Source organism: Miniopterus schreibersii (assembly GCF_964146895.1).
Source record: "Miniopterus schreibersii genome assembly, chromosome: 1".
Classification (NCBI taxonomy): domain Eukaryota; kingdom Metazoa; phylum Chordata; class Mammalia; order Chiroptera; family Miniopteridae; genus Miniopterus; species Miniopterus schreibersii.
Genome location: NC_138101.1, coordinates 151,172,908 through 151,233,629, shown reverse-complemented (window position 1 = coordinate 151,233,629; position 60,722 = coordinate 151,172,908). Strand labels below are relative to the sequence as shown.

At 40.0% G+C, this 60,722-nt stretch overlaps 2 protein-coding genes across 7 annotated transcripts; one reads left to right on the top strand and one right to left on the bottom strand.

Moving 5' to 3' along the window:
* Positions 1 to 7,179: 7,179 nt before the first annotated feature.
* On the top strand, positions 7,180 to 20,605 carry LYSMD2 (LysM domain containing 2). Of its 3 annotated transcripts, none has more exons than XM_081121058.1 (3): positions 7,180 to 7,623; positions 18,173 to 18,501; positions 19,534 to 20,605. In XM_081121058.1, the coding sequence occupies exons 1-3, from the start codon at positions 7,351 to 7,353 to the stop codon at positions 19,577 to 19,579; spliced, it is 648 nt and encodes a 215-aa protein (XP_080977184.1). In that variant the 5' UTR covers positions 7,180 to 7,350; the 3' UTR covers positions 19,580 to 20,605. The 3 variants fall into 3 exon arrangements, with proteins under 3 accessions (XP_080977184.1, XP_080977185.1, XP_080977186.1); XM_081121059.1 differs by having other exon boundaries at positions 7,186 to 7,610; positions 19,534 to 20,105; XM_081121060.1 differs by lacking the exon at positions 7,180 to 7,623 and adding an exon at positions 7,745 to 7,855 and having other exon boundaries at positions 19,534 to 20,105.
* Positions 20,606 to 21,229: 624 nt separating this feature from the next.
* Positions 21,230 to 60,465, bottom strand: SCG3 (secretogranin III). 4 transcript variants are annotated; one of them, XM_081121027.1, is made up of 12 exons: positions 59,926 to 60,465; positions 59,217 to 59,269; positions 58,666 to 58,711; positions 58,370 to 58,585; positions 53,445 to 53,587; positions 52,478 to 52,627; positions 49,782 to 49,959; positions 47,050 to 47,166; positions 43,783 to 43,866; positions 42,897 to 43,028; positions 28,859 to 28,936; positions 21,238 to 23,512 (listed from the first exon to the last, which is right to left on the bottom strand). In XM_081121027.1, the coding sequence occupies exons 1-12, from the start codon at positions 60,014 to 60,016 to the stop codon at positions 23,394 to 23,396; spliced, it is 1,407 nt and encodes a 468-aa protein (XP_080977153.1). In that variant the 5' UTR covers positions 60,017 to 60,465; the 3' UTR covers positions 21,238 to 23,393. The 4 variants fall into 4 exon arrangements, with proteins under 4 accessions (XP_080977154.1, XP_080977153.1, XP_080977155.1 ...); XM_081121029.1 differs by lacking the exon at positions 59,926 to 60,465 and adding an exon at positions 59,759 to 59,893; XM_081121028.1 differs by lacking the exon at positions 58,370 to 58,585 and having other exon boundaries at positions 21,230 to 23,512; positions 59,926 to 60,320.
* Positions 60,466 to 60,722: the final 257 nt, after the last annotated feature.

The following is a 60,722-nucleotide window of genomic DNA, read 5'->3' as shown; positions in this document are numbered from 1 at the left end:
TTGAGTCAGTTAAGTCATTCAGCCCTGGTCTGCCCTACTTCTGGATTTCTTGTTATGTGAGATAATAAATATCCCTAAATTGTTGAGTCAGTTTGAGATGGAGTCTTCTGTTACTTGAAGCTAAAAACATCCTAACTGTTACAGATGAAATGTGAAAGTAAGTTCTTTGGATGGACTGAAGAACTACTTCTTAGAGTTGATGAAAACAAACAAGAACCACAACCCACGGGCAAAGGATGGGGATATTATCATGTAATAGAGGTGTGGGTTTTAACATCAGACAGACCTGTGTTTGAAGCCGGACATTTGCTGCCTGCCTGACTGTGACCAAGTTTCTTGAACCTCTCCAGGCCCATATTCTTCATCTTTAGACTGGGTATAATAATACCATACAGAGTTGTTACGCAGATTAAATTAGTTAATTTGTGTCAAGTGTGCTACAAAGAATATGGTAAACACTGCGGCCTTAGTGACTGTGTTGATGAGCCAGGAATTAAATCATACTTATAGTGTAACTGGCAGCAAGCATCTAAAAGTGAATCACTATACAATAGTGATCATGTTAAATGACATCGCAGTAATGCAGTCAGCAACATCCAGAATGTGGGAAACTCTACAAGACAAACCGCCCATTTCTTCAATAAGTGAATTGCAAGAAAAGTAAAAGAGGGAGAGCGTATAGATACATAGAAACAAGAGAGAAATAACCAAATGCAGCTGTAGATTTTGATTTGAACAAATCAGCTTTTTAAAAAAATCACATTGGGGGAAATGTGGACATAAGATATTTGATTATATTAAGGTATTATTTTAAAATTTTTGGATGTGATAATGGTCTCATGTTTTTTAAAAGTTATTATCTTATGGAGAGATACTACTGAATATGACTGAAAAAAATACTGAACCTTTATGGAAGAAATAATATTTGGGCTTTGCTTTTAAAATAATCCAGTGTGAGAGTGGTGGTAGGGTGGTCAGATGGGTGTATAAATGACAAAGCTTGGTCATGAATTAATAAAGGTTGAAGCTTAGCAATGGAGCTTTATTACATTTTTAAGTGCAAACTTCACTGAGATATATTTCATAGACCATAAATTGACCCTTTAAAAGTGTACAATTCAATGTGTTTTTAGTATATTCACAGAGTTATGTAACTGTCACCCACCTAACTTCAGAGCATTTTCAAAACCCCCAATAGAAGCCCCATACATATCAGCAGTCACTCCCAGTCCCTGGAAACCACTAATCTATTTTCTGTCTTTTCTGGATTTGCTTATTCTGGACCTTTCATAAAAATGGAATCATAAAACATAAGATCTTTAAGTCTGCCTTCTTCACTTAGCATAACGGTTTCAAGGTTCATCCATGTTGTAGCATGTGTCAGTACTTTATTCTTTCTTATGGCTTAATAACATTCCACTGTATGGATATAGCATATTTTCTTTATTTGTCAGTTGATGGACATTGAGGTTGTTTCCACATTTTGGCGATTATGAATAATGCTACTATGCATATTTGTGCACAAGTTTTTGTACAGATATATGTTTTTCATTCTCTTGGGTATACAGCTAGGAGTCGACTTCCTGGGTCATATGGGTTACTTCCAAAGTAGCTGCACCAATTTACATTTTTTACCAGTAATGTGTGAGGGTTCCAATTTCTCCATATCTTTGCCAACACTTGTTAATGTTTATCTTTGAAAAAAATTATAGCCACCCCTGTGAGTGTGAAATGATATTTCATTGTGATTTTGATATGCATTTCTCTAATGACTAATGATGTTGATCATTTATATCTCTATTTCTATCTCTATCTCTATCTATCATCTATATCTATATCTATATCATCTATATCTGTATCTGTATCTATATCTATATCTATCTGTATCATTTATATATATCTTGATTTCAGAGAGAGGAAGGGAGAGGGAGAGAGAGAGAGAAAGACAGAAACATTAAGGATGAGAGAGATACATCGATCGGCTGCCCCTGTAGGCCCCCAACTGGAGATCCAGCCCGCAACTGGGGCTCGTGCCCCGACCGGGAATCAAACGGTGGTCTCCTGGATCCTGGGCCGACACTCAATCGCTGAGGCACGCTCGGCTGGGCTGATCATTTTTTTCCATGTGCTTATTGTCCATTTTTATATCTTCTATGGAGAAAGGTCTTTTCAAATCCCTTGCCTAAGTTTTAATTGGGTTATTTGTCTTTTATTATTGATTTATAATTTGTTTATATGCTCTGGTTGTAAATCCCTTATCAGACATGTGATTTGCATATATTTTCTTCCATTCTGTGGATTTTCTTTCTTTCACTTTATAGTTTTTAGTAAACACGTTTTATCATTCAAGGGTGTTGGATTTCATCAAAGACTTATCCTGTGTCTGTTAAGATGATCATGTGGGTTCCCCCCCCCCCCTTTATTCTAACCAATTGTCCTGACATCATGTATTTCATAGACCATTCCCCAGTGATCTGCAGGGCCACCTTTATCATATATGAAGTCCTCATACATTTGCGATTCTCTTTCTGGGTGCCTATTTGTATCCATTAGTCTCCCAGCCTCAATACCACCCTGTCCAAACTATTATAGATCATAGTAACTTGATATCTGGTGGGACAGCCTCCCTTTCCTTATTTACCAGAAGCATCTTGGCTGTCTGTGGGCTTTTTTTCTTTTTCATATCAACTTTATTTAATTTATTTTTTGTTAAACCTCACCCAAGGATAATTTTTCCACTGATGTTTTTAGACAGAGTGGAAGGGAGGGAGGAGAGAGAGAGAAACATCGATGTGAGAGACACATCAATTGGTTGCCTCCCGTATGTGCCCCAACTGGGATCGAACCTGCAACCTAAGTATGTGCCCTGACTGGGAATCAAACTCGAAACTTTTTTGGTGGATGGAATGATGCTCCAACCAACTGAGCCACCCAACCGGGACAATGTTGGTCTTTTAATAACTTATAGGCATTTTATTATATTCTGGGTAGTAATACTTTGTCAGTTATTTGTATTCAAATATATTTTCCCATTTTACGCCGTCTACTCAAATTTTTAAGGTGTTTTTTGAGCCACAGAAGTTTTTAACGTTGACATGCAGAATTTACCAGTTTTTTTTCTTTGTGGTTTGTATTTTTGATATTTTGCTTAAGAAATCCTTTGCTATCCCAAGGTTATAAAGATATTGTTCTAAAAGTGTTAAGTTTGCTTTCCCCAGTTATATCTTTAAGCAATCTTTAAGTGATTTTGATATATGTTATAAGGTAGAGCTCTAACTGCATTATTATTATTATTTTTTAACAAATGGATAACTAATTTTACCAGCAACATTTATTATCATAGATTAGTATTGTTGATTACTGGTAAACAACAGTTTATTTCTTTTAAGTCTTCTTTTCCCTTCCTTCCCTTATTCTTGTTGCACTGGCTAGGCCTTCCAGAATAAAATTAAATAGAAGTAGTAATAGAAGGCTTCCTTCTCTTATTCTTGGCTCAAAGAAAATGCTTCTAATAATTCACTGTTAATTGTGAGGTTTGCTCTGTGTTGTAGGTAGATACACATAAAACCAAGTTGAAGAAGGAAAAATAAATATACAGAAAATTCAATCTGAGACACAAATTGTAGATGTTAACTTTTATTTTTTGGGTCAGGTAAAAATCAAAATAATATTTATAGGAACACTAAATATTTGGAAACAGCCTAGCTATCTAGAGGAAAACAATTCACAAAGAACCTTAACTATAAAATATCAAATAAGTGTAAATTTAAGCTGATTTCTTAGATTAGAGGAAACTCCAGCAAAGATCACAAAAAGTAATCATGGAGAAATTCTGAGAACTGTGTAGGATTTATTTCCGAGTATTTTAACTGTTTTGGAAATGTTTTATGACCCAGGACCCCTTTTATTATGGCTGGAGAAACTAGGGACAGCTTAGAAATTAGCCCTTATAAGAGAGAAGTGGGATGGTTTTGAATCTTTATACATTTAAAAAAAATCATCGCCTGAGGACATTTTCATAGATTTATAGAAGGAGAGAGAGAGAGAGAGAGATTGATTGATTGATTGCCTTTCACAGGGCTGGGGATCTAATCCACAACCTGTGTCCTGACCAGAAATTGACCCCACAACCTTTTGGTGTCCAGGACAACACTCCTACCAACTGAGCCACACCATCCAGGGCTGAATCTTTTTACATTTTTGGTGGCAACTTTTTCTTGCACTTTTATAGAGGTCTCAGTCATTTCGTAAAGGAATTAAGTGATCATCATCTAGACTTTTTCCTCCTTGGCTCATTTTCTGCCCCTTATTTTATTTAGGTGCCTACTGTTCTCTCTTTTGGCAATCTCTGACTTCTCAAAGTCATCTTCCTGGTCCCTTATTTAGGCCTGTATCCCATCCCCCTTTAATTCAGCATTTCCTAAACTGTAGAAATTCTGAGGGGAAAAAAATAGGGGTTCCATGGTCAAATGAATTCAGGAAATATGGTGTCAAGCAAAATTCAGTAGCTTACTTTACTGCAGGACTTCTAGAGCCTTCGGTATTCTTATAGGCACTGTGAATCTCAAAAAGGGAAATAAAGTTTGCAATGTTTTTCTGCAGAGATGTGGTTGTGACCAAAAACCAACTCCGTCTTTGTGTCCTGGATCATGCTGTGACCTTTAACTACCCCTACCGTCCTATGTAAATGTACCAAAGCCTTCTAGTTGATGATTATCTGGGTTCATACAATGTAGCCATACATATTTTTGTTAGTAACTTCCAGAATGGCATAACAACCAAGATACATATCAAATTGGTGATAGAACAGATTATATACCATCATCTATCATAAGACCAGTGGGAGGTATGGCCCCTGGTGCCTATGGTATCCTTTGTCCCTTTGTCTTGTCAATCATCAGTACTTGAGCTATAGTATTTAAAATGTACTGTAACAGGGGTCTGGTAGTGGAGGATAATTTGTGCAGCATTGCTGGGCCATCTGTCTGCTCTGACCCTACATTCCTCTATGTAAATTATCCTATAGTAAATCCTGTTCTACTTTATGGAGTTGTCTGCATTGTTCTTCAGTCTGAAAATACTTTCTGGGTGCATGGCCATTGCAGCTTTGCCCCACTGTTGGACATTACCCAAGTAACTCATCATGGGAGCCTTTCCAAAGAATACCTAATGACACATCATATAAACAAGTTCATTAATCAAATGAAAACTTCTAAGTTCTTTAGTAAACTCTTCCTAAGTGGAAGACATGTTATATGTTATCTCACTACTAGATTAAAAACTCTTTAAGGGCAATTTCTTTTATTTTCTTAAAATATTACCTGATCTCATCTATATGTCGAAACTCTGGGGTTCCCTTAGGTCCTGGGATGGGCACACTGAGTACCACCCAAGAGTTGTGTGGAAGATTCTTACTAATTAACCTAATTTAGTTCTCATGATCGTTTTACTACATCTCAATTCAACTACTTTTGATGCTTTTTCAAGGCTCTGAACTGGGTACTGCTGAGCTAAAAAGATGAGTAAGATCTAGTTACATCTCCCAAGCGCATGGATATTGGTGATAAGACAAGTACATGACACAAAACACAAGTTAAATGCTAACCAAGAGGTACAAACCACCTTGGGGTTCAATGGAAAAGCAATAACAATTGGACAGTTGGGGGAAGGGGACAGGTGAGGAGAATCAGAAACTATCTCATCGAGGATGTAGCATTTGGGATAAGCCTTAAGTAAAAAAAAAAAAAAAAAAAAGTAGACAGAGAATTGGAAAAGTAGCATTACAGGTGGAGGGTATAGCATATGCAAGGCACGAAGGTAGACAGAGAAGCAAGTTCACTTGGCTGTTTGGCAGGAACATATGGAGGGTACAGGATGAGTTGTATATTAGTGATGGCCAGAGCACGGATAATAAAAATGGAAAGAATATGCCTGGCCCGCGTGGCTCAGCGGTTGAGCATCGACCTAGGATCTAGGAGACGGCTGTTTGTTTCCTGGTCAGGGCACATGCTCAGGTTGCAGGTTTGATCCCCAGCAGGGGACTTGCAGGAGGCAGCCGATCAATGACTCATTGATGTTTCTATCTCTCTCCTCCTCTCCCTTCCTCTCTCTGAAATAAAGATATATATATATATGAAAGAATAGCTTGAATGCCAGTGTGAGTTATGTGAATGCTGTCCACGGGGAGCCACTGAAGAATTTTTTATGGGAGGGGCGATGCGGTAATCACTTGCCCCTCTCCCATCATGTGTTCTGCCTCCTGAGCGCTAGGTCCTTTGCCTCTGTCCAGCACAGAGACATTATGGAAACTTCAGCCAATGAATCAAACTTCCTGTCTCCTAACCTGCCTATCAGGTACCTCATCTTGGAGAGCTGTCCAGAGTACAGCAGAAATCCCGGGCCTAGATTCTAGAAAATGCGCACCCCCTCTGTAGAAGACCATCACAGGCGTGAATGCTGAGGAGAGGGTGCTCAGGATGAAGAATACGGAGAAGAGGTCATTGGTAGATTTAATGATGATACTACTTTGGGGAGTTATGATTTCAGGGTAGTAAAGAGGAAAACAAACCGATAAGAAAAAAAGATGTGTGCAGATAGTAAATTCTAAGCAGTGAGCCGGGAGAACAGACCGTAGCTCGTCAGATCTCAAGGCAGCCCAGGATTCAAATCGGCCCCGGTGTGCAATGAAGGGTGAAGCCCAAACCACTGGAGCTTCGTGTGAGGTCACCCACCGGGCGTTAGAAGCACTGTCCTCCTGGTGTAATGTCGAAAGGACAGGACCCTCCAGGCCGTTGGGATGGGCCAGGAGGGGACAAGCACGTTTAATGGTGTTAATGTTTTCCGTGACTTAGAGGTCGCTCGGGTACTCGAGTGAGGGGAGGGAAGTACCCTTGGCGCGCAGATCACTTGAAGGCCTGAGAAAGCTGGTGCCTGCCGGGGAATCGATAAAGGGGGCCGAGCAAAGCGTCGGGGTTCTGCCGCGGTCAGGGCCGGCTCTGTGCGGGCCCCGTCGGCCTGGCGCAGTGGTTCCCGCGGGCGCCGAGGACACCTAAGGATAGGCCGCTCTGCGCTCCGTTTCCTCGCCCCGCGGGCCTGCGGGGCCGGGGCGCGCAGGGCGGGGCGCGGCGGGAGCTGACTGCGCCCTTCCCCTCGCACGTGCGCCCAGGGAGGAGGAACGCGGGGGGGGGGTGCCCGCCGTGCCGGGCCCGCGGCTGCCCGCCGCCTCCAGCCCGCCGCCCCCGCGGCACTGCCATCCGCAGCCTCAGCGAGGAGGAAGCAGGGCGGCGGCGGCAGAGGCGGAGGCACCGCCCTCTTGGCCCGCTTCCCGACCTGGCGGCCTCCGCAGGACCCATGGCGGATTCCTCGCCCTCGCCGGCCCTGCGGGAAGGCGGCGCCCGCGCGCCCCGGCCCTCGGCCCCCTCGCCGCCGCCCCGCTCGCGCCCGAGCTCCGAGCCGGAGGAGGCCGAGCTGTCGCTGAGCCTGGCCCGCACCAAGACCCGCTCGTACGGCAGCACCGCCAGCGTGAGGGCGCCGCTGAGCGCCGGCGTCATCGAGCGCCATGTGGAGCACCGGGTCCGCGCGGGCGACACGCTGCAGGGCATCGCGCTCAAGTACGGAGTCACGGTGAGCGCGCCGGCGGCCGCGGGCCGGGCTGCGGCGGCGGGGGCGGGGGAGGGGGGAGGGGGGAGGGGAGGGGGAGGGGGGAGAGAGGTTTGGGGCGGGGCGTGTGAGGGGAGGGGGTCGAGGAGGCAGCCTCTGTCCCTGGGAGGCTCGGCCCCCAGCGCGGGCTCCGTGCGCTCTGCGGGCGACCGCGAAGGTCGCCGAAGCTGGTCCGGTAGCCAGAGGGGCGGGCCAGGTAAGTGCATCAAGTTCCCGGTGCCCTGCCCGGATTCGGACCAGATCTGTCGCGTGAGAAAGGCCAAAGAGGACCAGGGCTTTGGCATCACCCGGAGCCACGCTCACTGGATTTTCGGTCCTGTTCATACCCCCACGTATATATTTACTCAAAGCCGAACTGACGTGCGGACGTGGGCAGAGAATTTTGTTTTCTGTGTAAACAAGCACTGTGATGAGTCAGGAATGGTAGTTGTTCCCGTAGGATGTTCTGGTTCTATCGGGTATACTTTTTTTTTTTTTTAATTTAGAAGTGAAATTACACCCCTGGGCTCACTGGCAACTGTGAATGTGACACCTGTCACTAAGCAGCGGCCAAGAACTGTGGTCTAGGTGAACTGGAGAGCTGTGTTTATTATAAATTTATAAGTGTGTGTGTCATGGGTATATTGCATTACACCTCTGGGAAGAACATGGAAACCTGAGGGAACATATTGTTTCATTAAAATTACTTATAATTAACTCTGAGCTATGGGATGGCCTTTGTGCGTTTGAGTTCTGTATCAGTTTTCAATGTTCTTTCCTGAAGCACCTTAGACAGCAATGGGAAGAAAGGCGATCTTACCTGTATCTTTCTCTTAAGGTGACACTCTTTCTGGCCCTTCACTGAATGACAGAGACCAGTAGTCTATTTTGCACATTCAGGCGGGTATATGTTTACCTAGCAGGTCCTTCTATCATTTAAACATTTCGAGAACAGGGATCTTGCAGTGCAGGCATGGACTGACATCGTGCCATGAATGGTCCCATTCTGCCTCCTTGGGAGTTCCAAATGTGAGCTTAGAGCTACACGTCTTATGTGCATTAACGGGGCCTGGTTTGGGTCAAAGCCAGAGGAAAGCAGAGTTGGCAAGTAACAGTAGCTACCTTCTGCAGAATGCCTGCTATGTGCCAAGCTCTGCATTTATCCTGTTCCATCTTGTTATTATTCAATTTGATTTTCCGGGTAAGCCTTGAGATAGGTGTAATTAATCTTCTTTTTGCAGATGAGAAGATGGATGAGAGGTAAGAATGTTTTCCAAGTATGCTTATTCATTGAGACCAGCTTGAACCCACACAGTGATAGAGCTCTTGCTTTTCTCTAGATATTACTTCTGATTTCCACCCATATTTTTTATCCTAGTCTTATCAAGAGCTCTCTCAGTGTCTTGGTTACTGAAGAAGGAAAGTCTTTTCTGTCTGGTCTCTATGGGTCTTACCTACTAGGCCAGGGTGACTGCACCTAGGAGCGCATGATATCCAGAGAAGTGGTATTTCCCTGGTCCCTACCCATATCAGTCTCTCTGCAACCCACTGCCCTCCATGGTTTCATTTGATTGCTTTAGAGCTTCTAAACATCTGCTCACTGAAGGTCTGTACTTTAGATCAAATGGTTTCTCACTCCTTTTTCACTAATATAGATTCTGTTACTCATAACTATCACTCCTTTCTGTTAAAGTGTAAATCAGATTTTTTATTAGTTTTATAAAGATGATTTTAAGGTGTTAAGCTCAAGTATAATGGATTGGGACCTATAATCTATAGACACAAATAGTCTATTGCAGAGTTTCTCAACTACAGCACTGTTGGTATTATGGACTGGATAATTCTTTGTTTGGGGGTGGGGTGGGAGGGTTCTCCCATACATTGTAGGATGTTTAGCAGCATCCCTGACCTCTGCCTGTAGATGCTGGTGTACCCCTGCCCCCATCCAGACATTGCCATATGTTCTCTGGGAAGAAACTCACTCTTGGTTGAGAACCACTGGTTTATTACATATATATCATTTATTTTGGGCCCTGAACTATATAGTTGATGAGGTTTTTAGAGACTCTTCCATTGATTACGTAGAACCAGTGAAAGTGATAATACTGTAACAGTGAAGTGATATTCTTGCTTTAATTAATATCTACAAATGTTAACTGAATTTACTCATTGTCAATTGAGATTTGATTTTATTTTTTATTTTAAAAAATATCTTTATTGATTTCAGAGAGAGGAAGGGAGAGAGATAGAAACATCAATGATGAGAGAGTCATTGATCGGCTGCCTCCTGCAGGCCCCCAACTGGGGATCGAGCCCCCAACCCAGGCATGTTCCCTGACCGGGAATCGAACCATGATCTCCTGGATCGTAGGTCGACGCTCAACCCCTGAGCCATGCCCGGCTGGGCGTCAATTGAGAAACTGGTTATCTGAAGTGGAACTCAATGGCTAGCAGCAAATGCACATCCTAGGATATACCCTTGGAAACTGGTTATCTGAAGTGGAACTCAATGGCTAGCAGCAATGTACATCCTAGGATATGGAAATAGGTATGTTCCTCAAACTTGCCTGGATAGGAGAATGCCCGGGGACAGAGTAAAAAGAAAGAATTCTAGCTGACCTTGAACTTACTGGATCAGAATATCCAGAAAGGCAGAAAGGTTTTCTTTTTTCTCTGACTGAGCAGAAAGAATTTGAGTAAGTTTCTGATATTGACTGCCAAGATCATCCATATATTTAAACTATTGTTTAAAGGAGTAAGTGATGAGATGTTGGAGATTTAGAGACCCAAGGCAGTGCACCTGGGAATTAAGAGTGAGTCCAGGCAGACTTTGACTTGAACTTCCCATGTTTGGCAAAAGCAGAGCATAGCTCTATAATCTTAGTGGAGCAGAAACTCTGAGGGAAGGCTGTTTGCCCATGACAGCTCCCCAGCCACCCAGCTGGGAGTTCAAGCAGGACCTCAGTCCCTTGGTGGGGGAGACTGGTAAAAGCCAGTAGTATTTTCGGTATAAGGAGGTTCCCAGAACAGATACTCTGACAAGGAGAAAAGATGGAGACCTGAGTTATTAGGGGAACAACTTGGAAACTGGTTATCTGAAGTGGAACTCAATGGCTAGCAGCAAATGCACATCCTAGGATATACCCTTGGAAACTGGTTATCTGAAGTGGAACTCAATGGCTAGCAGCAATGTACATCCTAGGATATGGAAATAGGTATGTTCCTCAAACTTGCCTGGATAGGAGAATGCCCTGGGACAGAGTAAAAAGAAAGGATTCTAGCTGACCTTGAACTTACTGGATCAGAATATCCAGAAAAGGGACCCAGGAATCTTCATGTTTTTCATGCATGACTTTTTGCTTGTTCCCAAAGCACTGCCCCTGCTTGGGGCCTTTGCACTTGCTGTTCCATCTGCCTGGGACACTCTTTTCCTGAGAGCTGCATGCAGGGCACCGGTCATGGGTGTGTGACCTGTGCAGTTACACAGGGCCCCATGCTTACAAGAGCCCTGTACTTGGTTTAATGCTCTGCAGTTGTCATCTTGACATTTGTAATAATTGGTGAACAAGCACCCCACACTTTCACTGGCCCTACAAATCGTGTAGCTGATCTTGCTTGTGTGACTGGCTCCCTCACTGCCTTCAAGTCTTCACTTAAATGCCTCCTTCATGAGACCTTCCTGACTACTCTATGTCAAATTGCAACCCTCTTCCCCTTCCCTGTCTTGCTTTTCCCAACAGTATTTATCATTCATCTAATATTTCTTTTTTCTTTCTTTCCAGCTTCTATGTTTCTGGTGATACATTAGTGAATAAATAAAAATCCATGCCCCCATGGAGCTTATATTTTAGTCAGTGGAGACAGTAAGTAAACAAAGTATGTTATATGTCAGGTATTGATAAGCAAAATGGAAAAAGAAAAAAAAAGCAGAGAAAGGAGAAAGGGAGGGTTGGTGGGGGTAGCTGCAATTTAAAATAGTATGGCTGTGGAAGACCTCACTGAGAAGGAGGCGAGGGAAGGAGCTTGCAGATATCTGTGAAGAACATTCCAGGCAAAAGGAACAGCGAGTGATGCAAAGGCCCTGAGGTGGGAATGTAATTGACGAGTTTGGACCAGATTACTTAGGGTCTTGAAGACCATCGTAAGAACTTTGGCTTTTTCTCTGAATGAGTTGGAAGCATTGGAGGAGTTTGAGCAGAAGAGTGACATGATCTAACTTATGCATTAAAAGGATCACTCTGGCTGCTGCTTTGAGAATAGGCTGCTGTGGGGTGGTGGGTGGGGTGAGGGTAGTGGAGGTGGAGTTGGGGAGTAAGTGCGAAGGCAGGGAGATCAGATAGGATGGAGGCTTTGCAGTAATGTAGGTGAGAGCATAGTAGCTTGGACCAAAGCAGTAGAGAAGGAAGTGGTGAAAGTGGCTGGATTCTCATTGATTTGTTGATATGCTCTACATTTTCTGCTTATTTGTTCTCTGTTTCGTTGGAGTATCTCTGCCCTAGAGATGGGCCAAGGGATTCAGGAGGCTTCTCTATAGGAAATAAGAATGTGGACGTTCAAGAACCCGGCCAGGTCTGACGCCTGATGGACTATAGTCCTTCTGCCAGTGACTTAGAAAATATCTTAATGACTCTTTCCACCGTCCCTTTTAAAGTTATTCATGGTTATTAACTGACATTTTAAAAGTTACTTTTTTTGAGCTTAGTTTGTCTGAGGCCCTCTGCTAGATGCTGGGGCTACAAGATAATATATGCTGTCCTCTTTTTATGCATAGTGAGCTTATCAGCTACTGCTTTCCACCGGCGGATAGCTCCTTGAGAAGCCAGGTTGCTTGTATAATTTATTTCTGTGTGTAGCTTGAGTCTGGCACACAGTGAGTCCTCCACATATGGGTGGGTTTAATCCACAGGAAAGCCTGACTTGTATGAAGTCACTAGGCCCTGGAATTGAGCAGACCCTTAACTTTGGGGCCCAGGATACAGGTTGAATGAGGGGGTGCAGCCTCCTTGACTTGAATTGCAAAGTTTGCTTTGAGGCTCTCCTACCTGCAGAGAAAAGACAACTGCCACAGCTGGTACTTGGTGCTTCTTTCCTCCCCTGCCCCAGCACTGGGTCCTTATATTGAATTAAAGATTTATATTAAATAAAGATTTGAGCATCTTTACCCGACTAAGAGACATCTGAGAAAGTGGGTCTGGGAAACTGAAACTCTTTGGGCTGAGTTGAGAAACCATTTAAGTTCAAACCTCAGACATGAACTTACTTGGGCTGGAATTTCCCTGGTTGCACTTACCTCCACTGAGTCATTAAGGCCGCTTACCTAACCCAGTGTACTAGATTTAGCTATGGCTTTTGTAGTGACCCGACTCTTCTTAGTTGGATGCAAGCCTTTGGAGGAAAGCAACCAGCTTCAGGCAGCCACTGTGAACTCTTTGAAATTGGGGAAAAACGGTCAGAGAACAGTATAGAAACTGAAAGTGGGTAGGAGGCAAAGAGGGGATGTATTATTTGCATAAACCCTTTCTTTATCTCTCTGCTTTCCCCTGGCAACTTGCGTGTCCTCTCCCCTCCCCAGAGGCCACATTGTCCTCAGTCAGTTCCTCTCTCTTTTCATTACCAGGGGTTCCCTTTTTCTCCCAATGAGCTGCTAAGCTCAGTCACTTCTTAACGGATCCCCCAACAGAACTCACCTTGCTGAGAAAAGGTGAACCAACTGTCACGTTAGGGGGAACAAGTGCTGGCAGTTAGAAATGTAAGTGTGTGTAACTCTTTCGTGTGTATAACTTTAGCCCCTGCTGCTGTTGGAAATTGTCGATGATTGCTGGTCAAAGGGAAGGAAACCATAAATAAATAGTGCCACTTGTAGTGAGAGGGATGGTAAAGTAGCCTTTAGTACTTGGGGTTTTAATAGATTCTCATGTATTCTTTTTTAAAAAACAGCTTTATTGAAGAATAATATACATAGCACAAAATTCACCCATCTTAAGTGTACAATTCAAGGACTTTTAGTAATGTTACAGAGCTGTGCAACCATCACCAGGATTCTAGAACAGTTCCACCACCCTGAAAAGATCCCCGTGCCCATTGCCCGTATTCCCTGTTCCCTTCTCCAACCCCAGGCAACCACAAATCTACTTTCTAACCAATAGATTTGTCTTTTTGGACATTTCATATAGTGGAATGTCATATGTTCTTCTGAGATATTGTGAGGAAGAGAGAAATCCTTCTCCCCGTTAGCACATGGCAGTGAAGGAGTCTGGTTGCCACCAAACCTGGAACTTAACAGGACAGTGGGGTGGTGAATCCAGCACTTACTGGAAAGTGATCCTGAGAGAATCCTATATTTAACTCTGTTTTCTTTTATGTAAAATGAGAGTTGTGTATATGTGAAAATATTCTGCAAGCCACACAGTGCTATGCAAGTGTTTGTTATTATGTTTCCTGAAATATCTTTGGAAGGGTGTGTCTTTTTTAAGGAACGGAGAGTATTAACCTAAAAATACAAGGCCTTTCAAAATGAGAAACAACATGCATTGAGATCAGTAAGAATAACTATTTGGGAAGTTTTAATTCAAGCAGAAGCCCAAATAATGTTCCAATTAAGAGACAAAGGCAATGGGTATTTGTGAGAAAGGGAAGGGGAACAATTACATCAATAGAAGGGGGGCATTTTCCTTGGTGCAGGTAACATAGTGATGTTAATTCTAAACAGTGCTTTAAATTTTTAGTCCAGTAGTCATCAGTCCAGTAGTCATAATAACTGCTTTCTTGTTATCTCTGCAAACAGTGTGTTGGGAAACAATGTTGCTTTAGGCTCAGTCCAAAGGTTATTTTGCCCTGTTTTAAACATTCCAAGGTTTGAGACTTAAGACCTGCAAGGCTATTCCTCTAATATGGCAAATCCAGCTCCATTTTAAAGTGGTTCCATTTATATTATTGTGTACAAGAGGAAGAAAAAAAATTTTGAATTTTGCATTCACTGTTAGGCAGGTGGCCAGAGTTGCCTTTGGGGAGCGTTCTTGGTCATGCTTAGCAGCCGCTGTCCAGCTACCTTTTGTGGAGGAAGTTTTACGATTTCACCTTTACAGAATGCATTTACAGGGGAGTAATTTTAAATAAATTGTTTTTAAGTCGTCACTTGTTCTACCTAATTTTATCATAGTTGACCTTGTGGCCACCCTATTGACTCTTAACCCTTTGCGGTCGTTTGTCTACTCTCAGCCACCAAAGCTATTTTACCGTTCCGGCCGTATGTCTGCTCTCAGCCACCACAGCAAGGAACCGTACGAATCTTAACTCTATTCATTCATGTATCAGTTCATAATTTCTCTGAAAGCTCTTAATTCCGACCAGTACGACACCCATGTCCAAATTTAATACGACTGCAAAAGGTTAATTATTCTGTTATCTGTTTCTTAGTGACCAGACAGTAAACTTGGTTGAGTTATACTATTCAATCCTGATTAGAAAAGAGTTTGAAATGAAAGCATTTGATTGCTACACCTCTCCCTACTTATCTGCCCCCAAGAAACAGAGGGTAGTTCTGCCTCACCTTGAAAAGGTCACATTTCCTATTCTCAGCATTAATTATTAGAAAATGTTGAACAGGTGAGGCAGCTGCAGAGTTTTCCAGGTCTTCCATGGGTTGGATCATGACTTTTATTCCTTCTCTGTGAGGTGAAATTCCCAGAACATTAGGCCCATCTAAGCTCAGGTAAAAGTATGAAACATTCCTAAAACATCACATCACTGTTTGGGATTATTTACAGTCTCTTGTCTGTGCTACTGCGGTTTCCTGCATAACTGTGCTTCCCTGTTTCCACTGATGCTGATCCATTTTCCACAAAGTGATCTTTAACTGTAATCAGATCACGTCACTCCCTTCCTTCACTGTCCAAGGGCTTCCTGTCACTTTTAAAATAAAATCTAAATTCCTTGCCTTGGATCGAAGGCCCGGCGTGGCCCGGAGTGTGCTCTCTATGCCCGCACTCAGCCACTTCATTTTTCCTTGCTCTGGGCATTTGCAGCTGCTCTTTCTGGTTAGAATGCAAGAGGCACTAAAGGCAGATTAGAATATACCTGAACCTGCTATGGATAAAGTATTCAAATTATTCAGTTCTCTCAAATCTAAGCCTAAACTAGACCAGAGATACTTAGGACTCTTAGATTTTAATTTTATCTTTAAAATGCACTAGCCTATTCATGGTCTCTCTTTCTCACCCTTGCCTTATCTCCTTTAACTTAAAACTAGAACACAAAAGACCACCTACCCTGCACATAAGATACTTTAATGCAGTGTCTTTAAAATAAAAAAAAATGGCTTTAAATGTATTATTTGTGTGGATGCAGCTTATAGTAAGAAAATAGGAAGAACAGAATTCACTTATTTAACTAATGTGTCTTCAGGACCTTTGAAGTAGAAATCTAATTTTTTCACTCAATCAGTTTGGCATTGAAGGATCTTCGTAATGTGTTCCCATTAGTCATGCACTTTAATCGTGGTGTTGTATGGACCTAGACTCAGACAGAAATTCCAGCTCTTGAATTTATAGAACCATTTACACTTGGTCCAATCAATCATCTCTTGTGTGCCTCTATTTCTTCACTGGATATGGAGAGGAGTAAGTACCATCTACTGCCAGGTGCTCTGCTAAATAGTCTCTGTCTCTATTCTGTCCCTCTCCCTCCCTGTCTCTCTCTTTCTCTCTCTCTCTCTCATCTATCTATCATCTATCTATCTATCAATCAATCTATCTATCATCTATCTATCTATCTATCTATCTATCTATCTATCTATCATCTATCATCATCATCATCTATCATCTATTCACCCATCCATATCTATCTATCTATCTATATCTATCTATCTATCTATCTATCTATCTATCTATCTATCTATCTATCATCTATCTATCTATCATCTACCTATCTATCATCTATCATCATCATCTATCATCTATCTATCATCTATTCACCCATCCATATCTATCTATCTATCTATCTATCTATCTATCTATCTATCTATCTATCTATCATCTATCATCATCTATCTGTCATCATCTATCTATGTATCTACCATCTATCTCCTCTCTGCAAGTATGCATATAAACTCCCATTTAATCCTTCTGACATCCCTGTGAAGAGTAGATGATACCTGTTCTACATGTGAGGAAACAGGCTCAGTGAGAGAACTCACGAGCTCATGTTCATATAGTTTGTGTTGGTGGAGCTGGAATTTGAAACCAAGCCCGAGATTCCCAGGCCTGTGCACTTAGCTGTTGTACCAAACTGTCTTAGTTACATACCTCACAAGAAAGAGTTGTGGTGAGAATTAGATGGTGCAGTGAATGTAAAGAGCCTAGCATGGTGCAAGCCCCAGGCTAGTTGATTGGGGAAGTCTGCAGATACCTTGTAATACATGTGATAGATAGAAGAGTGGGCACTTCAACATGCTAAGCACCTGTGAAGCTTGAGTCCTATGTGCACTGACCAGCATTGTGGACTTAGACATGTCACTTGACTCTCTTGTTTCATTTGTAAAAATGAAGATGCTAATATCTAGATTGCAGAACTGTTATGAAGGTTAAGTGAGGTTAAACAATGTATGTAAATTCCATTCCCCCTTTTGCCTCCAGCTCCTATCCCCATTTCTGTGGTTTGGGGGAGGCATCCATGGGCTATAAAAGAGTTTGAGGTTATAGAAGCCTGTGTTAAATTCTAGCTTCTTCATCTGCCAGTTGTATTATGACTCCATGGGACATAACCTCTATGAACTTTATTTCTTTTATTTGAAACTGAAGCTTTAAATACCTACTTCATAGGGCAGAAAAGATGAGATACTACCTGTAAAGTGCTCCCCACCTCTTCTCCTTACCTGTGCCACTCCTGCCCGTTCTTCACGGTCCATTTAAAGGCAAAAGAATCAAAATCAGGACCCCACCTTCCCCGTGAGGCCTTTCTTAAAGACTGCAGTCCCGGCCTACACCCTTCTTCCAAATTCTTGCTGTCCTTATCTCTGTACCACCTCCCGCTTCCATTATGTTTACCAAATACAATTCAAGAGACGCCGGAAACACTCCAGAACTAAAATAACAGCACTAGTAAATATTTTAAACATCAGATAATAGAAATGTTAACATAAAAGTGGAATTTATTAAATAAATGCAGAAAATTCTGTATTTTTTAACTTCAGGGATTTAAAGCTGCTTGGTAAAGGCTGCTTTGTAGGGCAACTAATATAGTGTGTTGGGTGGGGGGGAATTAGTCTTTCTGTTTTTAAAATTGGGAGACAGAATTTCCTGACATCTCTTGAAATGACTAGGGGTATCTGGGGAGATGACAAAACCCGGATTAAGCTTCTCAGATCCAGAGAAAGCACTGCATAGATTTTGCTCATGAATATTTTCTTTTTTTTTTTTACTTTTAAAACTTTTATTTTTATTTTATTTCATGAATATTTTTAGTTCTGTGTTGCATAATAAGCCCTGCTTCTGGATTTATTTATATGTAACTCTGTGTTTTCTTTTTTGTATTTTAGATGGAGCAGATTAAAAGGGCAAATAAACTGTTTACCAATGATTGTATATTTCTGAAGAAAACTTTGAACATCCCAATCATTTCAGAGAAGCCTTTGCTGTTTAATGGACTTAACTCAATTGATTCTCCAGAAAATGAAACTGTTGATGGCCGTTTTTCTCGTGAAGAAGGGCCGGTAGCTGCGGAAGACTCCTCCCCTCCCAGTCCACAAGCATCTCCTGTTCAGCCAGTGCAGCCTCAGGAAGTGTCAGCCAGAGATTTCCTGCAGAGACTAGACTTGCAGATTAAGTTATCAACGCAGGCGGCCAGGAAACTAAAAGAAGAGAGCAGGTAAAAATATGCTGGTAAAGTGTCAGAGGCTGAAAAAATTACTCTTAAGATGTTTTCACTTGGTCAGATTTTCTTTTATTGCTTTAAAAAACTATGTTTTAATTCCAGAAAGGCATTTTGAATATATGAAATCTAAAGAGGGCCACTGTATTCTACATAAAGCTTTATCTGTTGCAATGCTTTGTCTCTGTGATTATGAAAAGTTTGTTTCTTTGCTTTATAGCATAACTGTCCAGCTAACGATTCTGGATAGCAGCCAAGTAGACACAGGTAGTTGACGCCTTCAAAGGAAGCAATGCCCTAGAGAATACTTTGTAAAATATTGATCCTTATAATATTTGTCAAAGACATTGTCCATTGCTTGTTTTCAGAATTTTTTTATGTAAGATCTTGTGTGAGTTTTTTTCAATTTGATACTTGGACAAACCTTTCTGTCTCCTATACAATTGGGTTTTTTCTTCCTTTATGATCCCAAGAATGGCACAACTTACTGAGCTTCCTTTTTTACCCTGACTGCCAGAAAGGTTGCAACTAAAATTGGTGCTCAGTTCAACCACTGTAATATTTCTTATGGTTAATGTATTTGTACCCTTCTCTTTTCTTTAGCCCTGATTTTTATTTTCTATTTTATCCATATTATTATATGTATCCCCTTTGTCATAGGCATCTCAAATCCTTTTGAGAAAGAGGTGAAATAGTAAAAATATAAACAGAACTAAGAATGTAATTATTTATAATTTAATATAAATTTTGTTACTTTATTTAAATGTAATATAAATATAAATATATAGCAAGTACTGTACTAGTCTTTTTTCCAATAACTGAGACACCAATAACATGGAATTACTAAAGTACACCTCAGTGAGTGTTTGCAATTCATACAGCTTTCAAGGTGTTCATGATATTGTAAGTAGATAACACCTGCACTTCTTTGGCAAGTGGATATTAAGTTGTGTGATAAATATATGTGTTAGTTTCCTGAATACAGTTTTTAAACACTGGTTTATGCTATATTCCTTTTTTTCCCCCCAGAGATGAAGAAGACAATCTCTATGCAACTTCACTCTATCACAGTTAGATGAACAGGGAGCATAATCTCACCTGGATTAAGAGATGGTTGGATCATAAAGAAACCAACAACTGAAGATTCAAAAGCATCCCTTTTGGATTTTCAGAGTGTACATCTTTAAATCACAATTAAGTAGTTCCACCCCTGGCAGTTGCACTGAAGTGATTAGTTCCCTCTGGCTTTATAATTTTAAGTCTGCATTATGGCATGATAACAAAATTGTATCCCAAAGCTCATCACTTTTGCAGGTGGTGGTAGTTTTTAGACTTGCTTTTGTAAATACTAGTAGACAGAAAGCATCAAAGACTATTTGCATAGTCAAGCTAAAAACGTTTATCTCTTGAGAATTCCTTTTACGTGAAAAACATGGTTGCTGTTTGAGTGATGCCGATTTTGCTATGTGTTTATAATTAAGTGCAATATATATATTTCGATATGTATTACATATTCTGTATTAATATAAAGAACCAAATTTTGTCTGCTATTTTGTAAAAATAAACTACCAAAGTCTGAAAAAAATAAACTATGTTTTTACATTTGAGTCTCCAATTTTTTTTAACAAATGAGAAAAAATTGATTTTAAGTTATATTTTTGAAATAGTGACAACTTTTTCCTCTACTTTTATGGTTTTTATTAATTTAATTGCAATTTTGAAAAAAGTTTCAATACCTTAAAAGCAAATCATCTGCGGTAAGTAGTAACCTTTGCATTTTCACAGTATTTGACTTGATGTGTTTCAGCTGTAGTGAAACATGGACTCCGACAATAGAAGGAAAACGCAATACCATGACCTGACACATGGATGAATTCCAGTTTGGATGTCATTGATTAGTCACGTCACAGAGTGTTTTGCAGTCACTGTGCTCATTTGAATTAAGGGTTAGGTTTTTATTCACATAATTTCATTTGTTTTACTTTTACTATATGTATAGTTTACAGCGGGAAACCTTAAGCAATATATTATTTACAGTTAAGTATATTTTGGCCTCAATTTCTGTTCAACTGCTGGATTAAATAAATCTTTAGGCTTCCACAAAACTCCTCATGCTTGTTCCTCCCCAACATCGCAAAAGGGGGCTGCTCTCTGAGGGGCAAAAGGGACCTTTGCTTTCCGTCTTCTTTCCCTCTTGTCTGCAGAATCGACCTGCAGGACCTGCACGTCCAACCCTGGAGGCATGAATGGGAACAGCAGTTGTCTGTCCTTGTCTTGAATTTCTTGTTGGTTCACAACGTGCATAATCCCTTGTGTGCATGTTTTCCTCGTTATTTTTTCTCTCCTTTTTTTTTTTTCATGATAATGACATCTCGTTTTTATTTCCGGTTTTTTTTCTGTCATTATCATCTATGATAGAGGGTGATCTCTCGATCATGCTTTGCTGTTTTCTTGTACTATCCTATTAATTGAACGATGGGGACTTAGTTGGAAGAAGAGAAAACTAAAAGGAAAAAATAAATGAAAAAAAGGAGAACAGCTGTGGATGGAAGAAAAGGCTCCGGCTCCGTGGAGGACCAGGAACTTTGAAAAATGTGAGGTTATTATGCTGTTTAACATAAAATTATCTGAAATCCAAGAGTAATCCAAATGACCTAAGTCCAAAAACACTATCCCAAAGACATAACATAAGCTGAAAACTGAAATTAAGACCCCAATCTCAAAAACATTTTTCTGAGTATTTTATTTTTGCCCACGGGTCTTGCAGCAATTTCTAGCCAAAACATCTCTTCCCCTTTTTCAAGTTATCAGAAGCCTGGACTTCGTCGTGGCTGCGGTGAAACTGGCCTGTCGAGAGTGCTTTAGCCCTTGCCTGCGCCTGGTGGGATCGCCGTGGGAGAATGGACTGAGAGAGGAAACCTGGGCTCTAGGTTCAGCTTTACCACTCCTCGGCCATAAGAGTTTGAGCATATTTTGTGTCCACATTTATTTTTTGTGAACCAGTTTTCTTACTTGTGAAACAGAACTGATGATCTCCCTTTTGTCTTGGTTATCGGTAGGAGCTAATGAATGTCAGTGTGCTCAGAAGGCTACAATAAACTCACTAAATAAATTTCTTAGTTTTAAAAAGACTACGTAGATATTTAGATAAATTACAGAAAAGCAAATGGATAAAATGCTTTAGTCATAGCCAGTTTTTTCTCCGATGTAGAAGCAGCCTATGTGGACTACAGGATATGGGTGAAGTCGAGTCGGTCATGTTATCAAAGATGACTCATTAAAACAAGTCTGATTCGTTGTGCTTTGGCAAGTGTAGTTTGGGCAAAGGTGTTTTTAATTCCCTCTCATCACTCCCCGATGAGTACTGGCTTCTCTAGAATACATTAAGTAAAGAGTTTAGATTTTTGCATGTCAGGCTTTGGTTTTTGTTTATTTTTGCAGTTCTAGAGAGGATGGGAGGAGCAGCAGGGGCCAGCTACCCATGAAAAGCAGCCTCTCTCATTTTCTCTAAGTTCCCAGGTCTCACCAAAAAGTGGATGCCAACCAAGTAGGGGCATTTAAGACAGGTATCAGGCCATTTGAAACAGTGACAGCTACTACATGAAGCATTATATTATTTTTATGATTTTCAACCGAAATATACAGAAAAATATGTAATTTATACCTAATAATCCATTTTCAAAGCATCTTTGGTTTGGGAACATGCCCCATGAACGTTTCAGGAGGACCTGGGGCGACTGCGGTCCCAGGGCTGTGTCTGCGGTGGCGGCTGAGGAAGCAGATGTGCAGGGACACGTGGCACCTTCCCCCTTCCTCCAGGAGCTCAGCTACCGGCTTTGGTTCACGGGGAAGGGAGTGATTTTTGTCTGTTTCTACCTGGCCGTCTGGCCCGATTGCTCTCTGTTGAGAAATCCTGGCTTGGATCAAGTCCAGCTTAGAAAACTCAGATCAGGTGGACATTTTTACCTTGCCTTATGTAAAGTTTATGACCTCATTTTCTGCTTGGAGAGTATAGTTATCCCTCTTAACAAACAAAACCAACGTCTGAAAACTCACTAATAGAAAATATTAAGAGTGGGGGGAAATTGTTAATAAATCCAGCAAATCCTACGCCAGTTTTTCAGGTTCCTTTTTGTGCCATTGGTCCTGATATAGAACCAGCAGGAACAGCCTTAGGGGGGGAAAAAAAAAGCAGCCCTGGCCAGTGTGGTTCAGTTGGTTGGAGTGTCATCCTGAACACCAAAAGGTCACGGGTTCAATTCCCAGTCAGGGCACATACCTAGGTTGTGGATTCAACCCCTGTCCCTGTCAGGGTGTGTGCAGGAAGCAACAGATTGATGTTTCTCTCTCTCTCTAAAAAAAATCAATGAACATTCAAAAAAGAAAAAGCAGATAGCTAGCTACCTTCAAGCTAGAAAGGCTTTGAGGAAATGTGAATTTATTTCAACCAAAAGAGAACTGGTAGTGGAAAGGACATCTTGTAACAGACATATGCTGTGAGTTGCTTTGGTCCCCAGCATGCCTTGAAAACAGAACCCCCAGTTCTTCAGGGGGTGCTTATATGTGTGACAGTGGGAAAAAGTTCAGTTTTAAGGTCAGTCCATTGCAGGCTTTTCCAAAGCAGCACATCTCTGAATATAAAATGTAAATCTACAAGGAAATAAGAATTCTAAATACAAAATCTCAGCTTACATACAACTTTACTTTTCAGATAGTTTTTATGGCAAGAAAGTTATGTTTTAGCCACTTTTAAAAGGTTAACTACCATAAATCCAGCACTTTCTAATAACCCTTGGGTCAAAATGACTTTAATCACATTATTAGAAGAGTCAGAAGCTATATCATGTTTTCTGAAACAGTGGAAAGACTCCTGTATCTTTTTGCCATTTTTACAGGCTACTGTAAATACGCTTGATGGCGTCAGCTTCTTCTTTATCAAGGATGCCTTTCTCCACATAAGCATCTGTCTGTTGGTTGATGAAGTCCCTCATCTTTGAAAGGTCATAATCTGGAAAACATCATTAGGGCATCATGAGAAAGATAAGGAAAGAGCAATCCCCTTACAGTGATTACCATTAACCAAGAAGAGTTTTATACACCACCAGCCCATCTTGCATGCTAGGTCTTGGCATTTTTGCAGAGGTTTGCAGTTTAAAACCACGTGTATGTGTTATATTGGCTCATCTGCTCTCCAGCATCACGCCTGCTAGGTGTTCAGGTGGGGGGTACCACCCTCATCTGACCACGGAGGCTTAGGGACCAGGGCTTCAAAACTTGACTGTTTATACCAATCACCTGGGGCTCTTGGGAAGTTGCAGGTTTGCATTCTGTAGCTCCAAAGGGGGGCCCCAGATTCTGCTTTAAATTTTTTTTTTTTTAATTTTTCAATTACAGTTGACATTCAATATTATTAGTTTCAGGTGTACAGCATAGTGGTTAGACATTTATAGAACTTACAAAGTGATCACACCTGGTAAGTCTAGTACCCACCTGGCACCATGCGCAGTTATTACAATATTACTGACTATATTCCCTACGCTGTACTTTACATCCCTGTACTATTTTGAAACTGCCAAGTTGTGCTTTTCAATCCCTTCCCCTTTTTCATCCAGGCCCCTAACGCCCTTCCATCTGGCAACCATCAGTTTGTTCTCTGTATCTATGAGTTTATTTGTTTTGATTGTTCATTTATTTGGTTTTGGTTTTTAGATTCCACATGTAAGTTAAATCATATGGTATTTGTCTTTTACTGTCTGACTTATTTCACTTAACATAATATCCTTTAGGTCCACCCATGTTGGTGCAAATGGTAAGACTTCATTCTGTTTTTAGGCCGAGTAATATTTCATTGTATATATGTACCATATCTTTATCCAATGGTCTATTGATGGACACTTAGGTTGTTTTCATATTTTGGCTATTGTATATGAAATGTCCTTCTTTGTCTCTTATTATAGCCTTTGTTTTAAAGTCTATTTTGTCTGATATTCTGATATAACTATTGCTACCCCAGGTTATTTTTTTCATTTCCATTTGCATGAAATATCATTTTCCATCCCTTTACTTTCAGTCTGTGTGTGTATTTCAATATGAAGTGCGTCTCTTGTAGACAACATATATGTTTTCTTCACCACTCAGCCACCCTCTGTCTTTTGATTGGAGCATTTAATCCATTTATATTTTAAGGAATTATTGGTAGGTATGTAGTTATTGCCATTTTATTATTCATATTTTTAAAAATATTTTTTCTTCTTCTTAAGAAATTCCCTTTAACATTTCATGAAATACTGGTTTGGTTGGGATGAACTCCTTTAGCTTTTTCTTGTCTGGGAGCAGATACTGCATTTTGAACAAGATGCCAGGATATGCTGATGCTGCTAGTCTAGGACTCACACTTGGGGTAAGAAGATCCTAAAGCTTGTGTTTAAGGTCATACAGGTGGTAAAAGTTATGATCAGAACCAGGTGTTTTGACTATTTGAACTTGTTACACTGGTTAGTCCCTGTTGAGGTGACAACACACTTTTTACATTTTCCCCCCAAATTAATAATTACCTTGATTTTCACACCATTTGAACTATATGCATAGAACAAAAACCATAACCTCTTTAAGGTTTCTCTGTGCTACTTAAGCAAACAAACAAAAACCTATGTAAACCATCAAACCACCCACCAAAAACAGAGATCCCCAAGTAAGGAGGCTGCTGTGGCACCTCCCTGAACGCTTGAAAAGAAACCCGCCTCTTTCTTTGATTCGTTAGGTATTATATGCTTATTACTTAAAAAGCAAAACAAAAGCATGAAAATAAAATGAAATCACCTGAATTCTATTAATCATAGATAACCACAGTTGGTATTTTGTTCTATTTCCTTTTAGTTTTTCAAATATATCTATCTCACCCCAGAATTGAGATCACAGTGTACATACAGACTTACAGCTAACGCCTTTCATTTAACTTTACATGGTGAGCACTAATATTCTTCAGAAACACCGTTGTTAAGGGTCCTGTGCAATACATCCTATGGAGATACCAAAATTTATGGCACACATCCCTCATGGTTGGGCATGAGGGTCTCCCACACATACAGTAAGTACTTGGGGAGACCCCTCCAGATTGTGAGTTGCTTAGGCTGAGTTTCTTGAGGACAGTGCCATGCACCTTGGCAGCTGGCGGCCCCTGGACCAGAGCCCTGCCTTCTTTCAATGTGTAAAGGGAAGAGAGAGGAGACAGTCAGGTACAAAGCTCACAGCATTCCATGGCCCTTTTAGCTAGCTTGGGTCCCTGGGGTATCTTTAAGTCCCTGCACGAAAAAAAAGAAAAAAGTAAGCCTGCCCTGGCCCGTGCGGCTCTGTTGGTTGGGTGCCGCCCCATGCTCTTTGATTCCCACTCAGGGCACGTGCCCAGGTTGCAGGCTGGATCCCCAGTGGGGGGGAGGGGGGAGTGCAGGAGGCAGATGTACCTCTCATCAATGTTTTTTTTCTGTCTTTCTCTCTCTCTCAAATCAATAAAAAAACATATAAAAAACAACAGCTAAGCCTGAAGGACCTCTCTACAGCACCAGGTGTTTATTATATCACTGTGAGCTGAGGCTTTAGAGAGCTTGTTTCCACCAAGGAGGGCTTTTGCTCCCCACTAGGGCACAGCCTTGAGGATTAAAGAGATAAGTCCGGGCATTGAGCGCTTTACAACCGTCATCTGATATGCTCCTCAAGAAACCCTATGAGGTGAGCATTAGTATTTCCATTTCAGAGGGAAGAAACAGGACAGAGGAGGTGAGTCACATGCCCAGGTCACGGTAGAGTCAGCTTCTGAACCCAGGCCAGTCTGTAGTCACTGCTTTGACCACTCTGTGGCCTTAATAATGAACCTGAAGCTTCTAACTGGTGCAGAACAAATGTTCAGTATGCGCTTGGGTTTTTTGCAGTATGTTGCTGTTTGACTTTCCCTTTGTCTCAGGCACAAAACAGAGAACCAAGCCGAGCGAATGTTTTGTGTGCGCCTTGCTGGCTGGCTCCCGGCTGGCTCGCTGGTTCACACTAATACTCTTCAGACTCAGCTGCAGGGTCAACATCTCTGGTGGAACCAAAGGCAGACTCCCAGGGGCAGATGTGAAGAGGTCCAGGTGATTTGAAGGGACAAACGGGAAAATAATGTGCTTTCTTTTGAAGTGGGAAAACTGTATCTTTATGACGTAGCTACCACCGTGCCAGGAAAACCAGCCCGACGCAGAGGAAAGGCCCTAGCTGGTTGTGATAATACACAAGGCAGTACTCGCCTCGCTCATCTTAAAAGAGGTTTTAAGGTTGTTAGGGACAAAAGAGAGAAGTGCTGTGGTTTACTTTTTAAAAAGTACACTTCTTTTTTTAAAAAAAAAGGCTGCGTAAGATTTTATCATCACCCTCACTGTCACATCATATGGACCTTTCTGTCCTGGACTTGGTCTCCCAGGCCCCTGCCAAACAAAGGGCATCGGTAGACGGTAAGGAAGGCAGAGCTCACACTGTAGCAAGACTTCCTTCCCCCTCGCAGAGCTGCAGCTACTACGTGGCCCCCGGGCCTGGATCCCCACAGGCTTTGAGGGATGACCCAAGTCTAGCTGAGCATGTCTGAAGGCAGTGGAGAAAAAGCTCTCTGCTTCTGCCTTCAGGAGGGCGGATTGCATGTTCCCCTCATCTCCTGGAGGCAGAAGGGAACATCTGACTCAACCCTGTCATTCTGAGTTTGCTCACAGAGCCTTTGATATGCAAGCACCAGAGTTCCACGCTTGACTAAGTTGGTTGTTTCTTGAACTGAAAGATTGAATTGCAGGATGTCGCTGGTTATGACCAGGAGTTTGACTCATCTGTTAATCAGTGAAAGAAATAACATAAATAGTCCAAATTGTTGGACCATGCAATTTGCATTGGTTTTGGAATGCATTTGGGCCCCTACTGATTCTAAGATAGGTTTTAAAATTTTTTAAAATTTTCAAGTCTTCGTAGTCATTGGTGGCATGTTATATATACTTTTTCTTCCTTAGGGATGCATTAAACAATAGTGCATTTTCCAATCAGTGACAGATTTGATGAAATACAGTTCATATGAATTTTAATAGAAGTGGCAGCTTGGAAATTCACACTATGTTGAGCCATATAAAATGGATATGTGTGAGGACTTGATAATTGCTTCCATCTTGCTCAACTTACAAGGGTAAAGGGGGCTGAAAATACGCCTTCTTCCTACTGTGCTCTATCTCAGCAGTTCTCAAACTTGGCTGCATGGTGGAAAGATGGGGGATTTAAAAAATACTGATGCCTGGGTCCTGCCCCTCAAGTTTCTGATTTACTGGTGGCCCCTGGCATCAAGATATGTAGAAGCTCTGCATGTGCTTTGAATGCACTTTAAGGTTTGAGAAGCAGTGCTCGCCTCATTTTAAAATGAGCACTTTGCAACTGCTCTGTCCAGACACCTGGGAATCATATTGGCTCCTCTCTCTCAACACAGCTCTCAAGTTTCTCCCTTTTTTATTTTCCCTGCCTTGCCCTGCTTTAAGCCCCATCATTTCTGCTCCAAATCCTTGCCTCCTATCTCTCTCCAGACTTTTGGGATCTTATTTTTCCAATCTGAAACCACACTCACCAGATAGATTTCTGTGGGTTTTTTGTTAAGATTTCTTTGAACTTTCTTTTTTAAAAAATATGTTTTTATTGATTTCAGAGAGAGGAAGGGAGAGAGAGAGAGAGAAACATCAATGATGAGAATCATTTCTCCCAGTGATCTCTGTCTTTGTAAGATGTGCCCCCTCCTCTCACCTCCTTTGCACCACCACGCCTGTCAGCGACAGCACCACACAGTGCCAGCGGTGCTTTACTGGTGCTGTGAGCAACTTGAGGGCGGGTGTGCTGCATTTTACTGTGCTCCACACTGCTGGCACTCAGAACAGAGCCCAGTCGTGTCGTGTTTTAACTGAGTGACTGTTTTTGTGACTGCCAAGTGCACCTAACGTGTTCAGAAAATGCCTCTGTTTAAAATACTCCAAGAAAGGGGGGGAGGGGTAGACAAAACAAGATTGTCAAAATGTTGATAATTATTGAAGGTGGGTGATGGACACACAGGGATTCATTATATTATTCTCTCTCCTTTCGTTTGACATTTTTTTCATCATAAAATGCCAAAGAAAGGGAAAAGTGCCTTTGTTTGAAAGGCTGGCTTGAAAAATAAGGGAAATGGGGGTTCCCTTCTGCATCTGAGAGGTGCTAGAATCTTTCTTGGCTCTGAGAGGACACTTTAGCCTAATTTGATTGTGGGAATATTTAACAAGAGCCCCTGAGAAGGGGGTGAAGTTTGCAATTGATAACCACACTGAAGCCTTACCTTTATTTCCTTTTGTGTTGTGTTTCTTCAACCATTCAATGTTTTTTCTGATGGCTTCCAAATAGGCTTCTGTTTTCCCTGGAAAAGGCAAGCGAACCCATATCAAACACTCACAAGATATCATTGCGTCTCTTTTTAAAGATCACACTTATGTTTAAAACCATAGACAAAATACTGGAACTGTTGAGCACTTGTGAGGTGGTATCCCTAATGAGGAAGTGTGCATATTTGTGTGTGTGTGTGTGTGTGTGTGTGTGTGTGTGGAGGGGGGAATGTCAAGGACAGTGGGTGGAGTTAAGATTCTAGGAGGTGCCCACATAACATCTGGCTGTGAAAATCAACAGGATTCCATCTGTCATGGAGAGACAGGAGTCTGCTAGAAACCCAGGCATCCTCTTAAGTCAGCACACAAAATCTTGTTCACAGCCACTCACCCTGGGCTCCAGCGGAGGGAGGGCAGAGCGGACCAAAGTCATGTGAGGTGAGACTGGGGTTTGGGACTCTGGGGAAAGAGCTGAAGGGACAGCCACCAGGCTCTCCGTGCTGAATTACTGTCCCACACTGCAGACATCATCTTTCTTGAGAGGAGGGCTCCCTTCCATATGGCATCAGCCTAGGGGAATACAACAGCTCCACTCTCTGGATTCCCACGAGTCAGCTGCCTGGGCAGGATGTAGAGGTCCGGGCAGACTCAGGGAGTGTCAGTGACTGAGTTATGTGGCTTTGGGGTGGGGGCCATTCCCCCCATTTTCCCATGAACCTGATTGGTGCCTTCCCCTCACAGGAGATCTGATACCCCATTCTCCAGGTTCCTGGCAGCCCCACCCTCTCAACTCCTACAAGACTTGTCATCTGATTTCTCAATACAACTATTTCAGGCCAGAAGGGATTGGCATAAAATATTCAAAGTGATGAAAAGCAAGGACCTACAACCAAGATTACTCTACCCAGCAAGGTTATTATTTAAAATTGAAGGAGAAATAAAAAACTTCTCAGACAAGGAAAAGTTAAAAGAATTCATTACCACCAACCCAGAATTACAAGAAACGTTAAAGGGTCTACTTGAAGAATAAGAAGAAGAAGAAGAAGAAGAAGAGAAAGAAGAAGAAGAAGAAAATAACCAGAGGAACATAATTAAAAGAATAAACTATGAATAAATACATACCTATTAATAATCACTTTAAATGTAAATGGCTTAAATGCTCCAATCAAAAGACATAGAATAGCTGAATGGATAAGAAAACAAGACCCATATATATGCTGTCTATAAGAGACCTACCTCAGAATGAAAGACACAAAGACTAAAAATAAAGGAATGGAAAAAGATATTTCATGTAGATGGAAATGAAAACAGAGCTGGGGTAGCAAAACTTATATATGACAAAATAGACTTTAAAACAAAGGCTATAGTAAGAGTCAAAGAAGGACACTACATAATGATAAAGGGAACAACTCAACAAGAGGATACATCCCTCGTAAACATTTATGCACCTAACATAGGAGCACCTAAATATATAAAGCAAATCTTGATGGACATAAAGGGAGAAACTGACAGTAACACAATCATAGTAGGGAATTTTAACACCCCATTGACATCAATGGATAGATATTCTAAACAAAAAATCAGCAAGGAAACGGTGGCTTTAAATCACACATTAGATCAAATGGATTTCATTGGTGTCTTCAGAGCATTTCACCCCAAAGAAACAGAATACACATTGTTTGCAAGTGCACATGGAACATTTTCTAGGATAGACCACATGTTAGGACACAAAACAAGTCTCAATAAATTTAAGAAGATTGAAATCATATCAAGCATCTTCTCTGACCATAATGGTATGAAACTAGAAAGCAATCACAAATAATAAACTGAGAAACACAGAAAGACATGGAGGCTAAATAACATGTACTAAACAATGAGATCAATGAGAAAATAAAAAGATACCTTTAAAGAAATGAAAATGAGAACACAGCAACCCCAAACCTACGAAACACAAGCAAAAGCAGTCCTAAGAGGGAAATTAATAGCATTACAGGCCTACCTCAAGAAATAAGAAAAATCTCCCATAAACAATCTGATTTTACTCTTAAAGGAACTAGAAAACAACAACAACAGACAAAGCCCAAAGTGAGTAGAAGAAAGGAAATAATAAAGATCAGAGCAGAAATAAAAGAAATAGAGTGTAAAAAACAAAAGATCAATGAAACCAAGAGCTGGTTCTTTGAAAAGATAAACAAGATTGACAAATCTTTAACCAGAATCATCAAGAAAAAGAGAAAGAGCACTCAAATACATAAAATCAGAAATGAAAAAGGAGAAGTAACAACTGACACCTAAGAAATATAAAGGATTGTAAGAAAATATCATGAACAAATTGGACATATGCCAACAAATTGGACAATCTGGACAAAATGGATAAATTCCTAGAAACATACAATCTTCCAAAACTGAAGGAGGAAGAATCAGAACATCTGAATAGACAGATTACAACTAATGAAATTAAAGCAGTAATAATAATAATAAAAACCTCCCAATAAACAAAAGTCCTGGACTATATGGATTCATAGATGCATTTTACCAAACATTCAAAGAAGAACTAGTGACTATTCTTCTTAAACTATTCCAAAAACTTAAGAGGAGGAAGACTCCCATGCTTATTTTACGAGGCCAGCATTATCCTGATTCTGAAACCAGATAAAGACACTACAAAGAAAGTTATAGGTCAATATCCCTGATGAGTATAGATACAAAAATCTTCAAAAAATATGAGAAAACTGGATCCAGCAATATTTAAAAGATCATATACCATGATCAAGTGGGATTTTTGAGGGATGCAAGGTTGATACAATATCTGCAAATCAATAAACGTGATACGCACATAAACAAAATGAAGGATAAAATCACATGATCATATCAATAGATGTACAAAAAGCATTTGATAAAATCCAGCATTCATATATGATAAAAACTCTCAGCAAAGTGGGAGTAGAGGGAACATACCTCAACATAATAAAGGCCATATATGACAAACCTATAGCCAACACCATACTCAATGGGCAAAAACTGTAAGTGTTTCCCTTAAGATCGGGAACAAGATAGGGATGTCCACTTTCACCGCTCTTATTCAACATAGTACTAAAAGTTCTAGTCACAGCCATCAGACAAGAAGAAGAAATAAAAGGCATCAAAATTGGAAAGGAGGAAATAAAACTGTCTTTATTTGATGATGACCCAATACTATATAGAGAGAACCGTAAAGATTCCACCAAAAAACTTCTAGAATTGATAAATGAATTCAGTAAAGTAGCAGGATCCAAAATAAATATTCAGAAATCAGTTCCATTTTTATACACCAATAATGAACTACGAGAAAGGGAGACTAAGAAAACAATCTCATTTACAATTCCATCAAAAAGAAATAAAATATCTAGGAATAAATTTAACCAAGGATGTAAAAGACCTGTACTCAGAAAATTATAACACACTGAAGAAAGAAATTGAAGAAGATACAAATAAGTGGAAGCATAGACCATGTTCATGGATAGGAAGAATTAACATCATTAAAATGTCCATACTACCCAAACCAATCTATAGATTCAAGGCAATTCCTATCAAGATACCAATGGCATATTTCACAGAACTAGAACAAATATTCCAAAAATTTATATGCAATCACAAAAGACCCCGAATAGCCATAGCAGTCTTGAGAAAGAAGAACACAGTAGGAGGGATCACAATACTGGATATCAAACTATACTACAAGGGTCATACTGATCAAAACAGCGTGGTACTGGCATAAAAACGAATATACAAATATATAGATCAATGGAACAGAATAGAAAGCCCATGCCTTTATGGCTAATTTATATTTGACAAAGGAGGCAAGAGTATACAATGGGTTAAAGATAGTCTATTCAATAAATGGTGTTGAAAAATTGGACAAATATGTGCAAAAAATTGAAACCAGAGCACCTTATTACACCCTACACAAGAATAAACTCAAAATGGATTAAAGACTTAAATGTTAGACTCAAAACCATAAAAATCCATAGGCAGTACAATCTCAGACATTTCTCATAGAAATATTTTTTTCTGATATATCCCTTGGGCAAGGGAGACAGAAGAAAAAATAAACAAATGGGGCTACATCAAACAAAAGTTTTGGCACAGCAGCGGAAACCACCAACAAAGTGAAAAGAAAACACACTGAATGGGAGAACATATTCACCAGTGATATGTCTGATAAAGGGTTAATATCCAAAATTTATAAAGAGCTTATACAACTCAACATCAAAAAAACAAAAAATCCAACTAAAAAACGGGCAAAGGACCTGAATAGACAGTTCTCCAGAGAGGACACACAGATGACCAATAAACATATGAAAAGATGCTCAACTTCACTAATGATCAGAGAAATGCAAATTAAAACCACAATGAGATATCACCTCACACCTTTCAGAATGGCTTTATCAATAAATCAACAAACAAGTGTTGGTGAGGATGTGGAGAAAAGAGAACCCTTGTGCACTTTTGGTGGGAATGCAGCTTTGTGCAGCCACTGTGGAAAAAACTATGACTTTTCTCCCCAAAATTAAAAATGGAACTGCTTTATGACCCAGTGATCCCACTTCTGGGAATATATCCAAAGAAACCAGAAACACTAATTTGAAATAATATATGTACCCCTATGTTTCTGTAGCATTATTTACAATAGCCAAGATCTGGAAGCAGCCCAAGTGCCCATCAGTAGATGAGTGGATAAAAAACCATGGTACATGTACACAGTGGAATACTACCTGGCCGTAAAAAAGGAACAAAATGTTACCTTTTGCAACAGCATGGATGGACCTGGAGAGTATTATGCTAAGGGAAATAAGCCAGGCAGAGGAAGACAAGTACCATATGATTTACACTTATATGTGGAACCTAATGAACAAAATAAACTAACAAAATAGAAACGGACTCATAGATACAGAGAACAGATTGACAGCTGTCACAGGGGAGGGAGGTTGGGGGGCTGAATGAAAAAGGTGAAGGGATTAACTAAAAAAACCCAAACAACTCAAAGAAACAGAAAATAGTATGGTAATTACCAGAGGGAGAAAAGGGTAGGGGAGGTAAAAGAGGTGGGATAAATGGTGATGAAAGAAAACTGGACTTGGCCTGAACACACAATACAATATGCAGATGATGTGTTATAGAATTGTACACCTGAAACCTACATAACTTTATTAACCAGTGTCACCCCAATAAGTTCAATTAAAAAAACTGACAATGTTCCAAACAGAAATAGACTCACAGATACAGAGAACAGACTGATGGTTGACAGAAGGGAGGGGGTTTTGGAGAGTGGGTGAAAAAGGTGAAGGGATGGAGAAGCACAGATTGGTAGTTACAAAGTGTGCATGGGGATGTAAATTACAGCCTAGGGAATATTGTCAATAATATTGTAATAACTATGTATGGTGCCAGGAGGGTACTGGAAATATCAGGGGGAACACTTTGTAAAGTATATGGTTGTCTAACTACTATGGTGTCCATCTGAAACTAATACAAAATAATATTGAATGTCAACTGTAATGGAAAAATATTAAAGAATTTAAAAAAAGAAGAAAAGTGCAGATGCCCTATGGGACACCTATAAGGACCTAAAAGATATGTGACTTCTGAGTTCTAGGCTGCAGAAATTTAAAAACTACGATGTGATTAACGAAAAGAAAGGAAGAAAAAGATTTGACAAGCTTCCAATTTCTACTATCGCATTTGCCTAAATGACTTCCCGAGAATCTTTCTTCCTTGCCTTGTAAGCCCCCTCCTGCCTCACCCCGGGGCTCCATGCTCTATGGCCCCCAAAGGAACACAGAGAAGCTCTTGTGCAAAAAGTGGACAAGAGGAGAGATCTGCCATATTCGGCCCCTATTTGCTTCAATAGCCTGTATAGGGAAAGCCCTGATCTCAGTGCCTTGTTCTCACGAATGCTAGAGCACGTGCAAGACCAACGTCACCCTGGCTGATGTTATTCAGCTACAGCACAATGAATATAGAAAGTTTGAGTGTCTGTTTTCCGTTTGCTGAGAAGGTCAACTGGATTTGGTAACACGAAAGCACTGTTCTCTATTTCAAATTAATTCAGTTAGGAAAGGCATTTTGAACAAGGAAAGAAATCTTAGTGTAGACTATTTCTAAAGAATTTTTAGAGTTTAAATCAAATTACTGGATTTCATAGGGCTTGCTTTAATGAATAGATAACAATTTGTTATAATAAGGGTTCCTAAAACTTATGAGAATGTGTGAAAATAGGCTTGTTCTTTAAGTAATTCTAAGCATTCGTCCCACAATCTTACCTATGATATTGTATCATAATGTGGAAAGCTGACTTGAGAGAAGGAAAACCAGAGCATAGACTCTGTTTAAATTCTGTATTAAAAATTCTGGATTAGAAAAAATAAATAAAAATAAATAAATAAATAAATAAATAAATAAATAAATAAATAAATAAAATTCTGAATTAGGAGAGTAAAAAACAAATATGAGATTTTGCCACACTGTAGCAGGCAGTGTTGATGCCCCACTGTCATACTTCCCTATTCACACCTGCTAGCAGAGGGGCTCTTCAGGGACGGTGGGCTAAATCGGTCAACACTCCAGCTTCATGACTCCTCAGTCGCTCAGAGGTCCTGGGTGAGACTGAGCCCCGGCTGTCCACGGCTGAAGCCCTCTCATTAACACGCCTTATACTGGCCTCTTTCCCTCCCCTGTGTCATGTACCTGTCCCTCCAGTAGTGCTTCCTGGGGTCACCTTCCAATTCAACTACTTGACCTCAAATCTTTCTTATAGGGTTTGCTTGGGAGGGGACCCAACCGAAGATGATTTGAAATAGGGAAGTCAGCACCATCTTTTTAGGTTGCTTTTGCTCAGGAACCAATTAGCTAAAAAAATGATGTTGAATCTATAAAATGCATGAAAAGTAATTTTATTCACTATATTGACATTATTAACCCACAATAGAGAGTGAGTTTACTGCAACTTAAAGAAAACTAGACTGCAATCCATTAAAAAAAAACCCACACACTATCTTGTGGATCAGAACATGTATTATTAGGAAGTTTCTTTAATTAAATAGAACCCCCATCAACTTCCCCCTCCCCTCCCTTTTCTGCTTTATTTTTATCCATAGCACTTATCACTTTCTACCATATCATATAATTTATTTAAGATTATTGTTTGTCTTCTTCCCTTAGAAATATTTCTTGTTGGCTGACGTACTCCCACCCCGAAAATAAAGCTTGAGCCATAGTAGGCTCTCAATAAATATTAGTGGAATGAGTGAATTGGATAAAAGCTTTTTATATAGTAGCCAAATTGTAATCAGAAAATTGCTTTGTGAGCATGGGATAAAAACTAGAGAAAATGCAAATTTTAAAATATAAATTTTTTTTTTACAAAAAAAATAAGCTTTATTTGAAAGACTTGAAATTTAATGAATTCTGAATTTAAATGATGGTTACATCAGAAACATTTTTAAATACCTACAAATGTGCTAGACATACTATATCCATATATCATTTAATCTTCATAGAGCTCTATAAAATAAGCATTGTTATTCCCATTTTACTCACAAGGGAGCTAAGGCTCGGAGAGGCTGTGACATGCCCTTGGGGACACAGCTGAGTAAGCGTCAGAGCCTAGTCTTGAACCAGAATAAGCCTCTAATGAGTGGAGCTGGGTAAAATCCACCTTTTTTTTTTGGACCAATAATCCAGTGGTTCTCAGACTTAGCTTCACATTAGAATCACTTTGGGGACCTTTTAAAAATCCCAGTATCCAGGTCATTCCTTCCCTATACCAATTAAGTCAGAATATCTGGGGGTAGGGACCAGGCACCATGGTTTTGGTTTTGTTTTGGTTTTTCACAATCCTGAGATGATTCCAATGTAGGTGAAGGCTGGGAAGCACCGTCAGCCGTCTGGACCTCCACAGGCTCACAGGAGCCCCTCACAGTGGGAATGGGATCAGGTGCTCCCTGCTCTTGGAGAGGAGCAGCTGGTTCCTATTTACATTTTCTCTTCTCAGGAGCCATAAAGCAAATCTTTTATTTACACAGTGTGCACTGAAAGCCCATGAGAGTCCACTTTGGAAAGTGGGACTATTTTTTCAAATTGATTTCAGCTTCCTGTGGAAAAAAATAGCTCATGGCTGAGGTAATATGGCACAAGCCCGAAAACATATGCTGAAGCAGATGGGAAGAGGGCCAGAGTCCAGAGGCAATCCCTCTTTTCTGGCTGTTCTGGGTTTCGGCACTGCAAAAAAATATCCTTTTTTATACATGAATTTGTCCTGACCCCGATATGCTATCCTGATCCATACTCCCTTAAAAAAAATGTAGAAATCAATAGCATTAACCTATTGAATACTGAATATACTAAAGATATTAGATCTTCTAAAAGAGTATTTATGAAAATCAAGTTTAATAGATGATGCTTGAAATTCTTACAGTAAAGATGATATGATCACAGTTCTTAACTGCATTGAGCAAAGCAACTGATACTGGTATAGACGCCAACATGGCCCCAGAGCCATTCGATTAAAGAATCTCTGCAGTGGTGACATTTATATGCTGGAAATATGCAGTATGGAATGCTGGAGCGAGCGCCGAATGGGGGCAAGGGACATGAGTTCAAGGCCCTGCTCTGCTCTGCTGCTCTTTGCTATGAGATCTTGGGTGAATCACGTCATCTTCTGAGCCTTGGTTTACATATTTGTAAATTAAGGGGTGAATCCTAAAAAGACGATTCATGGTTTCTACATATGGGAAGAAATTCCTCCGCTACTGTGCTTGGGGAACCTGTGTTGGTCTCTGTGCCTGTGCTTAGCTCTTGGCACGCTTGCTGAGGGGAGAAGACGGGACTCACTTTTTTTGGACATTTCTAGCAGAATGCCTTGGGACTTGAATAAAGGCATGAATTTTCTCCTCTTATGTTGTTTTAAAAATAAAAACATCCACATGAGTTAGTCAATTTATCAATTTGTTAATTAAGTAGGCTACCTTCTCTTTCCTGGCTTCTGTAAAGATATGGAAATGATAGGTTATTTAGGTGAAAGTTATGTTAGAGATCACTTTTTAAACCCAATTTCATTATTCGGCCATAAACTTGACAAATGATAGCACTGGAATGAGTTTATGGGTATTGTAGCGTTTATCTCATCCCTTGGATGATTTTTTAAAAGGTTTTCAGTGACTCATAAAGCAGAAGTGTAGGAGTGAACATCGAACTGGCATAAGAGAGCACACTGAGATCACGGAATAAAGTTTAAAAGTACTTTTCTTTGGTCTCCAGAGAGCAATTTACTTGAAAAGTTAAACAACTTTAAAGATATGGTGAAATTTCATTGGCACATCTCTAAATTTAGGAATAATTATTGAATCATTCAAATATCTGTACCAATTAGAAATCAATATTTTAAAATATTATTCTTAATGTGAGTCCCTGTAGAAAGCAAGAATTAAAATAATTTAACTAAATAATATTCAAAGGTGAATGTGTCCTATTTCATCACTGGCAATTAAAATGAATTTTTTACATTGCCTGCCTGAAATGAGATACATGTAAACATGCTCTGTAAGCTGAAGAGTGACAGAAATGTAGGGTATTGTTGTTATTATTATTACTCCTGCTCTCCAAGGACCCAACATATACTTGGCATGGTTAATAAATATTTGCTGTCACACCTCACATTGCAAGATCAAAACAGACTCCCTACAGACATTCCTGCCAATGCCTTGCTTATAACTAATTCCTTAAGTGGTTTTCACTGGGCCATTACCTCACCCCTTGCTCTGCTCTGTAATGTCCTCCAACTTTCTCTCGGAAGGGAGCCTGACCTACACACTCCTGATTCATCAATGAGGGATGTGGCTTGTGTTACACTTGCCCAGATGTGGGGTAAAGAACTACTCTTGGGTCATTTCAAAGCTTGCTTGAACCCTCAGTCAGGCCTTCTGCAGCTCCACTTCCTGAACACAGTCCCAGGCAGGCCATCAGAATAAATGTTAATTTGTTGCTGAGTGTCTCAGAAAACCCAGTCAACCCTACCTTCACCTATATGGATGCTTTTATTTTTCTGCCTTAGAGACAAGTGTTTCCTCAGTGGGTTTTATAACAGAGAAGCAAAATAGCTTTTGAAAAAAGTGCAAATAAAGCAACTGTGACCATAAAGGTATATATCATAATGTGTCCTTATGGGGATTAATTACTCCCCCCCCCACCAAGAAATGTTTGCCCTGGCTTAGAGCTCAGTTTGGTATTTTCTAAACTGTGCTGGAATAACTTTTCCTTATAGCAGAGTAGTGGGGTCAAGAGGAGCATGAATAAGTTAAATCTCTAAATAATGGGACAGGGGGTGGGAGACTAATTTGAGTCTCTAATCCCTAATCTCCTTCTAGTGTTTTAGGAAAGCCGTTATAGAGAGTGACGCTAAATGGATGGAGTTTTACTCTCCTCTCTCCCCATTATTACCTGATAGAAATCTTCATGAGAAAAGAAATCTGACCTCATCATTCGTCTCCAAACACACACAGGCAATAGTGGACTACCAAGAATCAACTCCTTCATATTCTTTTTTAGCATAATATTTTCCTAAAATAAGCAAAGAGACCTGTCAGCAGCCATTCCTAGGAATGTTTGCACAGCCATGTAAGGTGTTGTCCTAGTCAGGCCTCCTCAGCAAGTGAGAGGACCTAGAGGACGGCTTGCTGTGTTCTAGGGAGATGCATCCATTCCGCTTGGGTTGCTCGCCGAGCAGGGCACTGGCTTTCTGCTGGGGTGAGCTGCAGTGCTTGGTGCTGTCCATTTCCTGGCTCCCTGTTTCAGGCCAGAGGACCACTCTTTTCCTGGTTAGCTATCTTTCAGAACTTTACCACTCAGCCTCCATGTCATATCCGTTAGGATGGCTACCATAAAAAAAGAAGGAAAGTGTTGGTGAAGATGTAGAGGAATTAGAACACTTGCACACCGAGGATGGACATGTAAACGAGTGCAGTTGCTATGGAAACAGTATGGATTTTCTCAAAAAATTAAGAATAGAATTATCCTATGATTTAGCAATTTCACTTCTGGAATATTCCCTCCAAAATTGAACGTAGGACCTCAAGGAGATATTTGTACACCCACATTCGCAGCAGCATCATTCACAATATCTAGAATGTAGAAGCAACTCAAGTGTCCCTAGACAAATGGATGGATACACAGAATGTATATACATGCAATGGAGTGTCACTCCGCTTTAAACAGGAAGGAAATTCTGACATACGCTGCAATATAGATAAACCTTTAGGACATTACGCTAAGTGAAATGAGCCAATCACAAAAGGACACATACTGTATGATTCCACTTCTATGAGGTGCCTAAATTAGTCAGATTCAGAGACAGAAAGTAGAACGGTGGCTGCAGGGGCTGGGGAAGGAGAAGGAAATGAGTAGAGTTTCCGTTTTGCCTGAAGAGTTCTGAAAATGGATGGTGGTGATGGCAGCACAGTAATATGGACGCACTTTATGCCACTGAGTTGTACATTTAAAAATGGTTAAGATGGTAAATTTTATGTTATATGTATTTTACCACAATTTCCAAAAATAAAGATAGTAAAGAAAAGTGTATCAATGATCCAAAGTGGGTCTAGGGTTGAGTAGAAGTATCAAGACAGCGTGACTGGTCTCCGGAGTCAGCAAACATGGCATGTACCTCACCAATTCCCCCTTCCACTGCCCACGACAAACATTATTAATAAGTCACCCCAATATTTGTTCCTCCTGAGCCCAGATGCAACATTGTAACCTTTTTTAACATAGGCCACTAACAATTAGAGTTGATATATCAGCTATGTCAACATAGGAGAAAACTGTGAATGTCTTTGAAAGCCATGCCAGAGAAAAGGAGGGTATAATAATATAAAACTTCATAAGATGGGAAAAATCAATACGAATTTGATATATTAAGAAAAAAATTCTGTTTCAACCCTTTCTCAAAAAAAGTCCCAAAATAACAAATAGAAGCAGTACATTTGGCCAACACCACAACTTATTTGCACCCATTTAACCCAGGTTCAGGTCTTTACATTTTCTACAAAAAGGAACCAGAACTCTTTGAAGGTGAATTGGTTTCAAGTCTTGGGGCAGGAAAATTCAGAGTGGGTCTAGAATATCTATCCTATTGTTGCAGAGAGCAAAGATGCTTTTTAAAACCACTGGATCAGTGCTAGAAGGACAAAAGGCAAAATGGGGGGAGGGGTTCCTACTGCCCAAGCTATACCCATGTAAGTATAAAGACATCATCATCATCATCATCATCATCTAGAACAACAGACATAAATGGAAAAGTTAATATAAAGTGTTAAAGGTTGTAGTAATATAAAAGGGAAATTGTAATTGTATTGTTTTTTATTAAGTTACAAGGTATTGACTACCCAGCTAATTTGTTTCTTTTCTACTTAATACACAGACACTGCTAAGCATGGGTCTATCAAGTATGAATGTGAAGCTGTTTCTATTGTATGAGGAAAGATTGGGAACTGTAAGTAGACCAAGCAGCTGCTTCAAAATGAGGAGCTATACTGTGAACACGATTGGCTCTGTGACCTTGCATCATACTATAGCAAGGAATAAGTGAAGTCCATCAGTTCATTGCCATTAATGATTATACATAATAAACAATGAAAAGACAGCCCAATGGTATGTCTTCAAGTGATAAGTTAGTTGAATGTCATGTCCACTCCCCGAGAGAGCAATGACCCACTCCCTCAGCTCTCGGGAAATAACCTCTAGATGACCCTACTAATGAGACACTGATAAGACATATAATGTTCCAATTATACTGAAGAGGTCAACGTATCCTAGTGACAGAAAAATAAGGTAGGCTTTTGCCTTCTGTTCACAATTTCTGGTGAAAAGCACTGAATTTCAGGAAAAGAGTATCTGTCTGACAGATGGGGTTGTAAACTTTCCCTCGTCTAACTAGCACACTTTGTAATAAATGGGGCGTGAACCACTGGACTGTGCAAACAGATCCTATACCCTGACCTGAAACCAAAGGGCTAACAACTTAGAACTTGCAGCCTCTCAGGGTCTTTTTCTTTCAGGGTATGATAAAGTTTCTAAAATCCTAGAAAGATGTTAATTTTATATCATGTAGACTTACTAAGGCAGAGTAAAAATTGAACCCCAGGAATGTGTAAGAACAAAGATAAAAACATAAGTTTTGTAATTATTGAAGTAGTTTAATGTAGGGGGGTTTTGTTTGGTTTTTGCTTTTTAAGGCATTTAAGCTTATTTAAGAAAATTTGATATATTTGATTTGTGATTTTTAATCAAGTCTTTAAAAGTGTTTGTCAGGTTGTGATCACTGTAAACAATTAAGAAATTTTGCTTTGTCAAATCCATAAATTTTGATGACTTTGTTAATAAGTAGTATGTGACTATGCGAGGAGTGGCAACAATTACATTTAAAGAAATATTGCTTAATAAATTCCTAACATTATAAATTGGTCATTAAACAATGTGCAAATAGTCATGAGTATTCCTCCCCAAGCACAAAAGTCTACTGGACACTAAAGACCATCAAAAAGATAAAACCAGCCCAGCTGACTCAGCAGTTGAGCATCAACCTAGGGTCCAGGAGATCACAGTTCGATTCCAGGTCAGGGCACATGCCCAGGTTGCGGGCTTGACCCCCAGTAGAGGGTGTGCAGGAGGCAGCCAATCAATGACTCTCTCATCATTGATGTTTCTGTCTCTCCCTCTCCCTTCTTCTCTCTGAAATCAATAAAGATATATTAAAAAAAAAAAAAAAAAAAAAAGATAAAACCAATTTGCCATCCCAGGAGAATCAAGAACATTAAAAGAAAAGATTGCTCTATTTTTTCTACACCGATGGTGTTAATTTCTCTGATTTAGTGGAACTTGACTTTTGGATCACCCTTCCAGGCGTGGTGAAGGTTTTGCTTCCCCAATTTCATTGCCATCCTAGAGCTGTCAATTCCATACCTTTTGGCTCTTCTGTTTTTCCTCTTGGGTTGTCATCTTTTGTGGAATCCTTCAAGGTTCCATATTCCTTTTCCATCTTAGCTGCTTCTTCCTTGGTACTATCTGTTTCTTCATGACTCTTCATTGATGGTGCTGTAATCAGATTGTGCACTATTGTTATAACCCTATCCACCCTTTATCCATTTATTAATTCCTAATGTAGAAATAAACTTTATTGAAAAGGTACAGTTTGAGCTCAGGTCATTTTTTTTGAGCTAAAAGAGATCTTAGTGATTATCTACTCCAACTTCCCCCTCCCATTTCACAGAAGAGGAAACAGGCCCAGAGAGGGGAGAGATATGCCAAGGTCATCCACTGAGTTAGCAGAAGAGCTGGGCCAACCCACCAGCTTTCTGGATTTTGGTTTAGTGTTCTTTCTCTTCTGCCACACTGTGTCATTAGAGCATAGATTATTTTCCTTACTTTAATTAATGTAGGCAATGAAGTGGGATAGGTCAGGTCCAAAAGTAAATTTGAGTCTTGGTTCCAAATGAAAGGAAGTCTCTGGTTGCCCAATCTCTCCTTTATGCTGTATTTTTAAAGAAGTTTGTTACTCAGAGTAGCACCTAAGAATTTGGGACTATGGCAGCTGTTTGGGGCTATGGCCACCTCCTAAGAATCTTCAGTAAAGTTGTACATTGATTTTCAATGCTTCTTGGGATCAGATTTCTGTGCTGAGGCTGGCCACAAAATAACCAAGGTTGTAGCTACTTAATCCTATGGTTGGACTTCAGATTTTAAAACTTTTAATAATCTATAATTCTTTATCAATGCGTATTAAAGTTCATTATATTAATCACTCAAAAGGGTTGTTGTGCTAAAAGCTAGAAAAATAGTTGAATCATACCTGGGAAAAGCTTGCTTTTATTGTCAGTAACATTTTTTTCTAGCTTGTTCTTGGTCTGAAGAGCAATCGTTTCGTCCAAGTTTTCTAAAGGGAGGAGGGAAAAATATAATTTTATTTCCTGAAAGATGATACTAAATTTTTACTAAAAATGTTTAAATTTCACCAGAAATATCACAATAGCAATTCCACAATATTAACACTGCTAGTAAGATGCTTTGATGTGGATTTTATTTCTAAGAATCATAGACTCTCAGGATAAAAAAAGAATACTATTTGAAATCCTCAAGTTTAGCCTCCTACTCAGTTAATTGCAGAAGCTCCTTCCATATTTTTGTGCCCACTGCTATAACACGCCAGGGTTGAAACTTATAATAAACACTTGTGGTTTTGGCCCACTCAACACCTTCTGATAAGTACACCTTAATTTTTCTTTGGAGAACTCAGATGTCTCCCACTCTCAGCACATTTGGCTCAAGTTGGGGCTGAATTAACCAGGCCTGGCTCCTCAGGGTCTTCCAGACCCCGAGCTACAGTGATTGGTTCAAGGAGAAGACCATGACTCCAGCCAGGCCGATGAGATTCAATGCTAGAACCATTGGGAGAAAGGGGCTCTCTTCCCGCTAGGTTGGCCGTACCCTGAGGATGTGAGAGGGGGGCTGTGCTGGCTATCTTGCTCCTGTAAGGGAACAGCATGTCTGGAGTGAATCGACATGTGGAAAGTCAGGGCTGTGAGATGGGGCGGAATAGCCTCCTCACACTATTGGTGGACTTCACAAACCCGAAGCCAGACCACCCCAAACCCTGGACTTTTCAGTTACATGAGGCAATTAAATTTTCTCTTCATTGAAGCCAAAGAGCTGTATTTCCATGATGTAGAGTCCTCATTAATTCTTGAGGCAGCCAGTTCTATTGTTAGGTAGTCTTAAGAGTGAGAATTTCCCTCTTCCTATCAAGATGAAATCTGTGTCCTTGTCTTTGTTTTAACTTTGCCCTTGGGGGAAGCATCATATAGGTGTTACTAGACACGGATCTAGACTGTAACCACCTCAAGATAGACAATGCATTAGAATCCACACTCTTTGTACTCAGTTATTCAACCAGCAGGCCTTTTTTTGCTACTTGCAAACAAGCATTTCTTTGCAGTTAATCTGTAAAGAATCCATTATTACTTTGTATTATTTCTCCCCAGGTAAACTCTTCCTTCCATCCTACCCCACCCCTCTATTGAGAAGAAAACCAGTTTATTCTATTTTATGATGCATTCCATTTTGGTATATTTCCTTTCAACTTTCTATATACACATTCATCTTTTAACACCAAAGTTGAGACCACACTCTAAATGGCTTTAAGCATTCAACAGCATATCATGAACATTTTGTCTTGTCATTAATCCTTATAAACAATATTTATATTGTATATGTGATGAACATACTATTATTAAAAACATTTAAAAGTAAAATTTAAATAGTTTAACATAAGAATAACTAAATAATTTATTTTAAATTCTCCTCTTGTAGAGTATCTAGGTTGTTTCCATTGTTTTGTTCCTATAAACCAGTGCTGTCCAATAGTACTTCCTGCAGTGATGGAAATATTTATTTCTGTACTGTTCAATATCATAGCCACCAGATACATGTGACAACTGAGCACTGAAAATGTGTCTAGTGTAAATGAAAAACTAGATTTTAAGTTTTGTTTAATTTTGATTACTATCAATTTTAATAGCAATATGTGGTTAATGGCTACCATATTGGACAGCACAGCCATAAACAGTAGTGGAAATATCTGCCTTGTACATAAGCCTTGTGGCATGTCTAATTTATTTCCATAGGATAAATGACTAAAGTGTGGAAGTTTTGAATCATGGGGTATTGGTATGAAACAATGACTGATTTGATCTACTGTTAAGTGAGTAAGTAGGCCACAAAGCACTGTGTTAACATGAATCCATTTTTTGTTAAGTAAGATTAAAAAAAAGAAATGACATAGGTACACATGTGCACACGCGCGCGCGCGCGCACACACACACACACACACACACACAGAAAATACCTGGAAAGACATAAACCAAAATGTTACCTGAATGCTGGTATTATGAGTGATTTTTTTTTTTACTTCCTTTTTTGCACTGACTGATTTTTTAAAAAAATAAATGTGCTCTTTTATAATCAGAAAAAAAAACACAGTAAAATTCTTTTTATGTAGAAAAAAATGGAGTTTATACAGAATAATTCTAGATTGCTTAGTCCTATGAAATTTTCTCTTCTGTTTAATTCTCCCTCCTTCGTCAGAGGTCAAACTAAAGGGCTGTGAAGTCATCTTGCCCAAAGGACACCAAGGATGAATGGTATTTGTTGATTAACTAAACCAAGCAGGAAAATAAAAGACTTTAAAACAACAACCGCAGCAACTTACATGCAGAATCAAAAAATGTCCAAGCTTATTTATAAAGTTCCAGGAATCAAGGGTTGACAAACTTTTTCTGTAAAGGGCCAGATAGTAAATATTTTTGGCTTTTCGGGCCATATGGTCACAGCTACTCAACTGTTCCATTGTATCACAAAAGCAGCTGTAGACACTAAAACAAATGTGAATGGCTACGTTCCAATATAATTTCATTTACAAACACTGAAATCTGAATTTTACATAGTCTTCTCATGTTACAAAATATTATTCTTCTTTTGATTTTTTTCAACCATTTGAAAATGTGGAAGACATTCTTAGCTTGTGTGCTCTACAAAAATAGGTGATGAGCCAGATTTGGCCCATGGGCAGTAGTTTACTGGGCCCTGTGATAGATGACAAAGTCCTTTACTTAAAAGATGCAAAAGCTGAGGCATTTGCCTTTGTCCACATGACAGAGCTGGTCTGAGACAGAACTTCTGAGGCCTAGTCCAGGCTCTTTCCTCCTGTTCACGCACAGACCTCACTGGTTAAAGTCAAGACTCTTTTAGTCCCAACCATTCAAATACAATTGGGGGGGGGGGAAGCCCAATTTTAATAAAATTGTCTTTGTGTTAGCAAGACAAAATGTAACACGTGAAATGTTTGTACTCAAACTGGATCTATAAAGATTAAAAGTTGATTAAAACTTCTGGTTAAGTTTATTTGTATGCATTATCAAGCTGGGCAATTCTTATTACCCAGATAATTCAGGCAATTTGGGCGTAAATCATCAGATTAGTGAAGTAATTATTGCCGAATCCCTAACTCACTTTGGATGATGAAGACTAACCACAGTAAAAACAAAACAAATAGGACTCTCACCAAGGTAGGAAACACCTTCCTCTGGCGATATCGTGCCATACTTCACCATCATCTTCACGAAGTCGATCAGCGTTTTCATGATAGTAATCAGTGTTTCTTTCTCTTTTGCCTCTTTTTCTATATAAAAGGACAAAATAAGTTTTAAAAACATTAGTGGCATATAGCTTCACCTTTTAATGTCAGTTTATAAAGTACAACATCTTACTGAAACCTTTCTCCCTACATTTATACCTAAAACCACTTACATTTAATTTACAGAAAGCCTGAGGCTTGATAGGGAATACAGGACAATGTACAGGTGTACTGAACTTTTCCAGGAACGGACAATTGTAATCTCTCCAAAAAGATTTACTTTAATCTAAAACATTTCACTAGTGGAGTAGATGAGAGAGACAGTGTGCCACCCAAGACAATATGAACTCATAAGGAAAGTTAGAAGATTAGCGACCCAAGAGCTTTTCTCTACTCAGGCTGTACTTTTTGAGGGCAAGAACAACCTGTTTTCCTTAATCAAGCTTAATATTTTAAATAAGAACATACATGTATCTTCATTTTTTAAATGTAAGGTTTATTTTTAAATAGCAGTATATATTACTTTATATACTTTCTTTCATTTGAAAGAATATATGTATATGGTAAAAATATTCTAATAGTACAGAAGTAAATAATAGTCAAAGTAACATTCCCTTCCTCCTCCCAACCCCTACTGCCTATAGGTTACCACTGGTAAGCGTTTCTTGGGAGCTCTTTATATATATATATCCTGCTCGGGATGGAGCCTGCAACCCGGGCATGTGCCCTGACTGGGAATCGAACCGTGACCTCCTGGATCATAGGTCCACACTCAGCTGCTGAGCCACGCCCGGCTGGGCGGGAACTCTTCATATTTGACGCACTGTTCTGCATCTTGATGCAACAAGATGCCAATGATTCCATAAAAGTTCAGTAGATGTATTAATTCTAAAATCAGAAAAAATCTATTTCTATTTTTGAAGGAGAGAAAAGCTAAGATGCTAGAGGAGAGCTCATTTCCCATGTTCTTTTAGCTGAAGGATTTTCTCTACATACTTCTAGCCTTTTCCCCCATCTTTTCACCCTTCCCACTCATGAGGTTAGGAGCCAGTAGACATCAGTGTGCATTCCTCTACCAGTGGGGATTGGGAAGCTTTCTTCTTTCTGCTCCCCTGGAACAGTGGAAGACAGAGACCTGAGAAAAGTATCTGATCTGCAGACTCAGGCTGTCCCTGGGATTGGCCATTTCAAGAGCTGGACTGAAGAGTGGGGGGAGCACACAAGCCGACTGTGGGCTCTCATACTCAGCTCCATCCCACAACCCACTCTTTATCAGCATAAGATATATTTTGGTTTTCTACCCGCTTTATTATTTCTCAATTGGTTCAGACCTTGAGTGAGAAAGATGGGTACACTCAAAGACCTCAGTGTGTTTAAATTAAAAGTCTACAAAAATAAAGACAAAATGGAATGGGGTCAAAGAAATGGAAAGATTAAAAACAAATAAAGTACGGAACATTCCATGCAGTGGGAATCTTTAAAATACCATAAAAACCACAAGGTTGGGAGTGAGGAAAGGTAGCAGAAGAGGTGTGGGGAGAGATCTTAGAAAAGGGCTGGTAAATAACTTCGCCATCCTATTATTAGCTCAAGTCACATCCATACAAACCTTTGGTATCACGCTGATACTCTTCACTGGCAAGAAATGAATCACCAGGATGACAGGTTCTGAGCTGGGCATCTGCCAACCAACGGGGCAGGATGACTCAGAATGGACGCTCAAGATTACCAGCCCTGCAGACACCAGCAGAGGGGCTGGTGCCATCTGGCCAACGCTTGGAATTGAAGGACAAAGGATCTTCTCCGGTAATGAAAGCTCACTCTAAGGTCACTTCTTGGGGAAATATTGTTTCAATGACAGAAACCTTTATTACAAATGTTCAATCTGGGACTGAATCTTTGACTAGGAAGAGGAAAGGCCATTAAGGCAGTGCAGGGCATCTGTCTGGACAATAACAACAACAGGAAATGTGCCCAATATTATCCCCCTCGCAGATTAACCAAAAATACACATGAACTGAAATCTTTAGGTAACTTATTTTGGCACACATAGAAGAGAAAAGAGCAAGACGCATTAAGGACTTTGTTTTTAAAAAACAAATCATTTTCCAAGTGTGTTTTGGGTACCTGACCTCCTTTAATCCAACATTAACTTCACTGTAACTCATTTGAAGACTGAAGCTAAAAATGTCTAAAAAGCAAAATTATGAATCATTTCAAAAATAATCAATTATATTCCACACACTGTTCCCATGTAGAGAGGAAAATGAATAAAGCTTTTAAAATTATATTTGCAGTAGGACATGGGGCTGAGCTGCATCAGGCTGGGCCACTGATTCATTTACGCGCCTGCACAAGGTTCATCCAGTACCACGGACGCAGCACATGTTCAATAACTGTTTGTTGAACAAATAAATGAGCGCTCTGTTAACAAGAAGATTAAGATGCCCAGGAACTCCACCTTTCCTGATTATCCTTTCCTAAATATTTCCATGACTAGTACACTTCTTTAGAAAAAATCGATATGAACTCTTTTTCCCAAGGCCACGATATATGTCATTGAGGATTGCATTTGGAAACTGAAAACAGGAAGAGAAAACCACCCACACATTTCCTGCAATTACTGTTTCTGTTCCACATGGTCGGAAAACAGTGTTTACCTGAATCAATACTTTTCAGTAGTGCATAGAAGTTTGGAAAATATTGGAGTTCCTCAAAGTTGTCTTCACTGTAGGTTTTGGTTCTCCTTTCGAAGCCATTTGTCAAGGTTAAGGTGTTAGATACTGTCTCGTCATTTTCTCCATTAGCAAAACCATCTTGAATTGCTGCCATTGGAATCTCCGGTGGGAATAAAAAAAAAAAAATCAATGAAAAATAAACATTTCGTTAGAACTAATGTCACTGCAGCTTGATTCTTTCCTCTGTTGTGCCCTCGGCCGTGAAGTACAGGAATACCCCCTCCTTTGCCTGCCCCTGCGGGACCATACCCTCCCCTAGGCATGAGGGTGGCCATCTAGTCACGTGGAAAAGTCATTGACACATAGGGACTGAAGACCCTGGGTCCTGCGCAGGGGAGAATTAGGGAAGTTCTAGGTTTCTGCTCTGGCCGAGTTTCCCTCCATCAGTTCTCACGACTGTCTCCTGGTAAAATCGTCTTCCACCAGGAAGAGGAGCTTTGAGTTCACAGGCTCTACCATGGAAGACGGCGCAAGGTATAGGAAAGCTTGTCGCCATACCCAACACGAGTAGAGCAGTCACACCGTGGAGATTTCTGGGTGACATTTTAAGGGCTGTCTAGATGGACGCACAAGACCTTTGATCCACGTGTGGGGTTCCTCATATTAACGATTCAGTCTCCATCCCTGTCAGTGAACTAGACAAAAATTTATAAGCTTTTTTTGGCTCCTTCTCTTCCTTTTGTTCCATTCAATCCATCAGTAGGCCTTTTGGCCCAATTTTTAAAATGGATCCCAAATTTGTACATTTCTCTCTTTCTCTGTACCCAACTCTAGTCCAAGCTGCCTTCATCTCTTACCTTCTAACTGGTACGCGACCCACCTCCAGTCTGTTCCCAACACTGCATTTTCCACGTTTATACCCAGAGTTGTTTAAAAAACTGATCAGGTAACTCCTTTGCTTATAATCCTTCAGTGGTTTTCCGTCATTATGATCAGGATCAGAATCCATACACAGCTCATAAGGCCCTGCCTGGTCTGGCCGGGGCCCACCTCCCCCCTCACCTCTCACTGCTCTCTCTCTCTGTTCCAGCCACACTGCGCTTGCTTTAGCGCCTTAGAGACGCTGCACATCCTTCCTCCTTCCTTACTGTGTGTGGCCTCTCCTGGTCACAAGTTAATTCCTCTTCAGCCTTCAGTTTTCAGCTCAAGTCACTTCCTCAGGAAAGCCTTCCTTGAGCCTGAGTCCAGGACAAGCCTTTTTATTTATTTATTTATTTATTTATTTATTTATTTATTTATTTATTTATTTATATTAATAAGGGCTTATAGAACCATGTTTCTTTCCTCAGAGCACTTAATGCAGTTGTAATTAAAATACATGACTAAATCATCTACCTCTACCATTACATCTTAAATTTCTTGAGAGCAGGGATTTTGTCTTTTTAAATGAGCATTATAGTCCCAGTGCTTGGTACATAGTTGGTATCTTAATAAGTATTTATTTAAAAAATATTTCATTTGCATTGGTGCATTTGGATAACATGAGTGAACAGGTGGACATTTAGAGATGGGAAATAAGGAGAATGTAATTGGAGTGAAAATAATTATGTCAGTTTCAGTTCAGACTGGTAAGCTTGAGTGAAAGTCATGAGTTCTTTGATAAAACTAGAAAGTTTTCACAGTGAATAGCTCTTCGAAAACTGTTTAAAAAGATGGCAGCGGAAGGGGATTGGAAGTAGGGAGAACAAACGAGAGCTTTTAGACTATCTAATAACAAAAATCCAGATCCAATTTATGTGTTCTAGCCTCCTCTAAAACAGGAGTATGTAAGCCTATATACTTTTCTCCCTTATATTTGGGATAGGATGTTAGAGGGGATGAGATGCAGTGGGGTTTGGGTGCTCTGGTGGAGAAAATCAAAGACGAGGTGAGGAGTTCGATATCTTCCTATCATTAGCTCCATCTGGAGTTTTAAAGAGAATTCAAGGAGGAGACAAAGATTTCAGCAGCTTGGCTGAGATGAAAGAAGAGATGAAAAGGCAAGGAGTCCAGCAAGGAGGAAGAATGAATGACTGGTCTAAGTAAAGGATGGCAGGTAGGCTCTGAACCAGTGAAAAGAGGCAGGAGCAGGTGAGAGAGCACAGGGTAGAGCAGAGGCCGCTCAGGCAACCAGCTCTGGGGAATATAAAAGCTGGTGTGGCAGAAGATCAAATCAACCTGAGTATTTTATTTTATTTTAATTTTGGGGGCATATAATGATATCTACAGTGAACAGAAGTTGGGTACCAAAAGAGCTATGAAATATTTAATTTCAGTACAATGGGGTTATACAAATAGTTGTTATGTGAAATAACCATTTTATATAATATAATATTATGTGTTGTTATACTGTGGGATATAAGATGTAACTTTTACTATGTAATATAATATCACCTGTATCTCTAAATTATTTTCAAAGTAGAGTTCATTTATATCTTTTAACTTATTGGTATTTCATGAATATTTTAGTGGACTAAAAATGTCACATATCCCAAATATTCTTTGGCATCAAGTGAGGTATTAATTATATACAGGTTGTATTAATTATATACAACTATGAGTACACACACACTCATGTCCATGCACATGCATACATACACGTGTACATAGCATACTCATGTACATTCACTTATACATACCACTTTCTCTGGTATTTTTCCAGCCTGACTCTCAGTCTTGCTTGTGGGTATATTAGGTTTCTCCTCATAACTGTTGGCTTCCTTAGAGATTATTTTCTGTAAAACCTCTGCTACTTCATCTTCCAGTGTGTGCGCCTGGCTTTCTGTGATCTGTTATAGTCAAAACATATATAACTGTTATTCCTATTTTTATGGTAAAAAAAAAAAAAATCTAGACTAAACTCTTTAGTTGAATACATTTTCAGAAGACAAGAAAATCTTCTGACCCCTCTTCTGGACAACCTTTGTTTATGCCTCCAGGCATGTAGGTCTTCATGGTGACTGACCAGCACTCCTGGGAAGATGTGACTTTGGGCTCCCCATGCAAGTGGTCAGTCTTGCCTGTTGGAGCCCACAGAACACTTACTTTGAGACCCATCTTGAGGATTGTTTCTCAACCCTAAGCTGCAAGTCATGGTCAGGTAACCTTTGAAGCCTGCAAATGTAGCACCCTCTTCAAGCCTGCCAGGGCTATGCAGGGCTGGGAGCCAAGCTGAGGCAGGGGCAAACTGGATTGCTTAGTTTCCCAAATATTGCATGCCTTTGTTCATGCTATGTCCTTCTCACACCACACATGGATCTTACTTAAGCTGGTTAAATCCTAACCATCTTTCTAAGCTCACTTCAAACACCTCCTCCTCTGAAGCTTTTCCTTCTAGCTCAGTGGGATATAATCCATCCTCTGGCAAACCAAACTGACTATGGTTCTTACGCAGCTTCCATGATATGCATGCATGTACTTGTCTAATTCCTCCAATAGGCTATACATTTCTAGAGGGAAAGAATGGGGCATTACTGGCCCCAGAAACCTATGGCGCCCAGTATAAAGTAGATGCCTTATAAACATTTGGCTACTTGAATGGCTCGGCCTCTTAGCATATTCCAAACTGTACTAAGAATTTGGTTTGTTCTCATGCATATGACTCACTAGGCCGAGATTCAGGAGTTTAGAAACGATCTTGTCAAATACTCCTCTGTCATTTTCCTCATAAATCCTGGTGGCGATTTTCTGGACAATGTCTTCAGCGGTTAAAGGAGTTCCGTCCAGCTGATGAAGGCCATCTGGATCATCTAGACAGAGCAATCACAATTTCACATCATGGTGAAAACATAGGTCTGTTTCTTGGATTATATTATATTTCTAATCTGTACCTTGCTCTTGTACACTTAGGTATGTTTGGAATATATTTATAGTGGTCCACAAAAATTCTTGGTTTGAAATAAAATTTGACTGCAAGTGAAGAACCTAGGATGACAATGGAAATTCTGAAAGCCTCTTATGTGATTATAAGAGGCAGGAAAATCTGAAGTCAACACAAAGGGCCTCTCTGTTTTTTATGATCACTAATAATACAAACAATATTATACTTTTTATTTTGATAGTATGCCATATTTATCTAGTATGCGACATTGTTTAAAGCACCCTTTTATATATTATATAATGATATTCCACGTCCTTGCAAGGAGTAGATTAGTAGAATCCACACATGCAGGCAAATTCCTGGGCCAAAGGTGGGGGAACCTGCCTCACACCCAGAATCAGAGAGTGTACTGAAGATTTTATGACTTACCCGGAATAAATGTTGACTTCTAAGTGAACATGTGCCAGAGTGCCTTTATATAAAGTAGCTCAGTGTGACAAGACTCTTTCTTTAGAGAACAGGGAACTTATTTTATGTGCTTAGAATTTAAACTTTTAAAACGTGACAACAGATTTACACAAAGTAGCATGTAAATCTATGTAAATCTCTGCAGAGAAGATTGCAAATATGGATCCTTGGCTTCCCTGGGAATGATTTTGGCAGCAAACTTCTGGGAAGGGAGGGTGCAGTAGAGTTGGTGAGGAGATCTTTCCCAATCTATGTCACACGGAGCAGTCTATCCATATGTGCAAGTTTACAAGGCACTTAACTCTCTTTGTTACCTCTAGGCAGATAAGAAAGATCAGAATTTTAGCCCCAGTAATGCATCTTGTTACCTACATATCCTTGTTATCTACATATCCTTGGAGGAACATAATAAGGGTATCTATTTCATGGGATTTGACGATGAGATGAAATAAGATGTAAAAGCACCCTTTCAATTGCGAAGTATTATGTGAAAGTTAATGTAGTATTATTATAACAGACAGTGGCTTTATACCTGAAGTAAAGGAACTGCAATTATCTCCTAGAGAAAATAAGCATTGAATCCCTGGCTACATTCTGCCCAAATTCTGGCCATATTCACTTAAAGAAGGAAGAACCTAGTATTTCTATTCTGATTCTCCCCTTTCTTCCATGACTTCTGGGGATTCAAACAAGAAATTTTGTCCATGGTCTTTCTTTCAGATTCTCTGGAGATGGAAGTATATGCAGCCCCAGCTAGACTATTTTCTTGTCGTTTGGACAGAAGCTGAGGAAAATAAGTAGGGTGCCCAGAGGACTGGAAGTTTTCTGGCAGTATATTGGGGTTACTGGGCTGTCGACCAACCCAAGAACTCTGATCCCTTTGAGTCCTGTGAACCAGAGCGACAAATGAACACAAAAATTCTGTAAAATCTGTTCCCCTCCTGGCTGATTGAAAATTGGATTCATCATCTGGGTTTTGTTTATTTTTTTATTTTTATTTTTTTTAAGGAGCAGAGACCCATTATCAGTTAGGTCTGAGTTTTTCCATTTGTGGGTTGCAGGTCAGAGTCTTGGGAAAAGGTGGAGCAGAAATTGCCCCGGTCTGTGCAGAGGTGGAAGAATTGATTTCCCTTCCCACTATCCTCAGGATCTGAGAAAGGAAGACTATTGGCTGCTGGCTGGGGCTACCCACAATCTTCCTTTTTCAGATCCCAGGGGTTAAGTGGGAAAGGAAATAAATAACTAGATGGCTGCTTTTCAGTTCATTTACTTCACAACAGGGAGAACATTAGCAACATTCAAGAAATAGCCTCTTTCCTCTGCCGCACTGCTGCATTGTCTTGAACCAGGGACTTGGCCTCCCCTAGCAGAACTTTGCTAGACAGAGGTCAAGGATTGAGCTCTTGGACCCTGCTCCTTACCTTCCACTGATTTTCCCTGACTCCTCTAAAATGGACAGAATTACTCAGAATGACTTCTCTAACACTCACAGAGGGTATTTCACCCTCCTGTATAGACCATCAAGGGGAAGCCAAACATGAGTTCACCATTTATAACTTTTTTAAAGCAGCTATAACATTCTAAGTGAATGTAAAAGGGCCATGTTCTGACTGGTTAGGTTTTAACAAGTTATGTTTTGAATCTCCAGCATCTAAAATGGCACTTGACATTCATTTGTTCAATACATTTTTATGAAAGTCTTAATATGAGCCAGAACTGGAAATAGAGTCATGAAGAGTTTAGGCATGGTCCCTACCTGCACAGAGCTTGCTATCTAGTTCAGTGATTTTCAACCAGAGTGCCATAAGAACTTTTAAAACAGGCAATACCTGACTAGTCAGGGGCACTGGCCTCTTTTCCCTTAGATTGTCAAATAAGAAAATGACAACAGCCAACACAACAATAGCCGTCCAGTGTGAATGAATCAAAATTATACCTATTTTTTTGTCAGATCAGCAAAAAATATAATTTTTGATGTGCCGCAGAATTTTAGTAATTGATTTATTTGTGCCATGAGATGAAAAAAGATTGAAAATCACTGGTCTGGTTTGTAGTCTGATACATAGTAATTGCTCAATGAACATTGTTTGCTGAATGCACACAGGAGCCTGGAAGAACTACTTCACAAAAGAAACTTGGAAAAAATCCCGAATCACACGTGCTGCAACCCACACTAAAAAGGAGAGCTGAAGGGTCCTATCACAAGCCCATTTGGAGGTTTCCTAAAGATGTGAAAGCACCCTGCAAAAGTTAGGTTGCTGCACCCCCACCTGCTCTGGGATTTAAGTCTGCATGCCTCTGAGTTCTAGTCACCTTGGTGGTATCAAATGCTCTGTTTCCAGGATTTCCAGGGTATGAGAAGAGACCAACAATTCACTCATAAGTCATTTCTCTCTAAGAATCTTATCTGTAATCTCAAGTGGATTTAAAATGATTCCTAAGGGAAACCTAGAGACCTCAGGACTGACACTTGGTAGTTTGGAACTCATTTGGGATGGTAATGAAATGTTGAATAATTTTAAAATAAGTTGCTCAAGTTAGTGATCAGATCACAAACAGAGCTGTGCCTCTGCCTGAATCAACAACCAGTTTGTCCAAAAAATTCAGTCAAACAAACATTAGACTATTTTTTTTTCAAATTTCATTAAATCAAATAGTCAGTTCAAAATAGTTGAGTCTTTTTCGTATGCAGCTATGCCCAGTGTCTATTTCTAGCCAAAATATTTTAGGTTAAAACAGTATTCAAGAAAAGGAAACAAATTCCCTGAGTAGTATGTAATAAAAAATGTGTCAAAATATAAACTATCTGTCCCACCCTATTACATGCACAACATACTTCTGAAATCTCCCCAGGCTGAGATATCCCATAAAAGTAAAATTTAATTGGCAGTTGTTTTCTGGCAGAGATAATCAGCATAATTCTCTTGTGGCCAAAGAGCAGAGCAAAGACATATAAGAAAATCTGCAGTCTCAGGAGAAATCCTAAGCACTGGTATTCAGGATGGAAAGCACACTCTCTTCCTCAATTTCTAGGTAAATAGTTTATTTATTCTCTCACGTATTCTTTTTTTGTTCATTCATTCATTTATCAATTCATGCAATGAAATTTATGACTACCCAGACACTGGGGCTACAATGTCTCTGTTCTTGTGAAGTTTTCAGTTTAGTTTAGGAGAAAGAGATAAATCATAAGTAGTCACACTTAGGAATGTAAAATTACAAACTGCATTAAGTGCCATGAAGGAAAGGAACAAGGTTTTTGTTAGATCATGTGTGCTAGATGAACCTAGAAAAGTAGAAAGGAATCAGTCCATGCAGGACTGTAGAAGCTATGTTAAGGATTCTGGTTTTTATACCAAGAGAAACGGGAGTCTATTAATGGGTTTTATGCAAAAGAATAACATGTTTGTGTGTTGCAAAGATCACCCTGGCTGCTACGTGAAGAAGAGTTGGAGGGGGGAAAAGCAGATGCTGGGAGACCCATTAAAAGATGTTGCTGAGTTGAAGTGACACATGATTAGAGATTGGTGATTAAAAATAGAGAAAAACAAGTGACAGATACCGGTGAAATTGATAAGATTGGTGGGTTACAATTTGAGAGGCAAGGAAAAAGAGAAATAGTTTAATTCCTAGATTTCTGTCTTGAAAAATTTCATGAGGAGTAGTGCCTTTCTTAGAGAAAGAGCACTCTAAGAGGCTAGGTTGTAAGGTATACAGATATTATGAGATTAATCTTGGCCATGTCAAGTATATATATCAGAAGAGTCTAGGCTAGTGATATGTGACATCAGGATATAGATGGCAACTGAATCATGAAAAAGTTAGAATGACCTAAGGAGAAAGGCTATAGCTAGAAAGAGACCCCTGGAAAGGGGATAATGGGTATTTCACATTGGGGAAGGGGGTATTAATTATTTGAGAATTATGGTATTTTGTTGGTACTAATAGTTAAAATATTAAATGTTAAATATTAAATAGAATAAAATATAAATAATAGGTTTAAATTTTTTTCAAAGTATCAGTAAAGAGATCTTTAAAGAAAAAATAAAGTTTGGGCTTTTGTGGAGCTGGGGCTTTGTGCATTGTCAGTAAATTTGGGCTTTATCTCAGTTTTGGACATGACTAATAGAGGACTGTGAGAATATAAGAGATATATTTTTTAAAATATAGGACTTTCTACTAATCCATAATAAGAAACTCCAAATTAGAGAAAATAGGTAGCCAATTTTTCCCCCTCGTTTACCTTGAAATTTATGATCCAGTCCACTCTTAGTAGAATCATAATCATCAATTAGTCTTCGATTCTTGGTTGAATCAACATCATCCATGTTCAATTTATTATCATATGGGGAGCTTCTTATGGATTGTCTTTCTTTCTCAAATTTTTCCTTTTCTGTTATTGCCTTTAGCAGGCTCAAGTTATCAACAAAGGAATAATTGCTTTCACCTGGCTTGTTTTCTGAAAGAAAAGCCCCCATTTTAGCTAAGATTCTCATAGCCTACATCACTTAAATTAACATCAGTATAGTTTCTTTTTACCTGGAGGGTATGTGTTTTTAATCTTGTCTGCTTCTGCTTCAGCAATCTGTGAAACAAATAGGATAGAGACCTGGTTTTAAATCATTGTTCCACCACTTACAAAATATGACTGATAAATGATCTAATCTCCATAGGATTTAGTTTTCTTATTTGTAAAATGTAGATAATAATCTCTGTCTCAAAGCAATGACATAAGTGACATAAAATGAAAGGCAGATGGTCCATAAGTATTAATCCCCTTCTCTTACAATATTGGTGAAAAATAAATCTCTGATAAATTAAGCAATCTTTCAATAGAATGGATGTGATGTGGCCCTTACTAGGTATTATATAGTCAGCTCTATGAATTATATAGATATTGCATAGATATTACAAAATTATATTTCCCATCTTAGTTTCTGTTGATTTATTATTAACCCCCTGAAGTTTGTGAATTCAAAATGTCTAAAGTTTCCTAACATAATTACATTATTAAATAAACTAAAATGTCATACATAATTACATATACAAAATAAATTGAAACAGCATTTATAATTTTATTTTTGACCTACCTGTTCATTCAGAGGTCTTTCTGCACTTAATTCTCTATTATGTACAGGTTTGTCTAGAATAAACACAAAAATATAAATTTAATTGTGTATTGGAAAGACGCAATATGTCTCTTATGAAATAAAACCTTCATAAAGAAAAACAATAGGAGACATATTTTGAATAAGCATGAAACAAAAATATATATTAACAAAGATGATCGAGATTATACGATAACAATGACCATCACGTTGCCTTGCTCACTATCCTGCTGTATTTCCTGAGTTAAGAGAATTACACTTTTTTTTCTGACCAGAACCTAACATATAGTTCTAACACTTGGCTTACCAGCTGTTTTCAGCTAGACAGCACAATTTGGACTGGTATTATAAGCACATTAAAAGCCCTTTTATCGAACCTGTTATGAATAGAGTATCTAAGAAAGACTGTAAGACAACTAGAAAGAAAAAACCAAACCCAAGCACTTCATTAGGCAGAAAAGCCACCCCCTCCCAATTTCAAAATAAAACCTTTCAAAACAACTCGGGTTATTGCTCTATCATACCAAAAGTGAGGGGGATCTGTCTCCAAATTCGGACTGATTTCTGTCAACGTGCACGGATGTGACCTGACCAGAAAATGAGGCCGGGCGATGTGCAGCCCGTGGCCTCTGCCCAGCTCCACCTTCCCGCGGCGCATCAGAGGGAGGAGGGAAGGAGAGCGTCCCCGTACCTCGGCCGCCTCCCGGCTGCGGGAAAGCTGGAGCCGGGCTGCTGTGGACCGCCAGCACCAGGATCCAAGTGCCGCTCCAGAGGAACCCCATCTTCCACTCTTGGCTTCAGAACCGGCCTGGCGCCGGGCTCCCGGAGCTGTGGCTTTTGTTATGAATGAAAAAGAGGAGTGAAAACAGGAAGAGCTAGGAGGGCGGGTGCGGGCAGGGAGGTGGTGGGAACCCGGCTGCGGGAGGAGCTGCGGCGGCTCCCGAGCGACGGCTCCGGGCGCCCGGGCTCAGGTCGCAGGTGGAGGCGAGCGCTGTCCGCCCCGGGGGTGCTGAAGTTCCCGTGCGGGGGGCCGGCCGCCGAGCCGCTAGGGCGTAGCCGTACCCCGTCTCCTTGAGACCTGGGGAGGGGGGAGGCGCATGCTCCCTGCAAGCCGGAGGCGGGAGGGATGGCGTCAGCGACTCCAAAGCTACTCCAACCCCCTGGGAAGGGGGGGGGGGACGGATCGGCTAGCGTATTTTCTGTGCCGCAGTCGTAGGGCTGCTCCTGGCTCAGGGTCACCTGGATTGCCGTGAGCTTGGACCTCATTGTCGCAATTCCCCAAGTGAACACGGCCTCAAGGAGACCAAAGGCCTTCTCTGCCCGCGCACCTGCCAAGGAAAGCTAGATAACCTGTGTGAAAGGGTCTGCTTGGGGATTATTCCGAGATATCTGCTCCAGAATTGCTTCTTTCCATCCCATCTTGTTAAAAGGTAGATATAATCCTTAGAAAAGTCCTGCCTTTGGTGATTGGGTTGATATATCAAGCGT

Excerpts from the sequence above, each read along its gene's own strand:
- SCG3 (XM_081121027.1), bottom strand. The coding sequence starts at position 60,016 with ATGGGGTTCCTCTGGAGCGGCACTTGGATCCTGGTGCTGGCGGTCCAC. Across the intron at positions 59,270-59,925 it reads GCAGCCGGGAGGCGGCCGAG|ACAAACCTGTACATAATAGA; the intron begins GTACGGGGACGC and ends TGTTTATTCTAG. Across the intron at positions 23,513-28,858 it reads CAACACAAAAGGAAATAAAG|ATTATGACCTTTCAAAGATG; the intron begins GTAAGGCTTCAG and ends GATGTTTTCCAG.
- LYSMD2 (XM_081121058.1), top strand. The coding sequence starts at position 7,351 with ATGGCGGATTCCTCGCCCTCGCCGGCCCTGCGGGAAGGCGGCGCCCGC. Across the intron at positions 7,624-18,172 it reads CGCTCAAGTACGGAGTCACG|ATGGAGCAGATTAAAAGGGC; the intron begins GTGAGCGCGCCG and ends TTTGTATTTTAG. Across the intron at positions 18,502-19,533 it reads AAACTAAAAGAAGAGAGCAG|AGATGAAGAAGACAATCTCT; the intron begins GTAAAAATATGC and ends TTTTCCCCCCAG.